At 47.2% G+C, this 71454-nt stretch overlaps 3 protein-coding genes across 5 annotated transcripts; 1 reads left to right on the top strand and 2 right to left on the bottom strand.

Annotated features, from left to right (window-relative positions):
* The first annotated feature begins 46018 nt into the window (after window positions 1-46018).
* Window positions 46019-47448, top strand: LOC136547569 (stress response protein nst1-like). 2 transcript variants are annotated; one of them, XM_066539519.1, is made up of 4 exons: window positions 46019-46287; window positions 46630-46662; window positions 46760-46949; window positions 47039-47448. In XM_066539519.1, the coding sequence occupies exons 2-4, from the start codon at window positions 46631-46633 to the stop codon at window positions 47333-47335; spliced, it is 519 nt and encodes a 172-aa protein (XP_066395616.1). In that variant the 5' UTR covers window positions 46019-46287; window position 46630; the 3' UTR covers window positions 47336-47448. The 2 variants fall into 2 exon arrangements, with proteins under 2 accessions (XP_066395616.1, XP_066395615.1); XM_066539518.1 differs by having other exon boundaries at window positions 46019-46662.
* Window positions 47449-49214: 1766 nt separating this feature from the next.
* Window positions 49215-55579, bottom strand: LOC136547567 (protein MAIN-LIKE 1-like). Of its 2 annotated transcripts, none has more exons than XR_010781589.1 (4): window positions 50617-51305; window positions 50405-50477; window positions 49618-50292; window positions 49215-49523 (listed from the first exon to the last, which is right to left on the bottom strand). XR_010781589.1 is itself a non-coding variant. In XM_066539517.1 (4 exons), exons 1-3 carry the CDS (start codon window positions 54525-54527, stop codon window positions 50032-50034), a joined length of 369 nt encoding a protein of 122 aa, XP_066395614.1. In that variant the 5' UTR covers window positions 54528-55579; the 3' UTR covers window positions 49215-49523; window positions 49618-50031. The 2 variants fall into 2 exon arrangements, 1 of the variants encoding a protein (XP_066395614.1); XM_066539517.1 differs by lacking the exon at window positions 50617-51305 and adding an exon at window positions 54493-55579.
* Window positions 55580-57051: 1472 nt separating this feature from the next.
* Window positions 57052-62921, bottom strand: LOC136547566 (actin-related protein 2-like). Its single transcript, XM_066539516.1, has 15 exons — window positions 62775-62921; window positions 61845-61955; window positions 61448-61582; window positions 61229-61300; window positions 61062-61140; window positions 60933-60982; window positions 60241-60344; window positions 60083-60151; window positions 59940-60003; window positions 59800-59868; window positions 59607-59690; window positions 58292-58350; window positions 57947-58013; window positions 57540-57623; window positions 57052-57445 (listed from the first exon to the last, which is right to left on the bottom strand). Exons 1-15 carry the CDS (start codon window positions 62814-62816, stop codon window positions 57365-57367), a joined length of 1170 nt encoding a protein of 389 aa, XP_066395613.1. The 5' UTR covers window positions 62817-62921; the 3' UTR covers window positions 57052-57364.
* Between the last annotated feature and the right edge of the window lie 8533 nt (window positions 62922-71454).

The following is a 71454-nucleotide window of genomic DNA, read 5'->3' as shown; positions in this document are numbered from 1 at the left end:
TTCTCCGATTCGCCCCGCCGAGGCCCCTCGCCGAGGCCCTCTCGCCGAGGCCGATTCTCCGATTCGCCCCGTCGAGGCCCTCTTGCCGAGGCCGATTCTCTAATTCGCCCCGCCGAGGCCCTCTCGCCGAGGCCGTCCCTCTGGCAGGCTGTCCCATCCATTTAATGCGTCTAAATGCACCCACTATGTTAGCCACGACCGGCAGGGTACAGCAACAGGAGCGATGGGACAACGGTCAAATCTCCTTTTTACCATCCCTTACTGACGGTGCAGGGGTTACCATGCCCTGCGGCCACATGCCCTGCACTTTTCCACCTAAACCGGGTACGACGCTGACCACCGAGGCCCCCCGCATCATACTCAGGTCACCTCCCAGGCCTCTGCGTAGTCAGCCACAAACACCTACCAGGCCTCGACGCGCCACCAAGTCAAAAATTCACAAGGCACGGCATGTCACCTACAGCGTAGGCCATGCTGACTAGACGTCAATGAGGACCCCTACGACTTCAATAGCCTTGGGCATGGCCAGCATGACGCACCAGTGATCAAGTACCAATTGCCATTCTTGACACTGTGCTGCTACAAGAATAGGCCACAGTACTAGATCTTCCTTCCTCGCTAAGGCTCCATATGTAGCTCTCTCATGAACTCCTGGCTCCCTCCTTGCGGCTATAAAAGGAAGCAGCCAGGGCCGTTTCTAGAAAAAGGGGAGAGACAGGTTCTCACGAAGAGCAACACTCTGTAACACGCACACTTCCCTGCCGCTTGAGAGTAACGTCTCAAGCAGCCCACATCACTCCCCACCGAGACATGGGACTAGCTCCCTCTCTCACCTGACTTGTAACCCCCTACTACAAGCACTTCGGTGCAAGGAATACAAGATCGATCTCTTAGACTGGACGTAGGGCATGAATTGCTCAAACCAGTATAAGCCTTGTGTCTCTTTGCATCACTATCCGGGATTGGGAACACGTAGTTCAAATTCACTGGTTGGTTGAGGACCCCCCGGTCCAAAACACCGACAGTTGGCGCGCCAGGTAGGGGAATACTGCGTGTAAGCTTAGTTATCCCAACAAGTTCCGGATGGCAGACCCCATACGACCACTACAAGCACTTCATTTCGGCATGATGATCTGGTTCGGGAGCCTAGAGTTCATGTCTCTAGGATACGAGTACAACATGGTACTCCTCCCACCCAAAGCCCCGTCAACCGACGGCGACATCATGCACCAGCAGCCCAGGCGCGGGCGGCGCCTGGGCTGCCACTCTCGTCGCGCTCGCCAGGCGCAACGCGGGCGGGACCACCCCGACACCGCGCAAGTTTAGGGCAACGATCCGTGCTCCGCCTGTATCCGATGCTCGGCTGTTGGCACAGAGTCCCTGGCTGGGGACCTGTATAGCTTAAGCCTGGACAAGGGAAAGACGTCGGTGGCGCACAGCGACGCCCATCATCAAGCTTTGCCCCGCCACCTCCTGAGGAGCCGAGTTCTTTCATCACCCCATTCGACATGTACTGCTATGTGACTATGCCATGCGGTCTCAGAAATGTAGGGGCTACGTACCAGCGGTGCACCACCCAGGTCTTTGACGAGCACATCGGGCAAACCATCGAGGCCGGCGTGGACATCATCGAGGACAAGTCCAGGAAGGCCAGTGACCTCGTCGATGACTTGGAAGTTGGTGGCCCGCCCAAGTACTAAAGCCTGGGACCTACAAGCTAGCCTACGAGAAGGGCGAAATCCTCACCAACACTTGGAACATAGAACAGATACGTCGCTTCTACCCTTAAATTCCCAAGCATCATACAATTTTCCTCGAAATACAATAAAGAAGCGTTCTTTAATTGTTCTAAATTTTAAAGGAACCCCCCGAGCCCATCGGTACAGGTTCGGCGTTATGATAACGCTAGGGGGGAGACTCGACTCTGCCTCTACAGAACCGAGCCTCCCTCAGGGGCTAGGGGGAACCTCCCCCCCAAATCCCAAACTCTGTCACGAACTCTGACAAATCGCTTGCAAAAACCTAAGGACCAAAAGTTTGCCTCGAGGCCAAAAGGCCGGCTGAGCCGCGAGACAGCCTATGCCTCTGGGCTACGGTAACTCCCTCACCACCTTTCACCCAAGGGGCAGCTTAGGCTCCAAGAAAGTTTTTGCAAAGGACTTGTCTAAAAACGAGATAGGGGACACTGTTTTTTAGTCATCTTTTCAAAAATTTCCTACGCCAAACTCTCTCACGTACTCTGACAAATCAATTGTAAAAAACCTAAGGACCGAAAGTATGCCTTGAGGCCAAAAGGTCGGCCGAGCCGCGAGACTGCCTACGCCTCTGGGCTACGGCAACTCCCTCACCACCTTTCGCCAGAGGGGCAGCTTGGGCTCTGAGGAAGTTTTTTGCAAGTGATATGTTCAGAAACGGGGCAGAGGGCAAGGGCTGGGAAACATAATAGAAAATGATTAAAAAGCATATATACACAAGTACTGAAAAGACCTCGACGTCCACAAACGTTATGGTACAATGATGTACGTCCTAATCTATTACATGACCCCTTTGGCACAGGTCAGAATACGGGGTCACCAGCATCAACGGACGGCATAGGAGGAGCCACCTCCTCTTTGAACAGCCAGGCCAGCGACATGCTAGGGGCCTCAGCCGCCTCCACCAAGCTTCATCACCTCCTCCTCGGCCTTCTCATCGTCCTCTGCCACGACGTAAATCATGTCCGAGACCGGCAGGGAGGTCCGAGGGTCACATAAAAAGCTAGGGGAACTCTTGATCGCCCTCTCGCTTCGTGCAAAAGCTCAGGGGCTCTCCCTGCCACCTTGCCGAAACCCCACGACCCAAACTCACACTTGTGGGCTCGGCAAATACGATAAAAACTCCTCACTCAAAACATGAAAAAAGCCCCTGGAGGAGTGACTCCACTCCTCCTGGGCCTCGGGGGCTACACCCGGCGGGTGCGCTCGCGCGCACCCACCGAAACCTCAAAAAACAAAACACAATCCCGATGGGAGCAGCTGCAAGCCAAGTCTCGACAAACCCTCAGGGAGAGTGCTCGCACTCCCCCCCGAGGCTCGGGGGCTACTGTCGGATACCATAAAAAGGGGTACCCAAAGCAAGAACCGAAAAGATTGCTTAGACCTTACAAATATCAAAGCCGAAGGACAACCACGAGGCCTCAGCCGATTCTCCAATTCGCCCCGCCGAGGCCCCTCGCCGAGGCCCTCTCGCTGAGGCCCCTCGCTGAGGCCCTCTAGCCAAGGCTGATTCTCTGATTCGCCCCGCCGAGACCCTCTCGCCGAGGCCAATTCTCTGATTTGCCCCGCCGAGGCCCCTCGCCGAGGCCCTCTCGTCGAGGCCGATTCTTTGATTCGCCCCACCGAGGCCCTCTCGCCGAGGCCGATTCTCCGATTCGCCCCGCCGAGGCCCTCTCGTCGAGGCCATCCCTCTGGCAGGCTGTCCCATCCATTTAATGCGCCTGAATGCACCCACTACGTCAGCCATGACCAGTAGGGTACAGCAACAGGAGCAATGGGACAACGGTCAAATCTCCTTTTTACCATCCCTTACTGATGGTGCAAGGGTTACCATGCCCTGCGGCCACATGCCCTGCACTTTTCCACCTAAACCAGGTATGATGCTGACCACCGAGGCCCCCACATCATACTCAGGTCACCTCCTAGGCCTCTGCGTAGTCAGCCACAAACACCTACCAGGCCTCGGTGCGCCACCAAGTCAAAAATTCACAAGGCACGGCATGTCACCTACAGCGTAGGCCATGCTGACTAGACGTCAATGAGGACCCCTACGACTTCAACAGCCTCGGGCATGGTCGGCATGACGCACCAGTGATCAAGTACCAATTGCCATTCCTGACACAGTGCTGCTACAGGAATAGGCCACAGTACTAGATCTTCCTTCCTCGCTAAGGCTCCACATGTAGCTCTCTCATGCACTCCTGGCTCCCTCCTTGTGGCTATAAAAGGAAGCAGCCAGGGCCATTTCTAGAAAAAGGGGAGAGACAGGTTCTCACGAAGAGCAATACTCTGTAACACGCACACTTCCCTGCCGCTTGAGAGCAACGTCTCAAGCAGCCCACATCACTCCCCGCTGAGACCTAGGACTGGCTCCCTCTCTCACCTGGCTTGTAACCCCCTACTACAAGCACTTCGGTGCAAGGAATATAAGATCGATCTCTTAGACTGGACGTAGGGCACGAATGGCCCGAACTAGTATAAGCCTTATGTCTCTTTGCATCACCATCCGAGATTGGGAGCACGCAGTTCAAATTCACTGGTTGGTTGAGGACCCTCGGTCCAAAACACCGACAAATGTCGTCCTTGCATTCGAATGGTGTCCCAAAAATACTAACGTTTTAGACATGGGCCCACCTAAGATTCCCTTCACCCTTCCATCTACTCCCTCGTCGACGTTGCCATCTCCTCCCACGCACTCTCCTCTTTTCCACAGCAGCCTTATTCTTCCTCTCCATTGGCGACCCCCTCCTCTTCTCCTCTGTTGGTCGCCTTCCTCTTCTCCTTGGCCGGAGGGATGGAGGTCGGTGCCTAGTCTCTCCTCTTCATCTCTGCCGGTGTAGAGGCGACATTGTTTGATGGGGATGCTACACCGGGGCGGTGGAGATCCGACGACCCATCCCTCCTCTGCTCCTTCCACCCCTGCCGGTGGCCTCCCCTTCCATCATGCTGCCGAAGAGGAGGCCGGGACGGAGAGGGTGAGACCGCTCAGGGTTGTTGGATTTGGCCAGCCGGGATGGTGTAGTGGCGGACGAGTGATGCCTCTGGTGCGCGACGTAGAGCAAACCAGCGGCAGGCCATGGCCTCCCTTGCGTCTTGCAGCGCTTGATGCGGAGTGGATCAGCAACGAGCGTGGCTCATCTTGGTAGGCACACCAGCGACCGCGCGGATCTGAAGGCGAGTGGGAGAGGGAAGCTGGAGAGAAAGAGAGATTGTAGGGGTGCTTTGATCTTTTTCCTTTTTCATTGGTTGTCATGCCCATTCCTAGGATGTTAGTAATATTGGAACAGAGGGAGTACACACTACCTATATAGCAAAAAAATGGTGCAAAATTAATTTGCAAAAGAAAGATATGTTGAATTGTGATGCTAAATACAACTGTTTAGCTTCTACAGGGAGAATATATATTTGCAACTATCTAGGGCTAGATTTTAGATTTTAGAGGAGTACATTCAATTTTTTCCTTTCTTAGGTCCTGTTTGGTTTCTACAGGCACTCCTAAAATTCCTGTCACATCGAATGTTTAGACACATGAATAGAGTATTAAATATAGACTAATTACGAAACTAATTACACAACTTGCGACTAATTTACGAGATGAATCTTTTAAGCCTAATTAGTTCATGATTTGACAACGTGGTGTTACAGTAGACATGTGCTAATGACAGATTAATTAAGCTTAAAAATCATCTTGCAAATTAGCCTCCATCTATGTAATTGATTTTTTAATTAATCTATATTTAATGCTCTTTATTAGTATTTAAACATTCGATATGACATGAATTTTAGGAGCGACTAAAGAACCAAACACCCCCTTATTCACAAACTAGGTAGCGTGCCCGTGCGTTGCTACGGGACAACTAAATCTTTTGTACTAAAAATATACGGATCGCACGATAAGATAACAATACTGTTAAATTAAATACCAACGTTAAAGTAACATTTAGGGCCCGTTCGCTGGTCTAAAACTTGGCTGAAACTGGCTGAAAACATTGTTCCGGCTGAATTATTATGAGAGAAAAATACTGTTCCGGCTGAAAAAAGAAGTCGAATAAGCCAAATATGGGGTAAGCCGAACAGGGCCTTAATTCAAAAAGCAAAGTTCGTGAAATTAACACAGTCACGGAGAGCGCGGTGTCGTAGGCTCACAAACTCTACTGTATAGACTTTTTCGTGATATGGCTAAGATAATATTTTATATCGGCAGAAAGAATTCTCCGATATCTATTTCTTTCATGCGCCAATAAATCCATGAATAAGTTTCGTCGCATCTCCATATAATCTTGTACACACAGGTTTGAGTATATATGTAAATATTAGTGCTTGTCACATGAATAATATTGCGTGTCTTAAAAAATCTTTCATAAAATTTTAAAACGAAGTATGTTATACTCATCATATAAATATGTGTGGCTCTAGGACTATTCCACACAGACATATATTATAGAATAAGGTATCCATTTGAGTGTCTGTTCTAAGACGTTGAATTAGGTGTTATAATTCTTAATTTCGACACATTTTTCAGGTCAAGGCAACCAATGGTGACACTTTTCTTAGTGGTGCATAATTTTATGGTGCACCTCTTGACTATCTGAGTAAGGACAAGTTAGCATTGCAAAGGCTCAAAAAAGCTGCTGAGAAGGCTAATGTTGAGTTTTCCTCCACTATGCATGCTAAAATCTATGTCTCCATTTATCATTGCCGATGCTTTTGATGCAAAGTAATGCAACATTACCATGATCAGATATAAGTTTGAGTCTCTTGTGAGCAATCTCATAGAGAGACTCTTATCCTTTATGTGATCTGCCTTAAGAATATTGACAGGACGATGGACCCATGTTGGAATGTCGCACCAAAAAGAGTCCACTTTTTGTCCACGATTTATTTTCCATTAATACATGCGGGTACTATGATAACACTAACTACACCAAATGAAAGATTAGTGAGAATTTGCATTGTCTCCAGAAGGATTTATTTATTAAGTTCTTTGGACTCTACAGGTAGTTTTGAAATATCTGTTTGCATATCTTACCTCGTATCCTAATTTAAAATTTTGTAGTTTAATTAGAATATGGGGAAAGGATTAAAAATGAACAGACCCAAGGGCAATTTCAGCAAAAAACTGCAAGCGAGGACGATGGAACACGTGAGCGTGAAACCAAATGAAAGAAGGAAAAAGTTGTCCCTTTTGTAAATACAAAGAGGGAAAGTAATTAAATGTAGACATATTTGACAAGGTTCTCAAAAATACAAAGAGGTTCCTTTTGTCTTAATTCTCTTTCCTTCTATGTAATTCTCTTTCCTTTTGCTCGTTGCCATGTATGCTGGTGCATGCAAACATGCAATGTGTATAAGGATAGCACAATAATTTTCTACTTCCTATTTTGCCGTGATTCATCTATCACATGACAGACAATATTCAATCAAGGAGAATCACACCAAAGGACGCAGCATGCGGGAGATGTCGTGGGATCGCATGTGTGGACAGACGGATGAACCAAAACAAACATCGCACAAAAAAATATCCACACTTTGTTCTTTTTAGTTGTAGGAGAAGGAGATATCAACGTATACTGGCTCGCTATATGTTGCATTGGTATGGTCGTGCAAGATACATGACTGGTGTGTGAGGTGCCCATATATGTAAAGGTCTGTTTGGATACCATGAATTAAAACAAATATCTCTATAGAAAGTGTTTCTCATTTTATTGTTAGATTGCTTTCTAATTCCTCTTAATTCCTAGGAACCAAACAGGGCTTCTGAGAAAGTCTCCAGCTAAACTTATTACCAGTATTGCAAATTACATGCCATCCAATATACATTCTCTTTTCTGCCATTGAATCTATTTTTATTCCCTTGTGTGCCATGAACGTCATTTTTATGTAATAACAGACTATGCTTTTTGCAAGAAAAAAACATGTATGTTGCCTTTGCAAACTTCTGATTCTACTACCCCTTCAGCCTCCATGACCCTTGTCCAAAATTGTGGCCACTCTATCTCCGATCTCTCTCCCTAAATCCTCGTCAGTTTCAAAGCCTTGTCGCTGATTCACCTCTAAGGTCGATCAATAATCACCGCCATCATGTCTTGGCTTGAGCGCAGCCACCCCTTGGTTTTGAGAAATTGTGCCCTTCCATACTGCGGTTGGGAGCCGACTGGTTGCACATGGTGACCCGCGGCTCCTATGCCCCGTTCGCGCTACACCCCGCATTGATAGTCACAAGTCCGCATGAACCGAGTTCGTAGTGTGCTCACCCTTCCGCGACCTGCAGCAGCATGACAAGGACACTCTTTTCCCCGAGTGCGTGCGTCGATAAGGATATCAACGACTTCAACCTCTCCCCGCTTGCTTCGTCTCCAATCTTTCCCTCTCCCTATCTTGTTGAATCTCCCCGCCTGCTTGGTCTTCAACCTTACCCTCCCTCTCTCTTTTTAATCTCATCCCAATCCCCGTCGGTCGCACCCACCAACCTTGACCAGCGGTGCCTACTCTACCGGTCGTGCCACCCAACACTGTAACATCCCAAAAATTCAAATCCTTAAAATCACTCGCTCAAAAATATTTTTAAAATCTAATTTTGAAAACTATAAATCAGTTGAGCTCTATTATCTCTTTTCAACTCGTATCCACTTCATATATCTCCCGAACTTATATCCTGCTGTCAACGAAATCTGGTCGGTCCTCTACCAAGGGGTATGCTTATGGTAGTAGATAAATCGGTGGAGGTGCGCGTGAGGAAATCGGATGGGGACACAGAACGCAAGAAACAGCGATTAGGCAAGTTCAGATCATCAGCTTGACGTAATACCCTATGTTCTGTGTCTTTGTGGATTGTATTGCGTATGATCAGATAAAAAATGAGAGGGTCCCTACCTGCCTTATATAGCCCGAGGGTAGGGTTATAGATCGGTTGTTTCTATCCTGATCGGTTTACAAGATAGGAAGTTACAGATATTACAGGATCTAGCATATCCGAGTGGATGCCCTAAATCATCGAGGATTCTCACGTAGTCTTGCGAGGCACGCCGACTTATGCCATGCCTCACGTGTCATCGTCTTGTAAGTTGGGCCTCCACCAATAGCATGACCCATGCACAACTTAGTGGGCTGGGCCTCCCCTAGCGGCTCAGCCCATGTATAGCCTCATGTGTACCGGGGTCATACCCCCCACAGCTAGTCTTCGAGCACCTTATATCTATTGAGCAACGCCATCTTGAGTTCGTCCGAGCTGTCCAACTTGCTGCTGATCATCATGAGCAGGCTTCCGACCAGTTTAATTGGGAGCTGAGCTGTTGAAGCAAGCGTTCGAGTAGTTTGAATGAGCATTCGAGCTATTGAGACCAGCGTCCGAGCTATTGAAGTGGGTGTCCGAGCAGTTGAGACAGGCATCCAACCAGTTTAACTAGGCACCGAGCTCAGACTCACTCGAAGTTGAGGTTTGCCATAAGGATGTAAGGAGCTCAAGTAATTTTTTTTAAATCTCCAACTTGGACGAAGTGTGCCCACTTTGGTTCCGAGCATCGAAGTTGGTCGTGTGGCATCCTTGACTTAGTTACCGCGGAGGAACTTAGCCATTTTGAAATAAGCACATTCACCGCAAGGTGAAGTGTGCCCACTTAGTCCTCGAGCCTGGCACTAGATGAAGTAGTCTCATGGTGCCAGGGTCCAAAGTAGTAATCTTCAGGTGCTAAACCCGTTCCCAGCTTAGCTGAGAAAAATAGTACAGTCATCGCTAGATTATGTGTACACATATAGTCCTCAAGCCTGCTAGAAGATTGTGAAGATATCTTGTAGCAGGATTAGAAAAATATCTTGCCATGAAAATCCAAAAATTCCTTTGAAATACCGCTTGACACACGTTTTTGTCTTTACGGCATGGGCAAATCGTAGCTTCGCGTATGGATACGATAAGCCTAGTTAATGGCCCAATAACGCGCAGAGAACTCAGAGGGAACATGGCGTGGCAGGCATGATTTCCCAAAAAACCCTAGAAGGTGGAGGGTCAGGGGTCGTTCTGTTATAAGTCCGTCATGGCTCTGAGGCGCATTCCCCATTTCCCGCACACCACATCGTCTTCCTCGCACTGTTGCGCATGTACACCTTTCTATCTGCAAGCGCTACACTACTGGAGTAGATCCAGGCAATGAGCAACCAACGTCTCTAGATTTGCTCGATGGTGCTGAAGAGGAATCGCAGCGGCTCGATGCGGGCGCCGCACAAGGTCAACCGTGTCGAGGAATGGGTGCAGTCTATTAGTGATGAGAGGGCACTCAACAACTTGGAGGTGCTCGGGATTCTATCAGACAGGGTAACAGCGGGATGGCACCCAGCGGTTGGTGAGAATGTCCCTACACCCCATTCTGATGAACTTGTTGTTTTTGAAGATTACTTCATCCGCAGATTCGGCGTCCCAATTCATCCGTTTCTCCATGGGTTGATTGACCATTATGGCATCAGTCTCTGCAACCTTAGTCCGAATTCCATCCTTCATGTTGTTGTTTTCATTAATCTTTGTGAGGCATATCTAGGGATCTTACCCCACTTCAATCTATTCCACCATTTCTTCTATCTCAAGATGCGCGGGGGGGGGGAGCTGGATCCAAGGTAGTCGATAGTGCTTATCTATAGCTGCAAGATGGGATGGCAAGTCAGTACATCGTCGTCCCGCTTAACATGAATGTGAAGTACTAGGTCTGCATATGGTTCTACATCAGGCAGGTAGAACCATATGTCTAGTGCGATGTTGATTAAGTGCTAGTGGTGAACACAAGGTGGCCGGAGAGGCCTAGTCTGAATGGAGTGGAGAAAGTAAGTGAGCTCCTATGCTTCATAGATCGTAGAAGGTTTGACAGAGTCGTTGTGGCAACTAACTTCAATGTTCGCCGGATCTAGCCTTGTAAGGAGAGGGCACACCCAGCGTTTGAGTACCGGGGAGATACTGATGGGACCCACGAGGTGCCCGAGGAAATTGCTTGAGATGAAATCATGCGACAGATCAGGATGTTGTTCCATCTCATGGGTCGAGTGTCCATCAGAGACCAGCAACGGGCCTTCAGCGTCGAAAATCATAGGCTTTTATGTGGTGTTTTACTTGATTGTCCTCACTTTGCAATGCATTTATTTGTGTTATTGAAGATTCATGGATAGGATCAGGCGGTTTACTTTTCAGTAATCCTATCAGAGGAGTGGCCAAGGGCTATGGATGCTTGGTCGAGTAGTCCCTAGCATCAGTCGATCACTAATGCAGACAAGGAGGGCTCAGAGACCCAAGAAGCTGGAGATAGTGACACACGGATAGAGTATGTCCGTGAGAAGCTTCGTGGGAAGCGACCGGCTGACAAGGAGCCGTCCACAAAATAGAGAAAAATAGCTAGGACCTCTCGAGGTGAGGAGGGCCCAGTGAACATTGGGGCCTCAAATCATCCTCGAAGGTGATAGATAGTTCTATCAGACACTTCTTCTGAAGATGAGCCAGAGGCTCTGTCACCTTCGAGCATGGCGGGACCTCCACTGATAGCCCTAGCCAGGGCGGAGACATGAGAGAGGTAGTGAGCTCGGGAGGTAGCAGCAATAGTCCCTGAGAGCGCTCGGAGAATGGCAACAGCTGCAATTGGGGCCAGTAGGCAAGTCCTAGAGATGACGTAGGAGATTCTGACCATGACCCCCGAGCCTACCCGAATTAAGACGCCGACGGTGGTAGAGATGGGAAGCCCAAAGATGGCAAACATGCTAGATGGCCCTGCCATAGGTCAAGAGGGCTCAAGAAGGACACACCGGTTTAGGACCGCACGGTGGGAGTCCCAATTGTAAGTTCCTTCATTATTTGTTGTATTCCATCAGTACATAGCCTTGAGTTTGATGAGCTATTTCTTTGCGGTAGCACGGGGGCAACTGAAGAACTATAGCCATCGGCCATCGATGATAGGCAGCTGGCATTGGGACGAGAAGCTCCTACCGCACCGCTTGAGGGAACGGGGAGTGACCCAACCATTCCCATCGAGGGGAGGTCAGTGGCTTTAGTGCAAACTGCTCCTATCATCGAGGAGCTGCCAATCGCTAGGCCGACCTCTCCTGGCGGTGGGGCACATGACGAAGGCGACCTAGGCACTGAGGAGGCATGGACTACGATAACGGTGTTTGGAGATGCCACCCGAGTAGGAGCGGAGGCCCTGGGAGGTGCATTGAGCGACACGACGTGGAACCCACCCATAGTTGCTGAGCCAATGACATCCGCAACAGGGGTGATAGCAGAGGTGGGGCTTGAACCCCCTATAAGAACATGGTGGTGATCGAGGAGATCACCTCCTCGGGTAGCTGGTGAAGAGATCAAAGAGATTGAGTAGGAGCCCGCTCAGCCCCTAGCTCCTCCATATAGTTATCTAGCATGGTGATGAGTTTGAAATGCTAGAGGAGGGGAGGGGAGCGTGGAGACAAAGAGGCTTAAGGCCAACCTATCGGCGATGATAAGCCGAATCGAGGTGAGCCATAGAGAATTTTGTGTTTCATTCCTTCATTAGACATGACGCTTGACCCAAGTGCTTTTGTAGAATGTGATGAAAGTGTCTGAACAGCACCGGCATTAGATGGAAGAGATGGTCCCGTTGCTGGAGGAGAACAAGGAGCTCTAGGCATCGGTGATCAACCTCTAGGTGCGCCTCACCCAAGAGCTTCATCGTAAGGAGGATTTGGGGGTGAAGGTGCTGGCACTGGAGAAGGATAAACAACTCCTGGAGGTGGAGAACCATTCACTGAGGGAACAGCTTGACCATAGTGGCAACCAACAGAAAGGTATGATTCTGGGTCTTGCTTTGTTGGTGCTCAGCATTTTAAGATGTGACTATGACGTACATCGCTGGAGATGGAGCTCAGCATTTCCCGCGAGAACGTCAGGCAGCTCATTACGGGGAAAGAGGCAGCAGAGGAGAAGATTAAGAAGGCCATTGTAGATCTTGAACATAAGTGCACCTTTCTTTATCTTGGTTCTTGGCATTAATAGGAGCGTGCTCAATCTATTGATGTTAGTGTTTTGCAGAATACCGATACCAGGTGCACGCGCAATTCTAGGTGCTGGATGAGCAGGTGAAGGCTTGGGATGACAAGTTGGAGGCAGTAATTGCAGGGATCAAATCCATTCTTGACTGCATCAGCTTTGCGCCACCTGAGGCATCATCACGACTGCCTGATGGCGTGGGTGGACTTGATGCATCGGTCAATCGTCGACCGTTGCTAGATGGCATGGGTGGACTTCAAGGAGTTCACACATAGCGCTACCCATGGGGTCATCATCCATGTGCTAGCCATGCTGAGGTCACACTACCCCTCGGTAGATCTCAGGCGCATGGTCACCGGCTATGCTCGAGGGACAGATTCAGCTAAGATCGCTAAACTGGAGGACGAATCCAAAGAATTAGGGAAGAAATTAGCTAGTGACGTCGACCTATTTGGTGAAGGGGGGAGCGGTGCTCCATAGATTTAGGAAAAAAACTCATGTTGAATCATTGTACAAAAGTAACTTTTGTTGAACGGTTGTTGTTATGGTATGTTTGTGTTTATATTTGATATAAACCATCTGATCAGTAGTGTATAGTTGAGTCCCCAGCCCTAGCTAGACTATTAACTGTAATGCAAGGCACAGGGGCCGTGTGCGTGTGGGAAGAATAGGGCATCGCTAAGGAACTACTACCAACCACCCATGATGCAGAGGGTGGACGCTCATGCACGTGCAGGGAGAAATTAGAGACAGGGTCATCTTTGGAGGCATCCGAGCGTCAACATGTTTGGTCGGGTATTTGCCTTAGGCGTAGTTGGCGTGTCATCTTTAAAATGTTGTATGCAGAATTAGAATCGCTTAGCGAAAAAGCATGGAAAAACAATATGGAGAAACATCAGTGTAAAAAACTTTATTGAATACACAAATATGAAAGGTACATATCTTTGAAATGAACGCTTCAAGGATAGAAATGTCTAAGCAGATCGATGTGCCAAGAGTTTGGGACATCTCTTTCATCCATGTCGCATAGTCTATAGGACCCTAGTTGGGTGATCGCCTTGATGATGATGGGGCCCTCCCAAGGTGAGGAGAGCTTGTGCCTCCCATATGTCTTCTGTTTCCTACGGAGTACTAAGTCTTCGACCATAAAGAATCGATCGATGACATTACGGTTGCAGTATCTTCATAAGCTGTCAAGGTATTTCGCCATCCAAACATAGGTGACCAGACATTCCTCTTCTAAGCTATCCACTTCAATGATCTGAGCTTGGTTGGAGTTCTCCTCGTTGTATTTCTCCACCCTAGGTGCTCGGAAGGCTACGTTAGCAGGCAATACGGCCTTAGAGTCGAAAACAATGAAGTATGGGGAGACACCGGTGTTATGACTAGGCTGGGTCCTTAGTCCCCAAACCACAGCTGGTAGTTCCTTGAGCCATTTGCCTGGGTGTTTCTATTCCTTCTCATAGATTCGTTTCTTCAATGCGTCTAGGATCATATTGTTGGCACGCTCGACTTGGTCGTTGGCCCTTGGGTTTGCCATGGAGACATACTTGACTGAAATACATCTTTCATCGCAGAAATCCTAGAAGTCACTACTAGTGAACATGGACCCTAGGTCAGTGATGATGTTGTTCGGTAGGCCAAACTGGTGAATGATGTTGTCAAGCAGCTTGGCTGCTTTCTTCGCTGTAGCTTGGACCATGGGTTTGTATTCGATCCACTTGGAGAATTTGTCGATGCAAACATAGACCCAGCGGAAACCTCCTAGCGTAGGCTTGAATGGCTTGATCATATCCAGTCCCCAGCATACAAAGGGCCATGATGCAGGAATCGTTTGCAAGACCTGAGCTAGGACGTGGATTTGTTTAGAAAAAAACTGGTAGTTCTCACATCGATGAACGAGTGCTTCAGCATCAGCTACGGCTGAGGGCCAATAGAAACTAGCTTGAAAAGCCTTTCTGACCAATGTTCTAGATGCTGCATGGTTGCCACAGGTGCCAGCATGGATCTCCTTGAGAATCTTCTCGCCTTCTTCCACGGAGACGACCCTTCTGGAGTAGCTCCTCTTTAGCGTTTTTGTGGTACAACTTCCCTTCAACTAGGACGTAATGCTTACTGTGGTGAGTAAGGCATTCTCTTTCTATGTTGTCAATGGGGATGTCTATAGTGGTGAGGTATTTGATGAAAGGTTCCCTCCAATCACTGCTCGGCGTAGGTGGTTTTTCTTCAATGCCTTCTTGTTCCTACTTGATGAAAGAGGCCACAAGGTCCTGGATGAACAGTCTAACTAGAATGTTAGCCTAGGTTAATCCTATCTTTGATAGCTCATTAGCTGCTTGATTATTGGGCTAGACCACGTGGTGGTATTCGATGCCATAGAATTTGTCTTCTAACTTTATTATCGCGACGCAATAAGCATCCATATTCTCATTGGTGCAATTCCAATCCTTGTTGAGCTAATTGATCACAAGTGCGAAGTCATCGTACACTTGGAGGTGTTTAATGCTAAGCTCAATAGCTATACGAAGACCATGAAGTGCCGCCTCATATTCAGCGATATTATTGGATGCTCGGAAGTGTAGGTGAAGGACATAGCGAAGCTTATATCCCGATGGCGAGATGAAATACATGCCTACCCCATCACCATTGAGGTTGAGAGACCCATCGAAGTACATGGTCTAGTGCTTGGGGTGGTCGACCGGGACAAGAGTCTATATATCAGTCCAGTCGACGATGAAGTCAGCGAGCGCCTGCGACTTGATCGTGTGGCGAGGCCTAAAGTCGATGGTATAGGTGCCGAGCTCGATCGCCCATTTAATGATGTGGCCGCTGGCTTCCTTATTGCAGAGGATGTCATTGAGCGGGTACTCAGTGACTACTGCTATGTGGTAGGCATCAAAGTAGTGATGGAGCTTTCATGATGTGATTAGGATGGCGTACAATAGCTTTTGGAAATGTAGGTAGCAAGTCTTAGACTCATTTAGGACCTTGCTGATGAAGTAGACTAGGCACTAGACTTTGTATGCATGCCCGACCTCTTCTCGTTCAACAATGATGGTGGTGCTGACTACCCGGTTGGTCGCTGTGATGTAAATTAGCAGGGTTTCATCCTTTTGGTGGCAGTCATGATCAGAGGTGTGGTGAGGAACCGCTTGAGCTTGGCGAATGCCTTGTTAGCATCCTCCAACCAGACAAATTTCTCTTGAGCCTTGAGTAGCTTGAAGAAGGGAAGTCCCTTTTCACCTAGACAAGATATGAAATGACTTCAAGCCACCATGCACCCTGTTAGCTTCTAGACATCCTTGACGCAGGTCAGAGGCTTCATGTTGGCCACCACTACTGTCTTCTTTGGATTGGCTTTGATGCCACAATGACTGATGATGTTGCCTAGCAGGATACTGGATGGAACGCTAAAAATGCACTTAGTGGGATTCAGCTTCCATCGGTATACTTTTAGGGCTTTGAAAACTTTGGTGAGGTTGACGATGAGGGTGTTAGCAGTCCTAGACTTGACCACCATGTCATCGACATAAGCCTCGATGTTCTTCCTAATTTGGTCCTTGAGGCAGCACTAGATGGCTCTTTGATAGGTCACACCCGCGTTCTTGAGCCCCAAGGAAATCATCGTGTAGCAGTAGGCACCGAAGGGCATGATGAATGATATTTTGATCTGGTCTTCTTTTAACATGATCTGGTGATAACTAGAGTAGCAATCTAAAAAGCATAGGAGCTTGTAGTTGGTCGTGGAGTCTATGACCTCGTCAATGCGAGGTAGGTTGAAGGGGTCTTTGGGGCAATGTTTGTTGAGATTGGTGTAATTAACGCACATTCTACATTCTTTATTCTTTTTTTACAAGAACTAGGTTGGCTAACCACTCCGGATGATACACCTCTTTAATAAAACCAGTGGCTAAGAGCCAGGTTATCTACCTTAATGGCCTCCTTTTTGTCCTGCACGAATCATTGAAGCTTCTGCTTGATCGGCTTGGTGATCGCCAAGACGTTTAAGGAGTGCTCGATCAGCTCTCGAGGCAAGTGGGGCATGTCTATAGATTTTCACACGAACATGTCAACAAGCTCCCTTAGGAAGCTGACTAGCGTGTCTTCCTATTTAGGTTCGAGGCCGGCCCCGATCCGAGCAGTCTTAGACTAGTCATCGGGGACGAGGGCCACTTCCTTCACCTCCTTAGACTTGGTTGATGCTCGGGTGACCTCCATGGTTGGGATCTCTAGGTCCTCTAAAGAGATCAGCTATGAAGTCATGATGCAGTCCTACATGCAGATGGAGATGTCAGTTGCCTTGGTGAGCGCAAAGCTTTCCTTCTCACAGTTGTAGGTGACATCAAGGTTGGCACGCAGGGAGAGGACCCCCTGATCCATCGACATCTTTAGCACCAAGTACATATAGTGCACTAGGGCCATGAACTTGGCAAGAGCTGGTCGGCTGAGGATGGCATGGTACGCCATGTTGAAATCGGAGACGAGGAAGTTGACGCAATCAACACGAAAATGCTTGGCGGTGCTGAATTGAACCAATACTATAATTTGTCCCAAGGGTAGGGATGCCTTCCTAGGAATGATTCCATAGAATGGAGAATCCATGGTGGTGAGGTCTTCCTTCTTAAGCCTAAGCTCCTTTAGAGATCCGGTGAAGAGGATGTTGAGGGCGCGCCCTCCGTCGATGAGGACCTTCTAGAAATGCACGTCCTTGATTATGGGATCTAGGACGAGTGGAAAATGCCCTGGGTATGGGATGTCTGACCATTGATTGGCCTTGAAGAAGGTGATCGGGTGCTCTGACCAATCGGGGTACTTGGGATCAAAGATGGGGCCGTCATATGTAGCAACCGACATGACACGTCTGGCTACAAGCTTCTGCTCTAGCTTGTCTTCGGAGAAAGCTCTCCCACCAAAGATGGTGGCAACGGTCTTTGTGGGGTCCTGGTAGGTGGGCCCTTGTTCTTGCCTCGTTCTCCACCTTGATCATCTTTGGTCTCATCGTCATCACACCGTGACTTCTTCGATGATTTACCACCGAGCGCTGTCTTTAGGCCTTTGCACTCTCACATGGTGTGCTTGGCATCCTTGTGGACAGGGCATGGGCCATCCAGCAACTTGCTAAAGTTAGCGTCATAGGTGCGCTTGGCCTAGGTATTGATGGTTTTGATCAAGCTATCAAGCCGGCAACGGTGGCCTTGTCTGCCTCTCAAGCTCTCTAGGCGGTCATCACGTCAGGGCTCGTGGTCATCTTAGCGGCAATCACGATCATTGCGGTGGTCTTGATCGTCACGGCGGTGGTCGCGGTCATCGTAGCGCCTGTCTTCATGACGATCATTGTCGTGGCGCTGGTGGTGAGCGAAGTGGGTAGCCCATTCAGCTTCTTTGGTGTCTGTGTATCCGTTTGTTGTTTGTATCAGCTTGCCGATGGTTGTGAGCCTCTTGCGGTATAGCTTTCCACGAAGCTACTCGTGCTGAAGCCCTTTTGTGAAAGCGGTGATGGCCTCGGCATTAGTGATGTGAGGAACAGAGTTTCTTGTCTCTGAGAAGCACCTAATAAAGTCACATAGGGACTTCTCCGAGGACTGATGAAGCTTCTCTAGATCATACTTGGTGCTAGGCTGCTCGCACATAGCCATGTAATTGTCGGTGAGGACTTTCTTGAGGTTGTCCCAAGATCGGATGGAGTTCTCCTACAGGCTGGGGAGCTAGTTATTTGTAGATTGGTTAAGCATGATGGGAAGATAGTTCACCATGATGTCTTTGTCTCCTCCTGTGGCTTTCATGGCGATCTTGTATAGAGTTAGCCACTGAGCGGGGTTGGCCTTTCCGTCATAGGTGTTAACACCAATGACCTTGAAACCCATAGGCCACCGGATGGCTTGGAGCCTTTCCGTGAAGGGGTGAAGTCCTGATGCGCCAGTAAGGAGTGGTGCTTCGTGGGCAGCAAATCCCTCATGTTTGTCATCGAATTGCCAGTGATGTTCCATCTCTACTTCGTAGCCTACAGACCTACTATTTTTTATGCGGCTATGGACATCCACACTGGCGTTGATGTGGTCACGAAGGTCACGGAGGAGGGGTGGATTGACCTCCTGGTTGCGGTTGCCACCCTAACCTCTCTAGGGGCATGGAGGGCAGGTATTGTAACGTGAATCAGCTTCATAGTTGCCTCTAGATCCTCTATAGAGGTAGGGACATCCAGCATGAGGTCGAGGGCCCTCGGTGCCATGATGCTGGCCTCCTCCATCATGACAAGAGCAGCAACTATGAGATAACATGGTGGAATAAGATGGGGCGTCGTTCTAAAACTCGTTGACTTGGACTTACGTGACTATGATGTGTGCTCGGACCTTCTCAACCTCTGGAGTGTGAGGGAGTTTGTCGAGCTTGTTGAAAGCGACGACTAGATTAGCGTTTAGAGTCTGGTAGACTAGCTGGTCGCCCACCATGTCAAATGCCTCTTCCAGATTACGTTGATGGTGGGGGCGGGCTATGACCATCTTCATCGTACACGTGGGATACTTCTGTATCTCATCGTCATTAGCGATCGACGTTCTTTGCTAGACGAGCTTCGTGCTCTTCAGTGGTTTCGCTATCCTTTGTGACACTGTCGTGGTTAACATGGAAAATCATACCCCTGAACCCTAGAGGGAAAGTAGGGCAGCCTGGCATGGTGTTGGTTGAGCCCTCAGAATAATCATCTAAGCTTTCATTCAAAACATTGTGGAGAGACTCAATCGAAAGAGGGGAGTCATCCAAGAGCTGGTGAATAGCCACCATGTTGACCACGGGCGTAGGCTGACTGGAGTTAGTCAGGTCGATCATGTAAAGGTTGTTGGTGTGGTCGTGCTCAACGTGGTCGATGAAGAGGTGGTGGATGGCATTCTGGTATGTAGATCCTGTACCCTTTAGCCCAAAGGGATAGGGCCTTGGTGGGTTCTCCATCGTGGCCTCATAGTCAGACAAGCGCAGGTCGGTAGCGAGAAGTGATCGGTGCCACACCGTGCGCCCCTCCAAAGTAGCTATAATCACCAGATTAGAACCTAGCCACCTCGAACGGTGTGGCCGAGTAGGTCGCTCGATCATAGTGGCTTGGTGATCTTGGAGCGCAAAAAAATCATCACTCACTCTAGATTGGTCTAGGATCGAATCCATGAGGAACTGGCATTCCTTTAAGCGGTCTGTGACCCGATCAATGGATGCGATCAGATCATCATTGACGATAGATCTAACCCAGCGACAGGGCACCATGATCAGAGATGTTGTTGCAGGCGTTGGCATGATTGGCGCAGGGTGATCCTGCACTACCTCCATGATTTCCCCATTGCCATTGGGGCCGATGATCCAGGTCATGGATCCAACCATGAAGATCTGGCCTAGCTCGAGAAGGGCCATGGAGCTCAAAAAGGTGACCATCTAGTTCCTCATGAATTCAGCACGCACACCCCCTACCTAGTGTGCCACAGTCGACGAAATATGGTCGACAGTCTACCGAGAGGTATGCCCATGGTAGTAGATGAATCGGTGGAGGTGTGCGTGAGGAAACCGGATGGTGATACAGAACACAAGAAACAGCGATTAGGCAGGTTCAGGTCGTCAGCTTGACATAACACCCTACATCATGTGTCTTTGTGGATTGTATTGCGTATGATTAGATGAAAAACAAGGGGGTCCCTACCCGCCTTATATAGCCTGGGGGTAGGGTTACAGATCGGTTGTTTCTATCCTGATCGGTTTACAAGATAGGAAGTTACAGATATTATGGGATCTAGCATATCCGAGCGGATTCCCTAGATCACCGAGGATTCTTACGCAGTCTTGCGAGGCACGCTGACCTATGCCATGCCTCACGTGGCGTCATCTTGTAAGCTGGGCCTCCACCATTAGCGTGACCCATGCACAACTTAGTGGGCTAGGCCTCCCCTAGCGGCTCGGCCCATGTACAGTCTGTGGGTACCGGGGGTCATACCCCCACATCCGCACCCCATAGCACCAACATCATCCGCTCCTCCCCACCTTTCTCTCTCACTCCGCTCGCCCTAGCCCGACAACAGCGCATGCACTGACCCCACCACCACCACCGTGACATGTTGGCCCCACCATCTCGCCTCGCCATTTGTGCTATGGGATCCATCCTCCACTCGCTCTTCCTCTCCCTCTTGATTGAATCAATAGCAGCATCAGCACAATAGTACACTATTGCACAACGATGGTGTGTGCATTAACCATGCATGCAGTCATTAGATGCACAGCTGAATGACCAGGCACATCACAACAGAGCAAGTAGCAGCAAGCACACGCTCAGGCAGCAATAGCATGTCCATCGTGCGAATTCATTGCACTAGGCAAGTGCACACACATAAGCAACATAGCCGAGCTCACCATCGTGCTCAGCTTCACCTCCCCTGCTACATGCCGCACCACTGCATGCTCGCATTGTCCCATCACATGTGTTGCACCGCCCCTGCTCGCCTCGTCCCATCGCCCTGTGCTACGGCAGAGCCAAGCCGCTGCAAGTAGATGCTAGCCGACGCTCGCTAGCTACCGCTCGGAGCATAGCGCCGCCATTAATGGCGAGCTACAAACTCAGCCAAGCGTTGGCACAGCTCCACTCCTCTGGTCTATAAAAGCCGATGCCGAAGCAGCCCTCTCCATCCTCAGCTGAGCCTTCCAAGCCATCTCGCGCCGCTGCTCGCTCCTCTCGCCTCTCCAGTCTCTCTCTCTATTTTCCCTAGCTCGAGCACGCCTCATCGATCTCCCTCTATGAGCGGTAATTGACCGAGGTAGCACATCTATGGACTTCCCCTCACCCTCCGCTCTCTCCCCATGTCCCTGGATTTGGAAACGATGGCCAGAATCGCCGTCAGGTGAAGGTCCAGCAGCTGTCCACGACAGAAGAGCTGAGGAGCACGAACGCCCAGTGCTCTCTGTCTCTCTCGAAGAGTCCTAGCCGTATACCCCCTCTGCTCTTTGTTTAGTCCACAGCAGTAGCTTGTCCTCTGCCCATGTGCTAGTAGCAAAGCCGAGAACCAACTCAGCTCCTACACATGAAAAGCCAAGAGCCATGGGCCATTAATCCACTCCACCCATTTCTTTATTCTTTTCCCCTTTCTATTAAACCAGCAGCAGCACGTGGCCACACCCATTCACTAATCACATTTTATTTCTCTCCTCGTGATTAATTAGCGGCCACCTTGCACAATTAATATCTCCACCATACCACCTCCGATTCCATTGGTTCTTTCTAAGTTCATCTAAAATCAAACTCTATCCATCCATGAAGTTTCATAATTTCTAGAGCTCATTTAAATTTATGTGATTATTTATTTGTATTTGTTTGTCTGTTTCGATTGTTTACGCGGTGTTAGCCGATGGAGTGACCGAGGAGGCGAACGACGACCTCGGTGGCCAGGACGAGTTTGGAGGCGAGTACCACGAGTTCAACATCGAGGATCCAAACTGCCAGCAGAAGTTTGCCGAGGACGCCGACGGAGGCAAGTCCAGCCTATTCCCCTTTGATGCATGTTGATTCTATTTTTAAACACAACCCGTAGAAGCCGTTTTAAAATATTACATGTACAATTATATGTACCAGGTATTTTCGCTGCTTAGCTAAAATCCGTTTGAATAGCCACCCTTTGAAAGTGCATCTAGCCCTTTAGTGGGTTTTGGATGATTGAATGACAACGTGATTAAAGAACTAACCCATTTGCTAAGTGTGGACAGGTAAAAGGTTATCTCACAGGTACTTAATTAAAGCCAAAATGATGTGTTGTTGTATAAACAATCTAGTTCAAGCACAAGACAACAATGCAAATAGAATTCATGCAAATGCTTGTTTATTGTGGGATTTCCATGTACTATATGAAAGCAAGCTCGTGAGTATTAGTTAATGAGACATAAGGGATTGCATATGGAATGGTCTCATATTTGAAGCTTGCTAAATTGAAATGAAAAAGATAACAATACATATGAATGGATGATTCAACACAAGATGTGACTTAATGGCTTGAGATGGTGAAGATAGCAAGGAAAGGCTTCGAGGTACTAAGCAAGGGTGAAGGGCAAGCGATGGCTTGGCGGCCGAAGAACCTAGCTAGGGTGAAGAAGAAAGTACTTGCATTTAGTTGTGTCGGGGACCTAATACCGGGGTACCCCAGAAGGAGGAACCGATAACCACCAAACGTGAAAAACTTCTGGACGCATAAAGGCGTCATGTCATCCCTTGTTCGAGTAACAGGAGTTCGGTTCTGCCTTGCCCGACACCTTTGGGACGGGCTCGGTCTCGCCCGAGGGCCGAGGGATAAACTCCGTCTCGCCCGACACCTTGAGGGCGGGCTTGGTCTCGCCCGAGGGCTAAGGGATGAGTTCCATCTCGCCCGATCCCGGAGGGGCAGGGTCAGCCTCACCCGACGCCTTTGTGGGATAACCCTGTCTCACCCAAAGGCTCAAAGCCAAACTCCGTCTCGCCCGACGCTTATAGGGCGGGCTCGGTCTCGCCCGAGGGCTAAGGGATGGATTCCGCCTCGCCCGATCCTAGAGGGATAGGGTTAGTCTCGCCCAAGAGATAGGGATTGATCTCCACCTCACCCGACGGCCCAGAACAAGCCTCGCCCTGATCGATATCTATCCCTCATAATGATGGGTACAGGACGAGACAAGACATTCGGGTCAACCATAGCTCCAACGACCATACCCTGCGCCCTGGCAGGAAAAGGACTGCCAGGGAACGACAGGACTGATGCTTTAGACCCTTCTGGGCGCCATAGAGCCCAAAAGGTATTACAGGTGTGTACGCCTCACCCTGTAGAGTTGTAGGCACCGCCTTCAGCTCTGGGACATGGAACCCAACAAAGATATACGACAACCGCTACGCTTCAAGAACGGATTTGCTATCTCCACGGACGACGAGTATTCCGTCACCACGCTGTGGACCCGAGGGAGCGGCACCCGCTTCCTGACCCCTCAGGTCCTCCCAGTCGGAAGGCCTTGGCCATGGTGCCACACCGGACCCCGACCCCGAACTCTCCCAACAAGGAATCATGGGAACCAGAAGGCGCACGGAGCGAGGCTGGGAGAGGCTCATAAGTCAAAACCACCGTACTATAGCCCATACCCTGCGCAGGGCAGCATTCTGTGACTAACCTGACATCCTACAGAGACATCGACAATATCGTAAGCACTTATCTTCCTTCACACTCATCAGGATGGAGGACCTGATCGGATAGACGTAAGCCACAAGACTAAGTAGAATACGCATCCTAGAGTCCTCACCCTTGTAAAGCCAGCCCCTTCATCTATAAAAGGGGATGCGCATCCTCCATCAAAGGGACGGAAAAAATAGGACCGAACAATAGAACGCACTCATACACACGAGCAACTACGAAGCTCTCGACCACGTTTCAATCCTTCGATCAGAGACTTGGGACCAGTCCCTCTCTCGGCAGTTTGTATCCCTTACTACAGACCGTTCATGGTGCTAATAACACAAGCAGCAACAAACTGGACATAGGGACGTTCCGCCCGAACCAGTATAAATCCTGTGTCCTTTAGCGCACCATCCGAGCCTAACGCGCATTACTATAAATTTACTTGCCGGTGCTTGTACGAAACACCGACAGTTGGCGCGCCAGGTAGGGGCTTTGCGCGTTCCAAATCAGGTCTCGGATGGCCACCCACGCAATTACCTGGGCCCCGGGCGCACACCTGTGTTTCGGCGACCTGGATTTCATCATCACATTAGGAGGAGAGCTGGCGCTGACTCACTCAGCCGCTCCGTCTCTCCCTTCCATCAACCTGAACCGTCTCAGGCTTGAGGGTCCACCGGGCAACTCCCGGGGAGACCCGTCACCCAAGGAGGCCTCTCACAATGCCACCATGTGTCCGGAAGGGTCCGTATGGAGCGCCCCGATAGCGTTTCCGTTCGGTCTCCGCAACGTTGCGGCAACCGCTGGCCGCCTTCTGGCACTACGTGTGGTTCAACCACCCACGGACATCGAGTTCGTGGGGGCAATTGAGCAGGATACGGAGACCCTCTACGAGCTCCTCAACGAGGAGCCCGTATCGCTCTCCAGCTCAGATTCCAGTAGGGGGAGTCACCACCCTTCCTGGGAATGCTACATGACGCAGACCCTCGAGGGTCACGTCGAAAGCGCCTCCAGGGAAGTGGCCACCCCTACAAACAATCTTGACAGCAGATTCGGGGAGGAGGGGACAGCCCCATCTCACTTGAGGATGGAGCAGCTAAAGGCCCGTCAATAGGAAATCAATGAGGCCGGGCAAGGGCTCACACGGGAATACGCGGACATCAATCGCGAGATTGAACGCCGCAAAGACGGGGGGCGCGCGCGCGCCACAGCCCACACCGTACATCAAAGGATCCTCACCGACGATGGGGCCTTTCCTCACTTTGCTCGAGCCAGCCAGAACATCGCCGCAGCAACCGCCTTGCTGCATGGCCTCCCGGAGGCCGCGACGTCTGAGGATCGACGCGCTCATCGGGAGATTCGCACGTTGCTCGAGCGTGCAGCAGCGCAGCAGGCGGAAAGTTCGTTGTCTCGACGACGTGAACCCGACACCAGCCAGCGCGCGCCCTCAGTGCGTCCCACCAAAGACACATCCGTACACCAAACACCGCCAGCCGGTGGGCAGCCCTCCGTCGTCCCTGTACATCAACGCCTCGGCCGTGGCCGCGACGTACGTAGCATCATCGACGCCTAGAGACGTGCCCACGGTGACGATGGAGAAGCAGCGTGCCGCGGCTATCATCCCCGACGTGGCGGGCGCTACGACAGCAACGAGGACCGAAGCCCGAGCCCCGTTCTGCCAGGCCCTCAGGCCTTTGGCCGGCACATCCTCAACGCTGCGTTCCCCCTAAGGTATCGACCGCCTACGAACATTCCTAAATATTCTGGCGAAACAAATCCCGGGCTTTGGCTCGAAGACTATCGGCTTGCATGTCAGGTCGGTGGTGCGAGTGATGATAATTTTATTATTCGCAATCTCCCCTGTTCTTGGCCGACTCGGCACGAGCATGGCTGGAGCACCTACCGTCCAATGCTATTCAGAGTTGGGCGGATCTGACTGAGATCTTCGTGGGTAATTTCCAGGGCACGTACAAACGCCCTGGAAACCCATAGGACCTTAAGAACTGCCGTCAGAAGGCCGATGAAACCCTCCGCGGGTACATCCGGCGCTTCTCCCGACAGTGCAACAAGCTCCCAAACGTCGCCGACGCCGACGTGATAGGAGCCTTTCTGTCCGGAACAACCTGCGAATCCCGGGTCCACAAGCTAGGACGCAGGGGCCCGCAAACTACCAAGGAACTTCTGGACATCGCCACTAGTCACGCCTCTGGAGAGGAGGCGGTCGGAGCCATCTTTGATCGCTCCGATGGAAAGACAAGGCGGGACGAGGACGCTAGCGAAGGCGCCTCCAACCGTCCCGCCAAAGGTAAAAATAAGAAGCAACGGCACGACAACTCGCTCGCGGCCGCTGCCGACCGCAAAGGAGTCAAGAGCTTACGTTGACGTCCTCGGCCGGCGGAAGCGTTTTGGGGACGGATCCCCAGACCCCTGCCCTGACTCGTCCGGACGGGACCGTTTCATGCCTGCCCCCTGCTTCGGGGCAGGGGGGTTCGTCTCATCGGGCGCGGCGCCGGAGTCGCTCCCCTCCATCGTCTTGTCGGGCGCGGCACCGGAGCCGTCCCCCTCCCTCGTCTCACGGGGCGCAGCACCGGAGCTGCTCCCCTCCATCACCTCACGAGGCGCGGCACCAAAGCCGGGCACAGCTCCAGTACCACCCCCCTCCACGATCGCCTCAGGGTCGGCGGCAGCAAGCCCGGCGTCCCCCATCCACCGATCCTCGGCCAGCACGCCGTGCGAAGCGGCGGACTCGCCGGCCTCCACTGACCTCATTGATTCACTTCCCTCTGCGTGAAAAGCGAAGGGCCCCTGCACGGGTGGGTGGCCACTTGTCAGCGTTTCCTCATCCTCCAGGACGCCCCAATCCACGTCGACGGCTACCTCGTCGTCGTCGTCGTCATCATCATCATCGTCGTCATCCTCACTGCTCACGTCCTCTCCCCGATCCCGTGCCTCCTGCTTCAGTCGTTTCGCCTTCTTCATCTCCTCCTTTGCTTTCTTGTCCCGCTCGGCCGCGAGTCGATTCGCCGCCGCCATAGCCCTGTCCTTCGGTAGTGGAGCCGGACTATCCTTGAAGACTAGCCCCCTCGGCTAGCCCCAACATCACAAAAGCAAGCATTAAAAAAGGGAGATTCAGGAGAAAGAAAAGAGTGCAGGAGAAGAGAGCTTACGAATTCGAAGAACCCAGGCTCCGGCCGCATTGGAGGATGCCCGGGCACTGGATACACGATGTCGAGGACCATGCCGGTAGAATCCTTCATCGGCTCCGTCGCCTCCTTGACACGCTGCGCCACTTCCGAATAAGGGAGCGCCTCATCAACGAGCACCGTCCCCTCGAACGATATCCCTGGCATCATCCAATGCAGGGGAAGCACACGCGCCATCAGTGGCGCCACCCTCCTCGCGTGGTAGGCACCGATAATCCCCGACCCCTTTACACCCTGACCCTTCAGGGCATGGAGGGCGGAGAGAAGGTTGGAGATGTGCTTCTTGTCTTTAGCCTGGACGCCCCAGCCCCATGACGTCGGAGCATCCACAATAAGACGTCCGGTGTACTTCGGTAGGGGGGCACTCACATCATCCCTAACATAAAACCACTACGAATGCCATCCCTTGTTGGATGTAGCCAGACGCATGTATGGGTAACCCTTTGACCGGGTGTGGCGCAGATGAATGCTGGCACACCCCATCGGCGCGTTCACTTCTATCCCCCCAATCTTCCTCTTCGACAGACTAACGCTAAAGAAATACCGCCACAGATCAAAGTGGGGATCGATCCCCAGGAAACCCTCGCACAGGGCAACAAACGCTGCCATATGCTGTATCCCATTGGGAGTTAGATGCTGCAGCTCTACCTCATAGTAATCTAATAGCCCCCGAAGGAATCTATGCGCGGGTACCCCGAATCCCCGCTCATGGAAGAGGGCAAAAGAGACGACATACCCTTCAGGCGGTACCGGCTCACCCTCGTCGCTAGGAAGCAACCACTCCTGGACGGCGGACAGTGGGCGGAGAAGGCCACGGCGGACGAGGCCCTCCAGATGCCGGGAGGTGATGCTTGATCTGCCCCACAACACCATTGAGGCAGTAGGGGGGAAGGGCAGGCGTGAGCTTAACGGTGGCTGGAGCATGAACGCAGGCCGGTCGACGGAAGCGATGCGGGCGCGAGAGGCTGCAAAGATTGGCGGCGGATGTTTCAGAACGCAAAGGAAGGGGAGCGAAATACGGGATCCTGGGGGCGAACCCCGTGGTTTTATAGGGGGCGACGGATGCAAGAAGGGCAACCATCCGCCTCGATCTCTAGGCCTGCCACACGCGCCACCGTGTCACGTCACGGGACACGCGCTCGCAGTTCCTATCCTCTCACCCCAAAAATCTCGGCGGACGGTTCGCCTTCCCCAAGTGAATCCGGACTCTCTACCCACCAGGGAAGCGCCAGCCACAAAGGCCTGTTCTTTTTTCTTTGGACCACCTAGGGCCCAGACACTCGCCGATCGGCCCAACTAAAAAGGAATCCACGAACGATCCGCCATCAAGGGCAGAAGCACCAGTTATGATAGCTCCAATTCAATCCCCAGCGAACGGGACGACACGACCCACTCGGAAAAACACCCGGTTGATGAAAAACTAAGTCCTTCAGCCTTACCCACGAAGGGGCCGATACAACCCCCTGGGCGACTCAACTCGAGTCACCCGGGGGCTCGGGGCTACACCCATCGGGTGCGCTCGCGCGCACCCTCCAGCAAATTAGCTTCGGCGAAATCAAAAACACCCTCCAGGCGGTTCTACCCAAATCACCTAGAGTCTCGGGGGCTACTGTCGGGGACCTAATACCGGGGTACCCCAGAAGGAGGAACCGATAACCACCAAACGTGAAAAACTTCTGGATGCATAAAGGCGTCATGTCATCCCTTGTTCGAGTAACAGGAGTTCAGTTCTGCCTCGCCCGACACCTTTGGGATGGGCTCGATCTCGCCCGAGGGCCGAGGGATAAACTCCGTCTCACCCGACACCTTGAGGGCGGGCTCGGTCTCGCCCGAGGGCTAAGGGATGAGTTCCGTCTCGCCTGATCCCAGAGGGGCAGGGTCAGCCTCACCCAACGCCTTTGTGGGATAACCCTGTCTCACCCAAAGGCTCAAAGCCAAACTCCGTCTCGCCCGACGCTTATAGGGCGGGCTCGGTCTCGCCCGAGGGCTAAGGGATGGATTTCGCCTCGCCTGATCCTAGAGGGATAGGGTTAGTCTCGCCCAAGAGATAGGGATTGATCTCCACCTCACCCGATGGCCCAGAACGAGCCTCGCCCTGATCGATATCTATCCCTCATAATGATGGGTACAGGACGAGACAAGACATTCGGGTCAACCATGGCTCCAACGGCCATACCCTGCGCCCTGGCAGGAAAAGGACTACTAGGGAACGACAGGACTGATGCTTTAGACCCTTCCGGGCGCCATAGAGCCCAAAAGGTATTACAGGTGTGTACGCCTCACCCTGTAGAGTTGTAGGCGCCGCCTTCAGCTCTGGGACACGGAACCCAACAAAGATATACGACAACCGCTACGCTCCAAGAACGGATTTGCTATCTCCACGGACGACGGGTATTCCGTCACCACGCTGTGGACCCGAGGGAGCGGCGCCCGCTTCCCGACCCCTCAGGTCCTCCCAGTCGGAAGGCCTTGGCCATGGTGCCACACCGGACCCCGACCCCAAACTCTCCCAACAAGGAATCATGGGAACCAGAAGGCGCATGGAGCGAGGCTGGGAGAGGCTCATAAGTCAAAACCACTGTACTACAGCCCATACCCTGCGTAGGGCAGCGTTCTGTGACTAACTTGACATCCTACAGAGACATCAACAATATCGTAAGCACTTATCTTCCTTCGCACTCATCAGGATGGAGGACCTGATCGGATAGACGTAAGCCACAAGACTAAGTAGAATACGCATCCTAGAGTCCTCACCCTTGTAAAGCCAGCCCCTTCATCTATAAAAGGGGATGCGCATCCTCCATCAAAGGGACGGAAAAAATAGGACCGAACAATAGAACGCACTCATACACACGAGCAGCTACGAAGCTCTTGACCACCTTTCAATCCTTCGATCAGAGACTTGGGATCAGTCCCTCTCTCGGTAGTTTGTATCCCTTACTACAGACCGTTCATGGTGCTAATAACACAAGCAGCAACAAACTGGACGTAGGGACGTTCCACCCGAACCAGTATAAATCCTGTGTCCTTTAGCACACCATCCGAGCCGAACGCGCATTACTATAAATTTACTTGCCGGTGCTTGTACGAAACACCGACAAGTTGAGGTACTAATCAAGCTAAGATGGTCATATTGATGTGAAGGATCAAATCTATATTGGACAAGTTGATTAAAGTGACTTGATGCATTTGGAGTTATTCATATTTGATGAATGGAATCAAGTCACGTGCTCAAGATGGCTATGCTCAAGTGACAAGATCAATATTGACATGTTGGCACCCTCACTTGATGAAGATTGAAAGACACGGCTTCAATTTAAAGAAGATCAACTCAAAAGGTTTAATTTCGTTTTTCTTTTGATCTTGAGTTAATAGGTATGCCGTACTATTAAGAGGGATGCAAGTTTAGGTAGTCTGAGGAAGATAGAGTGCTCAAGCATAATAATTAAATCAAAAGAGAGACACTCTAGCACTTCACGAGCACAAAGAATAATTTTCTGTGACTGTCGGTGTCGGAAGTCATGACGTAAGCCAGAACTCCCGACAGTTGGAAGTCATGACTCTTGTCGGAAGTGCTGACTCCCAGTCACTGCCTGTGCGATGACTATGGATGTCGGAAGTCCCGACGTGAGTCGGAACTCCCGACAGTCAGAAGTCCCGACCTAAGCCGGGAGTCCCGGCATCGATGGTTCTACTGACCTGCTGACTGTGCACGTCGAAAGTCCCGACGTTCATCGGAAGTTCCGACCGTCGGAAGTTCCGACCGTCGGAAGTCTCGACGTTCGTCGGAAGTTCCGACGTTGGCTGTCTCAAGTGGACTTTGACCTTGCATGAACAGTGTTTTCTTCATACGTCGGAAGTCTCGAGATCTGCGTCGGAACTCCCGACGTAGATCTGAACGGTTAGATTTTGCCTTGGAGTATATATACCCGTCTCCTCCATTCTAACCGTTGCCCACTCATTTCATTGCAATGAACACTCGGCCAAAACAGCCCCCAAGCATTCTAGGCTCCCCTCTCTTCACTCCTTTGCTTCCAACTTTGATTCCCAAAGGGTTTGAGTGATTGGAGAGTGGATTGAGTGAGAAAAACACTTTGAGCAAGCTTGAGCCCTTGATTTCTTCGTCAAGCCAGTTTGATTTGCATTTGTTACTCTTGGGGATTTTCCCCTAGCTGGCTAGACATCGCCCAAGAGCTTCCATCTTGTGGAAGAGCCTTGGGAAGTTTGTATTACCCTTGTTTTCTAGTGAAGAAACTCAAGTGACCTTTGTGGTATCCTTGAGTGAGGCAAGGAGGTGGAAGAGACTCCGACCAAAGTGGTCACCTCAACAACGAGGACGTAGGAGCTCCTTTGTGGGGCTGCCGAACCTCAGGATAAATTCTTGTCTCCCGCGTGCTTGTTGTTGTTGTGATTTGCTCGAATTTACATGTATTTGGTTATCTTCCTCTCTCTAGCTATTTCTTAGGGTTTGGGCCTCGATCTACGGAGTGGTGGCTTATCAATGTCAAGAGAGTGACCCAACACCTTACCTTACCACTAGGAAGTGGGTTTGTAAGTTATCGGCATCACAAAGTTCATTTTAGCACTTGTAGTTCATTTCCCGTAGGGATCGAAAGTGCTGACAGTTTGCATTGGAAGTTCTAACCCAAACTGTCAGGACTTCTGACACGTCGGAAGTTCTGACCCAAACATCGGGACTTCTGACACGTCGGAAGTTCTAACCCAAACTATCGGGACTTTCGACATTAACTGACTAGTGCATTTTGATTCAACTCTTTGGTTGCTGTTGTTTGGCTCCCTAGGTTTATCTAGTATCTTTTATATACTTTGTGGCTAACTTGTGAGGGGTTGTATTACTTTGATTTGGAGTTTCCATTTTGGAAACTCCTATTACTAATCGTTTCCGCTTTTAAAGGTGTTGATTTTTCGGAAACACCTATTCACCTCCCTCTAGACGACATCCTAGACCCTTTCAATTGGTATCAGAGCAAGGTTCTCACCTAAAGCTTCACCACCGTGAGAAAAGGATGTCGACGCCTATCGAGTTGGAGCCGATGCTTCTCCAAAATGACGGTTCAAACTTTCTACCTTGGTCAATTCATGTACTCAATGCTTTTAGAGATATTAGTCCTCTTGTTGAGCATATTGTGTTTGCAAGCATACCTCTTCCTATAGTTGATTGGAGCAACTATAAGAATTTATCAAAAGAGGAAGAGATATGCGTGCAACTAAATGCTCAAGCTATTAATATCATTTTGAGTACATTGAGTGCAGAGGCTCAAGATGAGGCAATATTCAATGGACAACCACCTCCGGAGAGTGCTCATCTCATTTGGACCAAACTCATTGAGTTATATGGAAAATCCAAATGCGATGATGCACTTGAGGTCGAGTCAATGGAAAATATGTCCATTATGTCTTCATGCAGCGAAGAAGCCTCACAAGATCTCAAGAGCGCCGAGCCGGAGCAAGAGGTGCAAGCCGAGGTGACTATGCTGTCTGTAAGCGCATGCCGGATGTGTCCGGTATCCCTACCAAACGCGTTCGGTATGGCTGAGGCAGCCGGACAGCAAGCAGTCTATGATGATGAGGCTCAAGCCCGGTGGCGGCCAAGTGATGAGTCAACCTCAGTATCTCATGATACTCATCACTTATGTCTCATGGCCAGGAAAAGCAAGAAGAAGGCTAGCAAGAAAGATCAAGCCAAGGAGATAGCACGAGTAGATGATCAAGAAGAGAGTGATATTGAAATTGAAGATAGCTACACTCTTGATCATCTAAGCAACAAAAACAAGCTCATTCTCATGAAGCTAGTTGAGAAGAATGATGAGCTAGAGGAAGAGAATGAGAAACAAGAGCAATCACTTCAAAATCAAGAAAAGTTTCTCATCTCCAAATTGCAAGAGCTAAAGGCCATAAATGAGAGGTATGAAAAATTATCAATTGAGCATGCTTTAGTTACTAACTCCTCTTCTAGTGTTTCACAACTAGAGAAGGAAAACTTTGAGCTCAAGGCAAAATTAGATGAACTCTCAAGCAAATATAATGTGCTACAAGCAAACTATGTTCATCTCAAGTGCTCTCATGAAGAATTAGTAGAATCAAGCATCATGCTTGAGGTGGCTCATGAGGTTGTGATTACAACGGTAAAATCATCTCAACCTCCTACTCACACACTCACTTGTACACAATCTCAATTGAATATTTCTTGTGCTAATGAGTGTGCTTCTCAAGCAAGCCAATCTTCGATTGAGCAAAAATTTATAGAAAACATAGAGCTCAAAGAAGAGGTGAAAAGATTAAAGAAAGATGTGATTCGATTGAAGGGTAAGGAGAAAGCACAACCTTCTCAAGATAACCGTGATAACATGGTGAAGAAGCTTGAGAAGGGTTCAAACCTTGCTTCCTTCAAAACCCAACAAAGAAATCACATTTCAAGCAAGGCCAACACAACCAAGAGCAAGAAACATGGAAAAAGTATGTGCTATGGTTGTGGATTGTATGGACATGAGTGGGCTATGTGTCCACATAAGAATTGGGCCGACAAGGTTGAAGCCGCCACTCAAAAGGCTTCAATCAAGGAGGCCAAGCAAGTGAAGAGTGATGGACAAAGCGCTTGTCTCATGAGCAAGAAATTGGGGCATCCTACCAAGAAATGCCCAATATATCAAGAGTCAAGAAAGGTAGCCCAAGTTGCAACAAGAAGATGCTATGGATGCAATGAGATGGGCCACAAGGTTGATAGATGTCCATATAAGCAAAACAAGCATAAAGCAAACAAAGGTCGCATATGCTATGCTTGTAAAAGAAAGGGGCATCTAAGCTATGATTGCCCAAATGGTAACATCCCTAAGCCGAACATATTTGTTTATAATAATATGCTTAGGAAGACCACAAAAGGAGTTAGCACTAGCAAGGTGATGTGTTCACCACAAACTAGTACTAAGGCCATTTGGGTGCCTAAGCACTTGTTGACTAACCCAAAAGGACCCAATAAGAGTTGGGTACCAAAATGTGCTTAGGTTGATAATGTAGGTACTTGGTGGTGAGATGAAAGCTTTGGGGTGGTTGAGCAAGTAAATTGAAAATATTCACTCATTCTATCAATCAATTCTTATCATAATCTCATATATGGTTGACCCGATGATAAATCAATGACCATATTGTTTACTTCATCTCTACCATTGGTAACAAGTACCTAAAGACCTTATAGGATAGCCACTTTGTGTTTAGTGCTCAATGGCTTACAAATAAGCATATTTGTGAAAGAATTGGAAGTGACTAATTAGTTTTATTTAATCATTATCATATTTGCCATGTGATGCTTTTAATGGCTCTCTAGTAGAGCAATGCATTTGTTCAGATGCAGGCATACAAGAAGTACTAGAGCTAAAACGAAGAATCACAAGCAGCGCTTCAATTGTTTTTGTCCTGCGCCTACTAGCCATGTCCGGTATGGCCAGGGCAGAAAGGAAAAGTGTTTATGTTCTTCACATGCCGGACGTGTCCGGTATGTCTACCGGACGTGTCTGGTATGGTAGAAACCAGAGCACTAATTGGGATGCAATTGAGGTTTGATCCATATGATTTCATATATCCTTAATTTGCTCAGAAGCTTGTGATCTATCAAACCTAAGTGGGTTGTGAGTATGTCTCAACGAAATTTAAATATGGCAAATTACTTTGTGTGGGTCAAAATAGAAAATTGACTCCCAAATTCTTAAAAGAATAAAGTGCTTGTTGAAAGTCATTCAAATTACTTGTGGTACTTATTTAGGGGGAGCTCAGTTTCTATTTTGCACCATTGTGGACTAACAAATTTATCTAGCATTACTTATAGTCCTTTAGATGAAAATTAATTTCATATATGGTATGATTATTTGACAAGTAAGGTCAACATGATGTTGTAATGCCATGTATTATCTCAGTGGTGATACTGTGGACTAACAAATTTATCTAGTATTATTTGTAGTCCTTTGGATGAAAATTGATTTCATATATGGTATGATTATTTGACAAGTGAGGTCAACATGATGTTGTCATGCCATGTATTATCTCAGTGGTGATATTGTGGGCTCAAGGCAAAGGTATGTATTTACATACATGCATTGTAAGTGCATCTAAGGCCCTTTATATGCTAGTGTGTGCATTAGTGTGATATAGGATAGATGTTTTTCAAAATCCCTAACTAGCATGTGTAGGTGGTGTGGTTTTTGAAAATCATGTGGTTTTTGGGTCTTTGTGACCTAGTCATGTCATATTGTGATTATTGCTACCCTTGGTTGATTATTTGCCTAATCACATGTGACATGGTTCTCTCAAGTCCATAAAAATCCCTATGTCCGTCTAAAATCTCTCTCAAGTTTTTGAAAATCATAAATTTGCCAAATATTCAAAAAAGAGAAAATCAATTCTTGGCTAATTCATGTCCCCTAAGTGAGAATCCTAAGCCTATTTCAATTGATGCAAATATTATGCCTAGGAAGGTTTGTTATTGTACCTTATTGGTTAGTATTGCAAAAATTCCGCTATTCATACTAAGGCTATGCCTAAGTATGTTGCATCTAACATGAGAGGACCCAAACTAGTTTGGGGTACCATCGAAAAGTGGATGATCATTTGTAGGAACCATGGCATTGGAGACTTGATTCAATGGAATTATTAGTGTTCATCTTATGTTGAGTCAAGTATTAAAACCTAGTGCAATTCTATCCCAATGCCAAGTCAAAATTGAGTGAAGTCCATATGCTATCAACATACAAGTGTCATATTCAAGTTGTGGGAATTTATTGATATATTTGAAGTCCTACAAATAAGTGGAGTTGAAGCTTGCAAAGATGATCATAAGCTATCAAGATATATCTCTTGTTGATCAAAGTTTATTTGGGTGCATATGAGTTAATTGAATTGGATATATATGCATATGTTGCTTGCTATGAGATGTTTGAATGGATTAAATGCTTAAGTAATCAAGTTTGAAGTTGGTTTGATTGGATATGTTCATAAGAATTCTTCTAGTAAGTGGTTTGAATGGACATATGTCTTGTGGGAGTATTCAAACAAGTTAATTTCAAGTTTGGTTCAATTTGGAGAAAAATAGCTCAATTATTGAAATATGTCCAATATTGAAAATCTGAGCTAGCAGTGATCATAGACATGTTTGAGTAATCAAATCTATTTGTATTGGCTTGAAATTTGGTCTGCATACTCTACACTTATGGTATTAGTTGCTGTGCAAATTTCATGAGATTTGGATAAGTGATACTTCGGATTTAGAGTAGATCTTGTCAGCTATAGTGCAGCAGTTTTCAGCATGTAGCAGTGTGGAAAGATGTGAAATCTGGTAGCAATATAGAAGTCAAAAGAAGCTCAAATTTTTACAGCTACTAGAAGACTTAGTGTGTCACATCTTCACCAAATTTTATAGTTTTTGGATATGTACTTTGGGAGATATGATTTATTCTTTGAAGAGTACAGAATCTGCCAGGAAAGTGACAATTATTGGATTGATCAAAAGTCACTTAGATTCAAAGGTCCTCAAATTAAAATCATATCTATAAGTGATTGAGGTACCTATGTTTTGGTTTTGGTTTGAGATAGAAGCATGACAAATGATGAGTACAAGACAATTTGTTTGAAGAGTGTATCTGGTACACATTTGGTACTCAAGCTAGAGATCAAGACCAAGATCAAGATGAAGATAAAGTTTAAGTTCTAGTGATAATTGGAGATCTTTTGATAGAAACAAAAGGACTTAAACAAGTAGAAAGAAAAGGACTTAAAGAAGGATTCAAAGTTATTCATCAAATTAAGTCCAACAATATGGATCAATCAAACAAAATCTTTCAAGTGGATCAAGTGATTTTCTTTTAAGTTATTTCAAGTAAGTATCAAGGATGGTTCTTTGGAGAGAAGTCACTTCGCCCTAGGCTTGGATGGCTAAAATCAAAGTGGTAATCTAAAGGGACATTTGAGGTACTTGGTTGAAGAAAATCAAGAGATTGGTCTAGAAAGCAAGCAACACCCAAAAGAGAACAAGTCATAAAATTTCAAGTGATATCATGAAATTTCAAGTGGTATTACAAGTGGTGCATCTTTTAGTACTCTCAAGCAAGCAATGATCAAAGAAGAAGCAAGCCAACCACAACAAGAAGAGTGCACTTGATCATTAGTGATTCTCAATTCATATGGGTGAAGAATAGGAATTCAAAGAATTGGTATCTATTGGTCTTCACCAAGCTTATAATTGGACTTCATGGTGCTATTGGAGAAATGAATTGAAATCTATATGACTATCTTCCTCTCCAATATAGCAAAGATATCATTGTATTATGCATGATCATTTTTATCCCTTACTAATATGCGGTTAGTGCATATAGTACATGCTTATAGGATCATGCATTACAAATGAAATTTTTTAGACTCATAGAATACCACTATTGCTTGAATGATTATATAATCTAGTGGTTAGTGTATGAGTTTGTTCATGAGCTAGTAAACCAATGTACTTGATCTATTTTGAATTGCAAACAAGTGACAAGTACAACCTCTTTAAGATGGCAAAGGGGGAGAGTTTAATACAAAGGGAGAGATTAGTACAAAGTTTGAACCTTAAGCACCCTTTGTGCTTTGTGTGACAGCTTGTAGCCCCTTTGTCCTTAGTATATCGTTGTTGGACCTTTGTGGTGATAGATGACAAAGGGGGAGAGAGACTGATTAAAGCTTTAGGATAGTTTCATTTGCTTATCTTTGTACCTGAAGATATGTACTGCAGGCTATCGTTTTTTGTTTTTGAGCTTCATTGATGTATCTTGGATTTGAGATAGATTGTATCATGTGAGAGATGAGACTTACTTATGCTTTATCTATGTATCTCTTGAAGACATGATCTTTATTTATATTTTAGTGGCTTGTGGGCTTGAGAAAATGCATAATGAGTGCTATGTGTGAATTACATGTGTTATATTTATTTTCATAAGGACTATGCATGCTAGAATGAAAATATTTGATGTGATGCCTTTATATTTATTCTTTTGTGATATATCTTGTCATATGCATCATGGTTTCACTTTGTCACACACACAGGCACCCCACGGATGCAATGATTTAGGGGGAGTCTCCTATATGTTTTAGTATGTGCAATTGATATTTGAGGTCATTTTGTGAATTCTAATCATAAGCACATATTAAGGGGGAGCCTCTCATAAATCATTGAACCCAAAAGTTTAAATGTTTATATCATTTTGTAAGCTTTAATCAAGTTGTCATCAATCACCAAAAAGGGGGAGATTGAAAGTGCATCTAGCCCTTTAGTGGGTTTTGGATGATTGAATGACAACGTGATTAAAGAACTAACCCATTTGCTAAGTATGGACAGGTAATAGGTTATCTCACAGGTACTTAATTAAAGCCAAAATGATGTGTTGTTGTATAAACAATCTAGTTCAAGCACAAGACAACAATGCAAATGGAATTCATGCAAATGCTTGTTTATTGTGGGATTTCCATGTACTATGTGAAAGCAAGCTCGTGAGTATTAGTTAATAAGACATAAGGGATTGCATATGGAATGGTCTCATATTTGAAGCTTGCTAAATTGAAATGAAAAAGATAACAATACATATGAATGGATGATTCAACACAAGATGTGACTTAATGGCTTGAGATGGTGAAGATAACAAGGAAAGGCTTCGAGGTACTAAGCAAGGGTGAAGGGCAAGCGACGGCTTGGCGGCCAAAGAACCTAGCTAGGGTGAAGAAGAAAGTACTTGCATTTAGTTGAGGTACTAATCAAGCTAAGATGGTCATATTGATGTGAAGGATCAAATCTATATTGGACAAGTTGATTAAAGTGACTTGATGCATTTGGAGTTATTCATATTTGATGAATGGAATCAAGTCACGTGCTCAAGATGGCTATGCTCAAGTGACAAGATCAATATTGACATGTTGGCACCCTCACTTGATGAAGATTGAAAGACACGGCATCAATTTAAAGAAGATCAACTCAAAAGGTTTAATTTCGTTTTTCTTTTGATCTTGAGTTAATAGGTATGTCGTACTATTAAGAGGGATGCAAGTTTAGGTGGTCTGAGGAAGATAGAGTGCTCAAGCATAATAATTAAATCAAAAGAGAGACACTCTAGCACTTCACGAGCACAAAGAATAATTTTCTGTGACTGTCGGTGTCGGAAGTCATGACGTAAGCCGGAACTCCCGACAGTCGGAAGTCATGACTCTTGCCAGAAGTGCTGACTCCCAGTTACTGCCTGTGCGATGACTGTGGACGTCGGAAGTCCCGACGTGAGTCGGAACTCCCAACAGTCGGAAGTCCCGACCCAAGCCGGGAGTCCCGGCATCGATGGTTCTACTGACCTGCTGACTGTGCACATCGGAAGTCCCGACGTTCGTCGGAAGTTCCGACCGTCAGAAGTCCCGACGTTCGTCGGAAGTTCCGACGTTGGCTGTCTCGAGTGGACTTTGACCTCGCATGAACAGTGTTTTCTTCATACGTCGGAAGTCCCAAGATCTGCGTCGGAACTCCCGACGTAGATCTGAACGGTTAGATTTTGCCTTGGAGTATATATACCCGTCTCCTCCATTCTAACCATTGCCCACTCATTTCATTGCAACGAACACTCGGCCAAAACAGCCCCCAAGCATTCTAGGCTCCCCTCTCTTCACTCCTTTGCTTCCAACTTTGATTCCCAAAGGGTTTGAGTGATTGGAGAGTGGATTGAGTGAGAAAAACACTTTGAGCAAGCTTGAGCACTTGATTTCTTCGTCAAGCCGGTTTGATTTGCATTTGTTACTCTTGGGGATTTTCCCCTAGCCGGCTAGATGTCGCCCAAGAGCTTCCATCTTGTGGAAGAGCCTTGGGAAGTTTGTATTACCCTTGTTTTCTAGTGAAGAAACTCAAGTGACCTTTGTGGTATCCTTGAGTGAGGCAAGGAGGTGGAAGAGACTCCGACCAAAGTGGTCACCTCAACAACGAGGACGTAGGAGCTCCTTTGTGGGGCTGCCGAACCTCGGGATAAATTCTTGTCTCCCGCGTGCTTGTTGTTGTTGTGATTTGCTCGAATTTACATGTATTTGGTTATCTTCCTCTCTCTAGCTATTTCTTAGGGTTTGGGCCTCGATCTACGGAGTGGTGGCTTATCAACGTCAAGAGAGTGACCCAACACCTTACCTTACCACTAGAAAGTGGGTTTGTAAGTTATCGGCATCACAAAGTTCATTTTAGCACTTGTAGTTCATTTCCCGTAGGGATCGGAAGTGCTGACAGTTTACGTTGGAAGTTCTGACCCAAACTGTCAGGACTTCTGACACGTCGGAAGTTCTGACCCAAACGTCGGGACTTCTGACACGTCGGAAGTTCTGACCCAAACTGTCGGGACTTCCGACATTAACTGACTAGTGCATTTTGATTCAACTCTTTGGTTGCTGTTGTTTGGCTCCCTAGGTTTATCTAGTATCTTTTATATACTTTGTGGCTAACTTGTGAGGGGTTGTATTACTTTGATTTGGAGTTTCCATTTTGGAAACTCTTATTACTAATCGTTTCCGCTTTTAAAGGTGTTGATTTTTCAGAAACGCCTATTCACCCCCCTCTAGGCGACATCCTAGACCCTTTCACCCTTGAATTGATATGACCTGATAATTGCCTTGCTCAAACTTAAGAATAAATATTATGACATTACAAAAGTATTGTTATTTAGTATGCTTAGGACTTGATACTTATCACGGATACTCATTACTATGTTTTCTCAAATACAATGATTTTTAAATGAAAAACTATGTGAGTCATAAAATAAATCGTGGGTATTGTGAAGGGTTAATGAACAAGTTATAGTGGTGATTACCCTACAGATGAGGCGGATCAGTGTTTCTTTTATGGGGCGCCATGGTGTTGGGGCTTGTACCTTTTGTGGTTAAGCATGAAGATATCCACTTTGTCTCGATTAAGGACTGAGTTGATGATTCATCTTGCCTAACTCATTTATCGTACAACCACTTGCCTTGCTTGGGAAAGGCTTAGCCTAAATCCCTCTAGTTGGTATGGCAATCACCCGGAGGCAGGTGTGCAACGGGACACTACGAGATATACGTGGAAATTGAGGAATTGTATGAAATGTAATAAGCGCTGTAAATTATTGTATTATGAGATGCGGCCTTAGTGTTCCCGTGGTGAGCGCCATTACTTAGCTATGTAGGGTAATGGTTTTGATGGATCTGTGCTTGCACGGTGGTGTTAAGTTATGGCACCCTACTTGTGGGGAAAGTGTACACCCTCTGCAGAGTGTAAAATTTATCCGGATAACCATGTCCGCGGCCTCGGACGGGTTATGGTTTGGTTTCAACAGCTAGATGGGTTGGGTTGAGTGAAAACAGGAGAGTGAGTGTGAATTTGGAAATGAATGGTTGTCTGCCATGTGTTGTGGGAACAAGGGTTCAGCAACACTTAAAATTGTGACCAACCCCTTTTTCAGAAATACTATTATGTATGGAAAATATATGTCTTTTGCAAAGGTATTTATAAAATGAAACCCTGCATGTGTTAAAAAGATAGCCTTATGCAAATAAAACCAAGCCTTATCCTTGATGTATCCATATGTATATATTGTTATCCCATTCCGTAGGGTAAGGTTGGATTTGCTGAGTACTTTGTACTCACCCTTGCTTTGTTGAACAGAGGAAGATCCGGAATTCAATCCTGACATGGCGTACGAAGGTCGTGTCTGCACCCAACTAAGCCTGTGGCATTGGGATTCGCAGATGCTTGACGATTCCTTTTGTTTTTAGGTCTGTTGGACCTATATTATGTTCTGGTTACTTCTAATCGTGGCATGCCTTCATTGTCCATGCTTATCGAGACTTCTGCACTAAGACTTATCTGATGTAATAAATGTGTTACTAGCCTCCTAGGACTATTATTTATATCACAATTAAGTTGCTGAGCGCTTCAAACATCCACTCCCATCGCTCCACCCCCACCCTCTCCCGTAAACTGAATCGAAGAAGTTGTCTCCACCGTCCCACTGCAGCTGACCTCACCACCATCCCTATCCCTAGATAGTGCGCCTCTGCTGCCGGCCGCGCTGCCCAACGTCCACCTCTACCGATCCTCCCTGCCCTCCCCTAATCTCATGGAGTGAATTGCAGATTCGCCGTCCTGGCTGCCAGCAGCTTCGCCCAAAAGGATGTCTCCCACCGTCTGTTCAGTGACGTCCCCGTCGGCCGTCGCCAAGCTCACCATCGCCAGTACAACCTGCCGTGGTCCAACCCTTCCCCCTTCTAAAGCCGTGGGAGAGGAGAGAGACGCATGCGGGGAGGAGGGAGCTGAGACGAGGTGTACGTACCCACCGTGGAGTCCGTCCGGTCCAATCTAACATCGACACTCGTCTGCGCGCTGCTGTGACGTCGTGCCCGCGTGGAACAAGGATTTGGGCATGCCCATGCCCACCGCTCATCCAACGTGATCATATCCCTCTATAGGCAGGGCATGCAGCAGCCAGCATGCTGATAGAATACGTACACGTACGTAATTTCTAACGACATAGAAGGCATATATGGGTACAGATTCTATTGGTAACGAATAAATTTTTCTCTATATATATGTCATATGATACCTACTGATCATGCATGCTGAGTGCTGCGCACATGCATGTTGCGTTGCGTGTGCATTTTTTTATTTAATTCGTGAACGGAAGACTTTAGAAGTCTCGGAACAAATTAAAAGTCGAGTTCATGATGATGGCTCATTTCATGCCATTTAGCCCTGCGGGGGAATATCTCGCGTTCACACACGTAGGCGTGCGTGTGGACTAATATATACCTCAATGATTATTACCATGGATCAGTTTGCATACCCACATTACAAATTGATTCCACAAACTTGACCCTAGGTGATAATAAATGGATAAGTTTATTTTTCTGAAAATATCTTTCAAAATTAAAACAAACTCACTTTTAAATACAGTGTACCGATAAAGAGGTTCTACCGTGATACTACAAACTTAATTCACTTGTTTATGCTAAACAATACACTAGTATGGTTAGCAATCCATCATTATATAGCCAACGATCCTTTACGTTACACACACAAGTCTTTTCTTTAAAAGGTCAAAACACGTAAAGAACCGAAACAACAATATGGATTTTTAGTGGTTGTAGATGGGTGTTGACAAATAGTATGTACCACGGTTAATTTAAACAGTTGTATGAGATTCACATATCAATATCTTATTTTTTTAGCCACGGATCAAACATGTACACCAAATTGCCTCTTGTTTCAGAGTTGTCGAATATATCCAGTTGTGTCACATGATGCAGGGGCACATGTGGCATAGACAGGCAACTGATGAAAAGTCGCATAGGACTCTATCTACGTCTTATGGTATATATTTATCATCGAGGATGCTCCAGTGGTTGCGTATGTTGCTCTCTTTTGGAGTTATGTTGTTCAACATGCCCATCTAGCTAAATTACACTAGACATTTTGTGGGCAGGTAGACGGTGTGATTGCCTTATAAGTGCAAGGATTTATGGCACGGGGGTGTGAATATGGTAAAAATTTGGCTCTAATCACTTTTTTTTGCTTGGCTGCGGCCATACCCACACGTCTGAACATAGCTCCTCCCCTAGTTGTGGCGTAGATACAACGTTGTCTAGTGTAATTTAACTAGATAGACACGTCAAAAACAAGTAGCTCTGAAAGAGAGCAACACACGCAACCATTGGAGCATCCTTGATGATAAAATATATAAGATGTAGATAGAGTCATATGCGACTTTTCATCTATTGTCTGTGTGTACCACATGTGCCCTTGCGTCATGTGACAAAGTTGGATGAGCATATTCGACAACTCTGAAACAAGAGGCACTTTGGTGTACATGTTTGATTTTTGGCTAAAAAACAAGATATTATTGATATGTGAATCTCATACAACTATTTAAATTACTCATGGTACTATTTGTCAACACCCATTTACAACCACCACTAAAATGTGGGCCTCATTGTCTGTGATTATTACCACCCCACATGTACGACAATGTTAAGTAGGTAAAAAAAATATCATGAGCATGTGTAAATGAAGAGCGCATGAGCACATGCCAAAGCCTTTGTCGGGCAAGAATGCTGGGAGCGAGGTTCACCTTATGTGTCCATGGTGTCGTGAGGACCCTATACCTTTGCTAGCTAGGGTTACAGTGGCATCATGCATAGATCCTACAAGCACACACTGACACATTTTTTTCTATATTGCTCCGTACTGTTGAGGTGTCGTTATTGCTGGTGAACAGCTCTCTCTCTCTCTCTCTCTCTCTCTCTCTCTCTCCTCTCATTTTCCTGCACTTCTTTGTACGAAAATATATAAATCTAAAACCATTTTTTGTGAAAACTGGCGACACTGTAGTGGCCACAGGAAAATGCTAGTGGTAGATTATGTTGCTCAAAAGAGGTTCTCTCAGATTTATTATTCTACAAGGGGGAAAACAGCACCTAGCAAGATCAGTATATGCATGGCACATATTAGATATATTATTCTGTTCAGTACCTATGGCAATATCACTACAGGATTATGATGACATTATCACTACAGGATTATGATGACATATAGCAGGAATCTCTTCCTTGTTACCGACAAGATTAGTAAAGTTGTTCAGGTTCCTCTCGAGGTATCCAATCTGATATGAAGCCTAGCTAACCACAGCCCTACATACTACATTTTAAAAAGAGTGATCATCACTGATATAGCATATATACGAGAAGTACTACCTCCATCTCCATCCCGGAAAAGATGTAATTCTAGGTTTAGTCAGAGTTAAACCGATTTAAGTTTTACTAAGTTTATGAAAAAGTATCAACGTTTGAGACTCAAATAAGTATATCTTCTTTATATAAATTTAGTTAAATTTAAAATAGTTCGACCGAGCACTATTTTTAAATTACATTTTTTTGGAACCGAGGGAGTGCATCACAGCTATGTCTGTTACAAGTTACTTCCCCATGACATATATACAAGTTTGTCCTAATAATAAGTTATAGTGACAATTATTGATGATATTATATAAAATTATGTAAAAGATCCACAACGCAAGGTTGATGCTACTAGATTCACTGTTAGAAACACTTTCATAATATATATAACTCTTTCTATTTTTATAGATACGAGTAGCCGAAATATCATATTGGAAATCGGGATTTTAGAGGTATATGGCTAGCCAAAATATTTCTTTCTACTGGATGGTTGACTTCTCAGAAATTTTTTTCTTCCTTTTTTTCATGAGGGAATATATATTCATGCATCTCTGCAGCTTCATGGCTGCATCAACAGCTGTATGGTGACTGTTGTAAAAAAAAACAGTTGTATGGTGACATGCCACATGAAAGGACTGGGCTGCTATGTGATCATGCTAAAAAGATTTGGTTGCAGGTATACATCCACAGTGATAACTCTGTGAACCTGCAAGGGATTTAGTCTCCGAACTGTGATCAACGGGTTTGAGTGTCCAAAAATCATGAAATGCCGAGAGACTAGGGACAACACAGACAAAAAAGATAGAGCGACAGCAACTTGTCAAAACGTTTCAGTTTCAGGCAACAGCCAATAATACAGCAGCAGAGTGAATTGAAGGCAACCTGCAACGTGAAATTTTCATATTTTGGTCTCTTTTGAAAACAATTTTTAGAAAAATACCAACGCCAAAACAATTTCTGAAAATAGATCATTTTTAGGCGTCTTAGCACATGACGCCGAGATATGAGGCTCGGCGTCGTGTCACTCCACGCCGAGGTACTGCCACATCACGGGAGACCGGGGTCGTCGTGGACACGTTGGCGCGTGGGTCCGAGACGTCGGCGTCGTGTCAGCCGACGCCAAGTGCCCAACCTCGGCGCGGTTGGACTGAGCGCCGAGCTCTGGCCCCATCCGGAGCGCGGCCCAGGCGGCCCAACAAAGAACGGTGGCCCAGAAGCTCGGCGTTGGGTCACTTAACGCCGAGACTCCAGACCTCGGCGCGGCCCGACTCAACGCCGAGGTCTGCACCCTTTAGGCCACGCCGAGGCCCCTTCTTCTTCTTCCCTCCCCTCCTCCATTCCCCCACGGCTCCCAAATCCCCCACGGCCCCCACGAAACTCTAACCTCCAAAATCGACCCCCGGTGCCCGGATCTTGTCTCCCGAAGCTTCCTCGAGGTAATGGTCCCTCCCCTCCTCCATTCTATCCGCGTAGATGTGCTTACATTGTCCCTAATCATTTGGAATCATGGTTGTTTGGTGATTTGGTATATTTGTGTTTGCATTTGCAAAATGTATGGCTTAGGATGATTGAGTGCATTGTTGTTTAACTGTTATATGTGATGAACATGTTAGGTTAGTTTGGTTTCTAGTTATTTTGGTCATTAGGGTTATTTGTTTATTGTAGGTGTCATTAGGGTTAGTTATTTGTTGGTCATTAGGGTTACTATGTATTTTATTAATTTGTTGGTCATTACATTTCAATTTGTTATGACCAAGGCGTTTTCTTCGTAACGTTAGGATGCCAAGGCGTGGTAAAGCTCGTATTCCAAGGTAATCCCAATGTTTATTCATTATCTGTGCAACAAATAGAAAACCCTAGGTTTAGGTTTGGTTCTCCATTAATATGACTAAATTCTTTCAATTGTAGCTATGGTCGCCAGAGGGCAAATCCCTACGACCTAAAGCCTCTCCCTGAAGGTGTTCCTCGACCAATGTGCTTTTGTGGTGATCCTTGCAAGGTAGACATCTCTGAAGATGAGGAAACATATAGGCAGAGGTACTGGATGTGTCCCAATTATGCATGGGAACCTACAAAGCAACAACGCCGTGCATCGTTTGTGAGGAATTTTTATTGTGTTAATTAATTTTCTTGTGATATTAAGTATTGCTTATTTATTTATTTTGTAACAATTTGTTTTTCTTGCAGACCGTTCCACCACTGTGTGACTTTGAGCAGTGGATTGACACTGAGATCAAGGAGTCGGACAAGCAGCGTCTAGAAGGCCTGAAGGAGTGGGATGCGGAGGTTAAGGAGAGGTTTGAGCAGAGACGCGGACTAGAGGCTATAGAAAAGGAGCATAAGGAAGAGGAGGAAAGGAGGCGTGTTGCTGCGTACCGGGCGGAGAGGGAGAAGAAGATTGAGCGTGTGCGCCGAGCGAAGGCAGCGATGGAGGAGAATCCCGATGCCGAGAGGAAGGGAAAGTGGCCTCGTTGCACTCAGTAGGTATTTGGTTCATTCACGAGCGATGTCGTGTAGCCCTGGACTTTTTTTACTATGTTGTAATGCACTCTGCTTTTATTTCAGATGAACTTATTCCCTGGACTTTTTTTATTATGTTGTAATGCACTATGATTTTATTTCAGATGGTCTTATGCCATGTACTTCGTTAACTATCCGAAGACTGTAGTGGTACTGTTTGTATCACTGAAAAGACTACTTGTGTTGTTGCAGTCACTGAAAGGGCTACAAGTACTGTTGCAGTCACTGAAAGGGCTACTAGTCTATTTGAAAACTCACTGAAAAGCCTAGATTCGTTTACTGTTGTATCTGTATACGCAATGAATTAATATCAGAGTGATGTACTGCATTTAGATGAAGTGACAAAACACAGGTGTAGCCTTTTCAGATGAAATGACCAGTCATGGTTGTAGGCTTTTCAGATGAAGCATCTAGCCTTTTCAGATTCAATAAATGAGTAGGCACACATGTTTTTTGTCACGTAGCATTCATGGTGAACCTGCCTTCATCTCTATATATAGTGCTCCATGTCTTGCTCCACATCCACACAACTTGTTTTCTGGTTTAGTTTTAGCAAATGTCGAGCGGAGGTTCCTTGAGTGGAAAGGGTTTAGGTGGAGGGAGAGGAAAGGGGGTGAGGAAGGGACCTCCAATTGTGTGGGAGGGTTCTCTGGGTCCTGATTCTTTTGAAGAAGCAATAGAGGAATTTCCTTTGGAGAGGAAGAGTGACTTCACCCGTGAGAGACCTCTTAGATCATACGAGAAGCGCATTGAAGATTGGCCAAAATGCCGCCACAGTTTGGATTGCGTTGTGCAGATGTACAACGACTGTGACGGTGGAGGCCGTCGTTTCTTCAGATGCCCGCAAGGATTTGTATTGCCTTTGAACTCTCTCCTTTTTTAGATTTGCATTTAGTTTCTAGTAGTACTTATTGGTAGATGGGTTTTCAGGATTCAAGCTGTCCAGATAACTGTGGCTTCACTAGATGGGTCGACCCTCCTCCTATCTATCCCCATCAACAGTACATCACATATCTACAGGGACGCATCTTTGACCTAGAGTATGGCCCTGGAAGTGGTAACAGGGACAAGTCGGACGACGACAACAGCAATGATGCAGAGGAGGCACTATGCAATAATCCGTACTGCGAGTGCATGAACCATAAGAAGGACGGACCTCCTTCTCCACCGCCACCGCCACCGCCGCCACCACCGCCTCCGTCAACTGGAGGATACTATGGGGAAGGCGCAACTCAGTTCAATATGTGGGAGCATTATTAGGACCAACATTTGTTAGTCAATCCGAATGTGGAATGCTTGTATGAGTTGTTCTTTTCAATCTCGTAAGGCATGCTAGGTTTAGTTTGCAACATACCATTGTTAGTTTTTATGTGAGTGTGTTCCCTTTGTAATGTCTGTATCACTTGTTTCTTTCAATCCCCTAAGGCATGCTAGGTTTAGTTTGCGACATGCCATTGTTACTTTTGATGTGAGTGTAATCGTTGTGCCTCCGCTATTTCATAAATTGCAGTTTACCTACCTCTAAGTTTCATGTACTATGGTTGATTCCCAAACTGAAAAAAAGATTTGAGTCTCTCTAAAAATAGGGGATTGAAATCGAACCAACAATCGGTTTTTCCTGCAGGAACAAACATACAAACATAAATATAACTTGTCTACTCTTATTAGTATAACTCGTGTTAGTCGAAGAGGAATCGTTGAGAAAGATTTTTCATTTGAATCATGCAAATAGGATCGCAACATATACCAAATGGTTTGGGTCGGCGTTTACGTGTTGAGCTGAGGCTCGGCGTTGAGTCAGCCCACGCCGACCCTAGGGTTTGGGGTGTGTGAGGTGGGCTGAGGCTCGGCGTTGAGTCGGCCCACGCCGACCCTAGGGTTTGGCGGCCGTGTGTGAGGTGGGCTGAGGCTCAGCGTTGAGTCGTCCCACGCTGTGGCAAAAGGGTGGGAAACTTACATGCTGTGGCAAAAGGGTGTCCAGCTCGTTGGTGAAGCTGATGTACGCGTGGCGTGACACGTGGTATGTTCCGTGGGCTCGCTCGTAGAGGTGTGCCATGGTAGGGGCGACAACTGCGTCTCCTTGAGGAAACCAAGGTTGTGGGGGATCAAGCTGATGCGGTCTCCCAACTGGAAGCCTCTCCCACATCCAAATCTGCAAAAAAAGAGTGGAAACATGAATGTTAATCACTTTTGTTAAGAAAAAACATTGAATTGTAGTGGTAACTTGTACAACTTTGCTTTATTACCTGCAACAGTGTGATGCAGCCTGACATTGTAGCGTGCGCGCCTCCAGGACGGCGGCAAGCCTCGCAAAGCTGACGGTACAGGAAGGCAAGTATAGCCGAGCCCCAACTCCTATTGCCGGCATCCTCCCAGTTCAAAAGGCACGGGATGTATATCTAGGACGCCGTGTCTCCAGTGCCATCAGGGAAGAGAACCGTACCTAACATGTGGAGGACGTAGGCCCAACAGTAGTATGTCACGGTCTCGGCGTCTACGTTGGGTGGGCACTCCCAAAACTGTTGACGAAGCCACCTCAGGGACACCCCACTGCTGCGCTATTTCTTGCCAGCCTCAACTGCCGCTAGGGGCCGTCCCAAGAAGTGCTCAACCCGCTGCTGCCATCCTTCAAACTCCGTGTCTCCTGTCACTGGGAATCCTCAGATTTTGACTCCAAGGATCATGGCAACATCCTCGAGAGTGACCGTCATCTCCCTGCATGGTAGGTGAAAGCTGTGTGTCTCCGGACGCCACCGATCTATCAACGCCGTCAGCGCCGCTGGGTTGAAAGGTGGCGTGCCTCGACGACAAACACGAGCAACGGTAGCAAGGTTCGCCAGCTTCAGGAGGGGCGTGTACCTCTCGTCGTAGACCATGGTCGTAGAGGCCTCATGTGTCATTGGCCTCAGCACATTCAAAACCTACAAAAAAACAAGCATGAAAAAGTATTAGTTCATGTCACTTTATAAAGAACATGGACTATAGAGCAAAACATGAACAATGCAGTGTTTTCATACGAATTGTTGAATATACCTCTCCGTTCTCGATCCTCCGAGCCCGGTGGTGCTCATCGAACCTTGGATCAAGAAGGGGGAACCGATCCATCCTGCAACATAAGCAATGCCAAACCATTAGTATAAGTTAAAGCATGTGTATGTGGTACGAAGTAACATAAAAATAAAAAAACAAAAGTAAACCAATGTACCATTACACAAAGCAATTCTAGTAGCTAGCTTGATGGATACCTGTTGTCTAAGTAGTTCAGGACATTTTCTCTTATTGTGGCCTGGCTTATGGCAACCAGAGCAACGGCTCTTTTGGGTGTCCTCTACAAAATGTCTCCCAACCTTACTCGTGGTTGATCTACCTTTCGTGGCTCGGTCCATGTCCATCCTGAACCGCTTCCGCCGCCTAGGTCCTCTACTCTTCCAGAGTAAACCAAGATCAGCCACATACTTGGGGCCATCATAAGTAGGTCATTGACTCTCGTCAAGAAATGGCTCGAACTGAGGATTCCAGGTGCTCATTAGGTTCCTCAAAGAGAACTCCGCGGCCATACGGGGAGGGACCTCAGGGTCAACACGTCTAAGGCGACAGGCTATAATCATGTGGGAGCAAGGCCTATGGTATATGATCAGTTTTCCACACGTACACTTGTTCTCATTGATCACTACTTTATGTTTTCGAGCACCACGGTCTTCACCACCAATGTTAGTTCCGCCACCCTCTAGAATCTCATATCCATGGTTGATCGGATCGAAACATGAACCCTTCTGTCGTTTAGACTTTTTCTTTGAGAAAGCTAGTTCCTGAGATGCTAAAAGTGGCCAAGCTTTGCCTGCTGTCCATAGAGACCTCGCATGCTTCTTCCTCGAAACGAACCAAGAATTCAACTTGTAGAAGGTGAATGAGGCAATAGCAATCACAGGTAGACCACGACAACCTCTTAGAAGGCTGTTGAACATCTCTGCCATGTTACTAGTCATGAAGCCCCATCTCCAACCACCCGTGTCATATGCAAGTGACCACTTATCCTTCGACGCCATCAACTCACTCAAGAATTGCCTGCCATCAACATTTGTGGCTAACTTTAGGGCATCTAACTTGTCTTTGAATAATTGAACCTCTTGCTGCCTGCAAATCTCCTCAAATAATTTGAAGTTGTCCTTTGTGTGATCACGCCTTATAAGATTCTGAGCAAGGTGTCTGGTGCACCACCGGTGATGTATTTGGCCGTAACCAGGAATCTCTTGTTCTACGGCATTCAGAATGCCAGCATGCCTATCGGATATCACACAAACATCACATCCCAGACCAATTACCACTTGTCTTACTAGCCTGAGAAACCAACACCAACTATCCGTGTCCTCCTTCCGAACAATCGCAAAGGCCAATGGCACAAGTTGGTTCTCTGCATCTGTCCCAATACAAATAAGCATTGTGCCTTCAAATTTCCCTGTAAGAAAGGTCCCGTCAATTGAGACGACGGGCCTACAATGCTTGAATGCTTCGATGCTCTGCCCGAACGCCCAAAACGCCCTTCCAAATACCTGGCTACCATTCCTTGTTTCACCCTCCTTAGGTAAATACTCGAAGTGCATCCCAGGATTTACGGCCCTCATTGCGTTCAACATTACAAGGAGACGCTCATAAGCTTCTTCCCAATTTCCAAATATTATTTCCAGTGCACGCTGCTTTGCCCTCCATGCTTTCCCATACTTGACATAGTAATTATACCGTTGGAAGATGATCTCAACCAACGCAGACACCATAATGGTTGGCATATGCTTCACCACGGGGCATAATTGCCTTGCAATGAACCTAGAATTGAGATGCAGATGGTTCTCTTCTGCCTCAGCAGTGGCACAAACATGTGGTTGCTTCACTGAGGTAATCTTCCATTTGCCTGCCTTCGTCTTCCTAGCACATACTCTCCAACCACACTGTTGTTCTTCACAAGCAACAGTGTACCTCTTCTCCTTGATTGAATTGATGACCCTAAAAGGTCGGTTGTGTACAATGGAGTACTCTTGCAACCATGATTTCAACTCATCCATGGTAGCAAACAATATGCCCTTCCGTATGATGAGGCAACCGCTAACATCAGGCACAGTTGTATCACTTGGCCCACCATCAGCTACTGCCCTATGACCATGGCTAAGGTCCTCGAAATCACCAACTAGTGGATCTCTCCAAGGCAAGACCCTAGACAATATCTCTATTTCCCTTAAATTCAGACGACCAACAGGGCGATCGTCATCAGAGTCTTCGGCAATCTCCTCTACGAAGGACTCATCATCTCCAGCTATCTCCATGTCAAAACGGTTCGTAGCCCTAGCATCACCAAAGTCTTCTTCACTACTAAGATCATCTTCATCGCTAAGCTCATCCTCAATAGAAAAGTCTCCGCTAGCGTCGTCCAAACCTTCTTCTGCATCAACAATTACATAATCATCATCCTCTTCATCACTATCATGATTGCCTTCACCATCGGCAACCGGATTCTCTTCCTCATCTCCACCGTAGCCTAGTTGTGTGACAAGTATTTCTTCTTCAGGCAAAGGACCATAACCTATGTGAGCGGGGGAAGATGGCCATGCTTCGAAGTTATCATTTCCTAAGCTGGACTCCTTACTTACTACTAAATCCAAAGATCGCACTTCTGAGGCCAATACAACTGCCTTATAATCATTCCATTCAGACTCGTTTGTAATTTTGAGCAACCGCTTGATCCGAGGACCCTTCGACGACTCAACATCTATGACACCTTCAAACTAAACATGCACGTCTCCTTCATTCCAGCCTAACTTAACCTTCACTCGCTCCACTAACTGGGTCAAAGATGGTGTTTCAGAAAAAATCAACAACTCCTCACACATGTCCAGAAATTCCAAACTATCATCTCTTGTCCTAACAATACGGCCTCCATGATGCAACCTCACTAATTTATCCATCTATAGCCATCACACAACAAGTAGTGTAACATATGAATATATTTCAATCCAATAAGTAGAAACTAAAATATATCATTTCATCGTTTTTCAACCCCAACAACATAATCATTTCTAGTCATAACAAATTGAAATATAATGACCAACAAATTAATAAAATACATAGTAACCCTAATGACCAACAAATAACTAACCCTAATGACACCTACAATAAACAAATAACCCTAATGACCAAAATAACTAGAAACCAAACTAACCTAACATGTTCATCACATAAAACAGTTAAACAACAATGCACTCAATCATCCTTAGCCATACATTTTGCAAATGCAAACACAAATATACCAAATCACCAAACAACCATGATTCCACATGATTAGGGACAATGTAAGCACATCTACGCGGATAGAATGGAGGAGGGGAGGGACCATTACCTCGAGGAAGCTTCGGGAGCCGAGATCGTGGCACCGGGGGTCGATTTTGGGGGTTAGGGTTTGGTGGCGGCGCGGGGGAGAAGAGAAAGAGAGGGAGGCCGGCGGTTTCAGAATGAAGGGAGGAAGAAGAAGGGGCCTCGGCGCGGCCTAAAGGGTCCAGACCTCGGCGTTGAGTCGGGTCACGCCGAGGTCTGGAGGCTCGGCGTTAAGTGACCCAACGCCGAGCTTCTGGGCCACCGTTCTTTGTTGGGCCGCCTGGGCCGCGCTCCGGATGGGGCCAGAGCTCGGCGCTCAGTCCGACCGCGCCGATGTTGGGTACTTGGCGTCGGCTGACACGACGCCGACGTCTCGGACCCACGCGTCAACGTGTCGACGACGACCCCGGTCTCCCGTGACGTGGCAGTACCTCGGCGTGGAGTGACATGACGCCGAGCCTCATATCTCGGCGTCATGTGCTAAGACGCCTAAAAATGGTCTATTTTTAGAAATTGTTTTGGCGTTGGTATTTTTCTAAAAATTGTTTTCAAAAGAGACCAAAATACGAAAATTTCACACCTGCAACTACTGGACTACTCCGAATAACCAAATAGAACAACTCCCACATCACAAATAGCCAAATAGGAAACCCTGCCAGATCAGTTACTGTGCCTTTTCCCTGGCAGGGATTGTCCTAACCAAATCCACTGAAAAAATGCGACGACTCGACGCAAGATCAATGGGTCCTGTGTTCCTGTACCTTTGTTGGAGCTTTTCTGAATTAGCGAGCAGCATCTATCATACACAGTCTGCTCTGCTGCTGTCTCCAGTTGCTTTCTCAGCTCACTTTGCTTGCTGCTGCTGCTGCGGCGGCTTCCTCTCCTTTTGCTTGTCACTGTAGTGCGATGAGAGCCATCGAAAATGCAAGTGGATCATTGCCATACATGTTCATGTTGGCTGGCCCTTGGAAGTCATTGGAAGACAGACACCAAAAGAGCTGAAGCAAATATGAAAAGGTGTACGTGAACGTGGGTGCCATTCCAGCTTCTTGACCTCCTGCACACAACCAAAGAAAACAAAAAAAGAGAGTCTGGAGTGCAGAAATGGGCAACCAACCAACCACAACCATATATGCATTCTCTGATGAGAGTCAGACTTGTCGCAGCCGTTGGCTCTGGCTCGCTCGTAGATGAATAGATCTCATCTCAGCATCCCTGACCAACAGGCGGCAGCATCTCTAATGGAACTTTTCGATGAAAAGACGCATGCAGGCACGCATGCGCGTGAAGATAGCTATTCCCTATCGATTGATCTACACCAGATGATCAGACTTTCGGCGATATATGGGGCGCATCGACAGCAAAAGCTCAGATGTCTTGGTAGCATGGATGGAAAAGAGTGTAGGATGTATATATTCTTGGGGTCTATGTTTCTTTTCAAACTGCTTTGCATTTTGCTGTGGTACTCCTAAAGTCCTAAACAACTGTGGGTCGTTCATTTAATTAGATCGGATCCTTTTAACGGAAAACTTGCCAAGGCATGTTCGCGAAAAAAATTAATTAGATTATGGTTATGATAGGGACGTTTGGTAGAGCTTCAACGATCCAAGAAAGCAAGAAAAGCCAGAGCTGAAATCCCTTGAGAAGCCCTACCAAAGATGACATATATAAAGTAAAGAAAGATAAGGCAACCACGACATGGAACTTGAATTGTTGTTATTATGGGGGTATATATCCTGATAGAAATGCATGGATCTCTCTCACTCGCCAATGCAAGTTGTACTGAACGTGTTGTTGCGTGTGTGGAGAAAAAAACGCAGGGGCTTGTGGCCGGCACGAGTCTTCCACGATCACACAACCTACAGGATAGGGACGCATATATATGCGCAGTGGAATTCAGAGCAGAACATTATATATATTGTGTTTGTTTGGCTTCTCAGCTCTCCTAGAGCTAGAGATGGAGAATTTTTCGTCGATCCGTCGTGTGGTTGTGCAAGGTCTCAAAATGCATGCGTGCTGGAATCGGTTCCTCGACAATGACCTGCCGCGTTGCCTACCATGCGAGAACGGAATATAATATATGGTTCAAGGGAAGATTATTCTGAATGCCAGAACCAGTAATGTCTGTGGTGCTCATCAACATATAGAGCAGACAGCAGTGGTGCCGATTGTTTCCGTCGCCATCCCTTTCTTTCTTTCTTTTCTTTTGGTTTTTTTACCTAGACCACATCGTCGTTGGTACCAAGCCATTCTCATGGATGAGTGCTAGTTTGTTTGGCCTAGCCTTGACTGCCGCCGGGCCAGTGTTCAGTCTCAAGTCCTGATCGATTGGTTTCTCCACTGCACGCAAAGATGATGAGATTCCCATGACTGAACATTAGCGCCGCATTAGATGACTAACAATGAATTTTTTGTCATTTCTCAAGAGGAAACGTTGGCCCAGGATTGAGCTAGGTATACTAGATATGCTTGGGCAAGATGCATGATGTGTCATGTATGTTGTCTTTGTGCTACCTACTGTTGCTGTCCCAAAAAAAGATAAAGAGGGCCATAATGATTTGAGCAATGAAGACACAGCACATTATCTAAACCAAGAAAAAAGGCCATGCTATCTATATGGCTTACATCATCCATTCCAATCAAAGTCACATGGCACAACAGTCAAATAACTATTTGTAGTTGATAGGGACCATACAATACTTTGGCTAGCTTCTAACCAAACAGCAGCAATAGTAGCAGCACACACACACAAGGCAAGATATATATCACAAAAAGTCCAATACACAACGGCTTCAAGGAAACAAAGTCCTTCCCATCGATTGTCAAAAAAAAAAAAAGTCCTGCCCATCCACAAAGTAATTAAGTGGTTCATTAGTCAGATAATAACAAAGTAGGCAGTGCTTCCAAGTTTCTCTGAGGCCAACCGTACGAATAAGATGCCACTGAAATCAGTCGAGGTCAAAAGAACAGAATAACTTTTAAGAAGAATAACTCTTCGCATTTTGCAAAGCTAATCTCTGAGTTCTTTTATGCAGTGTCGTGGGAAAGACTTTGCGAGCAGCCTATCAGAGTAATCTAAATATGCAATGGAACATTATCTAGCCACCAAAGCTTCAGCATCAGATGAAGTAAATATTTACCAAATCAGGTTCTCCACTTTTCCTTCTGCACACAGTTCAAAACTTCTAGTTCTACAGCACAGTCCGAAGCTTCTGATTAGGGACAATTTTGGAAAATTGGAAGGCACCTACTTGCCCCTATTCCACTTGACAGCTAATAGAATTTGTCATGTTCATGAAATTAATCGGGAAACAGATACAAATAAAGGTAGCCTTCAAGATCCATATCTAAAACTTCACAAGATGATCAATAACAGAGGTCGAATTGAGTAGCAATAACAAACAAGGTCCCTAGTACAGTTTTATCCCCGAGCATGTTCAGAACAGCTCACTACAATATACAACACCAACAACAAAGCTGTAGTGCTGAGCTCTTCTTTACACATGTAACCTTTGCTTCCCGAGCGAACCATGGTCGGCTCTGCAAGCTTTGGCCCTTCTTTCTGTCAGCATGGGGAGCCCCTCCATTTCTTCTGTGCTGGGATTGGATGATATGTGGCCAGACGTTTGCGACTTATGACTGTCCACACTTCCTTAGGCACGCTACACCTTCTTCCTGGTACTCCTGCCTGGTTATCCAGAACTCAGGTGCATCCTGCACGTTCCAAACAATACGCAGGGAAGTATATTACTAGCAATCCATCATGGTGTAATATGATTCTGCATGAGAGCACGTATACAAGAATTACCTTCATGATTCCAGCAAGCACTGCACCTCCCAGGTACACCATGTGCTTTCTCCGAGGAGGATCCTCTATCCGCAGTCGTAATTTCTATGCACAATGAGAGGCAATGTGTCACAATTGGAAACAGAGAGCAAACGCTAATACTCAGATGAATGCATATCCTTTTAGAAAGTGTATTTGGATTGTTTTGTCTATGAGTTCAATAAGTTTATGCGCTTATATCTTCTATTTGTAAGAAAGGAAGCGCAGATTATTATCTAACAGAAATTTGTTGTAAAGGTCAACAGAGAAGAATAACAACTGTGGACCAACGATTACAACAATGCAAGGTAGAACTTTAACAATCTTACAACTCGGCTAGCGATCAACAATTTCCTTCAGGCCATAAAAATATAATGCATGTATATTACCTTCAGGCCATCTTTGTTTCCCTTCAAAACTACATCAAGATAGCGATCAAGAATTTCCTTCTCCAACCTTATAAAAAGTAGTAACTTGTTAAGCATATGCAACTCGGGTAGAAGCTTATATGAACCAGGAAAACAATCGCTATAAGAAACATTACAGGCAGTTAACATAATCATATCCATATGTGCTTATAGGACAACTACCAACAAGGCTATCAAAAATAAAAACAATTAGTATGTATAATGTTGTTTCAGACTCATGATTTTTCCGTGCTGGTAGTAAACTAAAAAACACAAATGAAGACAAGCATATCCTCATGACTACAGACTTAAAAAGAATAGTCTTACCGACTTGGCAGACCAGGGTACATGGTACTTCCTCCACTCAGGACAATATGTTGATAAAGCTGCAAAACATGATCAGATATTCGAATAAGAGAAAAGGATACACACCATGATCAACCTATTCTTTTTTTCAACACGACTGATCGGTACTGCTTGCTGCAGCAGAAAGCATGCATACATCTACTGTTCCTTGTAGAAGAAAATAAACAGCCACAGCCGTTGCAGCCATTTGAGTATCACAGCCGAGCAGGGTTAGATATAATGTAAAGCATAGGAAATCTAATGTGGTTGATATTTTGATATGGTTTCAGCCCCTTTATTGAATTTGACTTAAGGCCAGAATATAAACAACAACAACAACAACAACAACAAAGCCTTTAAGTCCCAAACAAGTTGGGGTAGGCTAGAGTTGAAACCCAACAGAAGCAATCAAGGTTCAGGCACATGAATAGCTGTCTTCCAAGCACTCCTATCTAAGGCTAAGTCTTTGGGTATATTCCATCCTTTCAAGTCTCCTTTTATTGCCTCTACCCAAGTCAACTTCGGTCTTCCTCTGCCTCTCTTCACGTTACTATCCTGACTTAGGATTCCACTACGCACCGGTGCATCTGGAGGTCTCCGTTGCACATGTCCAAACCATCTCAACCGGTGTTGGACAAGCTTTTCTTCAATTGGCGCTACCCCTAATCTCTCACGTATATCATCGTTCCGAACTCGATCCCTTCTTGTATGACCGCAAATCCAACGCAACATACGCATTTCCGCGACACTTAGCTGTTGAATATGTCGTCTTTTCGTAGGCCAACATTCTGCACCATACAACATAGCAGGTCTAATCGCCGTCCTATAAAACTTGCCTTTTAGCTTCTGTGGTACCCTTTTGTCACATAGGCCAGAATATAAACATCACATAAATTTAAATAAATTCAACATTCTAAATACAATTTTTTTTCGAACCAAGGATAACCCCATTTCCATTGCATCAGAACGGAAAACGCACTATACTGTTTAATTTATGTTATTTGAAGTTGTGTTGCCTGCAAAGAAGACAACAGGGAGACAAGTATCCACAAGTCTAACAGTAGTATTTAAATAGCTAAACTTGTCAAATTACTATATTCAAGAATGCAGTATTACGGCCCCGTACAAATATATTAAAACAAAAAACATTACACCCAAGTATATAATTATATACAACCATGTTCAGGCAGAAATAGTCCCAGAAAGTTTGAATCCACTAGTGTCCTAACTCATATGTTTCATTTGAACAATTGAAAGGTTTAACCAGCAATGTATGGTACTGGTAAGATATGTATACCGTCATCCGGTTGTCGATATCCATTTCCTGAATGCAACGAAATGCCATATCTGCCATCCCATCACCTTCAACATCTATCAGTTCCTGTTAATAATTATTTCATGAATACTACCTTATTGCTGACTTTGCCAACACAATTGCATATTGCAATCAGTAATAGTACTATGCAGGAACAGAAATGGAATAGTCTTACAGGAGTGAAAAGTGCTTCAGGAGCTTGAAATCGTTCAGTGCCTACTTTAATAACTCTTCCATCTGGAAGCTGATCACAAGAACTGAGCTTACAGTAAGAAAAGGAACAGGGAAGAAATACAAGCAGGGCAACATACTTACAGTGTAACTTTTCACAAGGATTGTGGTCTCAAGTCCTAGCTGGTATTCTCGTTTGTAATCATAGCTGTACATAATTTAACTGCCATGACTACATATATGACAGCAAGATAGAAACAATAATTAAGAACAATAAAATAACTTACCTTGTATAGCATAGCTTCTCTTTTATTTCTCTGACCGTCTCAAAGTCAGCAGATTTGTTCATAGCATACCTTTTAAAGTGGGAAAAATTTTTGAATTAGAAAAAGAAATGTAGCATCAACTGCAGAAGAAAACATCTTCAGAGCAAGATAGGTATTACCCTCTCCTTGAGAGTAGGTCAACAAGATAAGATGTTATATGCCTTCCAGCTACATTCATTCTCTTTGTCAGATGAGGATAAGAGTATCCATCAACTACAGGCACCTGAATGCATGAAAAAGATTATAGGTAACAAAATTAAGATTGAAAATAGAAATAAAATAGTTAAAATTAAAATATTCACATTAAAGTATTTGTTAAATGAGTCACATGTAGCACAGGAATAAAGACAATTGCTCATCGGTCCAAACCTAATAACCTAAATGGAAACAGGTTTTATGACATCACATGGTTGTGATGAAAAAAAAATGAAAAGCAAATAACGTAAAAAATTTCAAAAGGGCATGCTGAAGAAAAGAGCATCTTAGCGTAGAGGACTCAAACGTCGTTGTAAAACCAGATAATACGCAATGGTCAATTACATAGTTGTTATATCTTTTTAATACTATTCATATGTGATTGATTTCTAATTTATAAATTTATAGTTGCCTAATTCTTACACACTTTCAATCAGCGTACTGAATTCATTGACTGGCATATACTATTTAAAATGCCATTGTACGGTGTTCCGGGTTAATATGTTGCTGATTACCATGATATTTGAGTTGGTAACACAAACATGATTAGAAATGGAATGTACCCTTTCAAACCATAATACATAGTCAAATATAGGGAAGAACATTATTCTCATACCACATGAGTAACACCATCACCAGAATCTATCACAAGTCCAGTTAGCAAGCCTGAAAGGTATATACATACATGTAAAGTGGAGTATTAATGTGATTGTGTATGTTCACGTGGTGAGGAGGGAGATATGACCTTGAGCATACAGTGAAAGAACTGCTTGGATCTGGATGAAGACACCAGCAAAGTTATATTTCTCGAACATCGTCTCAATCTGTTCATGGGATTCAATTTGTTAGGCAATGGTGTTAGAAACTAAACTGTGGCAGTATGTGACAAATTGATAAAAGGAAATGGCATACCATTTTTTCTCGGTTTTTCACAGGATTGAGTGGTGGATCTGTCAGTAGGATTTTACACTCAGATGGATCAACCTAAATGAAGAAAATAGAAAGGTGTCGCTTTAACTAGAGCTAGGAAACTTAGGAAATACAGTATAATTAAGGATATCAGGGGAAAATACTTTCCAGAGAAAGGGTAAGGCATTACAAGCAGGGTTAAGCATACCAGTATAGATATACCTTGAGCTCACTGTAGAAGGCATTATCCCAAATATGGCCCATATCATCCCAATTTTGAACGATGCCATTGGTGACAGGATATGATACATCAAGTTGATGTCTCAAGTCAGCACAAGCTGCTCCAACAACAATATCCTGCGACGAACATAAGCGCCTATCATAAGATGTACTCATGAACATGAAGTTACATAAAGGGCGTACCCAGTGCAGAGAGCTCCCGCTCTGTGCGGGGTCTAGGGAAGGGTGTCAGTGGCAAGCCTTACCCCCGCCTGTGCAATGCGAGGAGACCGCGACTCGAACCCAGGACCTTCCGGTCACAGACGGTAAGACTCTACCGCTTGCACCAGGCCCGCCCTTCATGAAGTTACATAAAGATGGTAAGAAAATAGATTCGGACCGTCAATTCTTGTTCTTGAAGAGACTCGTCATAGCGAAGTAGTGGTCTTCCGACAACACAAGGGAATACAGATGTAGGAAAGTTCTCACCAGCAAACCCACACTTCACATACTGCAACCAAAAGGTGTCAAATTAGAGAAAGGAATGATCCGCTTTGTAATCTGGCTCATTGTCGTTTAATCATTATTTATCGGAGACTCAACAAACCTCACATCTGTCCGTATGATGTATTTAGCACTGGCGAAAACTGAGAACAGATTGAGCTCACCAGATTTTCAGCAGGATGTTACATGTACACGGAATCTAGCTTGTACTAAAAAAACTCAGGCTGAATCGACATTTCTTCTGTGCATCAATATATCTAGTAATTACATGGTTCTGACATGCAGAAACAATTTGTGCTTTTCCACTAACAAAAAATGAATAAAAAAAAGGAACTTAACCCAAGCAAACTGTCAAGTGTCAACACAAGTACTAGAGATTTCACCAGAAATTTTGAATATAATTTGTAGGTAAACCTAAGCTTTGCCTTGTGAACAATGTCACAACAACTGAGCACGACATTATTTGTGAATAACAATTCCGGATTGCGGCAGCAACTGTCGTTTCAACCTAATCCAACGCCCCTGAGCTACCTAACTGCGGCGACCGATGACCCAACAAACACCCGTGTCTCGCTTCCGGTCCTCCATGGCTCCCAGCCTCCGCCCAGCCGTGCCAGGCACGAGCGTCACCCGAATCCTCCGGTCCCGCCCGCCCCGGCCACCGGCGATCGACTCACGAACCGGCTTCCCCCAGTCAGTGGACGATGCAGCGGCAGATTGCGTCGGCGGCGGTACGCGAGAAACTGGGCCGTGATCCGGAGCATGAACGGGCGGCGGATCTAGGAATGGAACGGAGATGGGGTGGGTCAGGGAGGTGAGGGCTTACCCCGGTACCATTGTCGCACACCACCACGTTCCTGCTCTCCATTCGCGCCTCCCTACCTTCTTCGGGGCGGTCCTCCTCCTTCCCTCCCTGGACTTCTGGTGATCTCCCTGTTTCTCTGCGCTTCCAAGCCGTACGGGAGGAGGAAGGGGAGAAGACGAAGGAGACTGCGGGAGTGACCGCAACACTCACCGTCGGATTGAAGCACGGACGGTTCCTGATCAGTGTTGCTTTTAGTCCCTACTAGCAACACTCACCGTCGGATTGAAGCACGGACGGTTCCTGATCAGTGTTGCTTTTAGTCCCTACTAGGGATAAAAACGGTACACATATTTTCCGACCATATTCGAAACCGAATCCATTTAGAGGGGTTGAGATCTGTCTGTATTCAAGTCCGGATATCTAACATCCGATACCGTATCCGTATCCAAATACTCAAATCGCATATTTATAATGTTGATATCCAATCGTATCCTATCCGACATAGTTGGCACTATCCGTATCCGAATCCGAATCCGAATCCGGACAAAAATATGAAAACAAATATAATATCGGTGATATACGTCCGTATCCGATCCGTTTTCATCCCTAGTCCCTACTCTTGTCGTTATGCCGGTGCTTCTCTTGTGTTAATCTTTGTCTGGTTACAAAATATTATCTTTTTTTTCGAATGTTACAAAATATTATCAAGTAATTGCTTTTGTGAACTCTTGTGAATCCTTATCTCACCAGGACCATGCTGATCTCAGTAAGACTAGGCTTACCAAGATCACACACACACATACACACACACACACATATATATATATATATATATATATATATATAGGGAGAGTATATTCAGTAGCCAGCTACAAAACAAGTTATTCTGTAGTCACCTCTATTTACGATAATTTTATATACTAATTTACGATAATGTTAATACATATTTACGATAATTGGGTTACTATAACACATGGGAATATTTACCATAACGTTATAGTAAACCACTTAGCAATGAGTTACTATAATCTTATGAATTAACATAGTAATTATCGTAACTCAAAGTGGCTACAGAATAAGTTATTTTGTAGCCAGCTAAGTTCTATATATATATGTGTGTGTGTTATACATTTATTTCTCTCTTAATAATCATGATGTTTAGGAGTCCTTTTTTTTTACTCTTTAGTCTCTTCTCCATTAACCTTTTCCCTTTCTCCAGATGTTTAATGCCCTTCTTCTAATTGGTTGAACTGGTTATGAGGAAATCAACAGCCCGTTCGTTCGCTGCTGTGAACTGTGAAGCTAGGATCAGATAGAAAAAGGTGAGCAAGAAGGGCAGTAGGCGACCAAGTTGGAAAATCATGAATTTCCCATGCTGGTGATGGAATTGATTATTTGAATCTGAGCACCTGCTGTTGCTATGGCCGGCAGAAGCAGCACCACAGAACACGTAGCTTTGTTCAATAATTCTTCTCTACGAGTATTTACCTCCCTCAAAAAAGTTGTTCTGTTTTTTGAAGTCAACAAAAATTATTGGCCTATGCCTTCGTGTCAGCATCAAGAGTGCATGGGAAAATCAGATTCAGAAACTGAAATATAGACTTTAATCATGCTCCTTATGACTGAGGATCAAGTCAGGGTAAAATAAACCTTGACAGAGTTAAACTAATCCTTGGAAATTAACCCATTTATTACCGTGGTGCCTCTGCCTTCTGGTCTTACATTTGTACATTCCGAGCTCAATGGTACAACAGAGGTAGCATTACATATTAACGCTTCCGGAGAACTACCAAAATATCAGAGATAATCAGCCTGTTCACTTGTTATGTTTCCGTCAGCCCAAAGCCAGCCAACAGTGTTTTTCTCTCACAGCAAACCAGCACCAGTCAGCTCAAACCAGCCCAAAAACCAACCAGCGAACAGGCCGAATACATCAAATGATGTGTACAAGTATGACTCCCGACTAGTTTATTGTAAGAGAAAAACACTGTAGCGGCTGAAACTGGCTGAATCTCCAGGAGAGAACCAGCCGGCTGGTTCGCTGGAACCAGACCAACGAACAAGACCATAGAGTTTACTTTTAGAAGAGCATAATAGTGACGATGACTCGAAACTTTCCTGATCTCAGCACTGAAGAAAGATTCATGTGGCGCCACCACCAAAAGATGATTTTAAACCAATCAGTACTTCCTTTGGAGTCGAAAAATTATTCTCACTAGTCGGGTAAGTCTTGTGAGTACACTGTGTACTCAGGTTTTGTTACCCCTGTTGCAGGTATAGCTTGAGGAATGACTGTTGTGTGGAGGATTCTTCTGGTGGGCATAGATGGATCATTGTATCTCACCGTTAGATGTTTATTTTAATTCCGCTGTTTAAATTCCGCACTCTGAACTTGGTATTGTAATAATGTATTTCTGAGAACTTTTGTTGTATGAAATGGACCAAGTAATGTAAACTCGTTCTCATTATTGGATCTTGTAGAAAAAAATGTGGATTATTCAAGTTTTTTCTTGGGGTGTGCTCGACGGAACTGTCTGATGTAGCTTACTTTTGGGTGCTTAGTGTCTGGTGGAAGACCAGCGCCTCCGAAAGCGTGCTATTTCGGACGATTCTACCACAGCACCTAAGGACCTAATCGGCTAGCGAGTGAGCATCAGGGACTACCATTGACCCGACCAAGGTGATGGTTGGGGTGGAGGATGACGTAGGAGGGCTGGGCACGTGTGGTCGAGCCATGTGGTGGCATACCGCGGTGGCACGGTCGCATTAGCGGCGACGGGGAGGTGGTAGAGGTTTGGCTAAGGCACGCAGGGCGAAGCGGGGATGGAGGTGAAGGTAGTGGTGCACATGAATTGGCTCGGGGTGGACTGATGAAGAGCTACCCTCGACCATGTCCGAGCGCAGCCTTAACGGCACGGCGGTGGGGAAGACTCCAAATTGGAGCTTGGCCGTGCACACTTCAAGGTGGGGTGGGATTGGACAGCAAGAGGACTTGATGGCTGAGACACAGATGCGCGGAATTGAAAGGAGATGACCACTTGCTGGTCAATTGCATGGGGCGTGACTCCGACAGCGACATCAGAGAGAGAGATGGTCCGGTAGGTGGCATAGCACGGCCTTGCCTTGGCGGGACGTGCTCGGCGCGATTGGGAAGGCATGCGCGCAGACGCAAAGGACAAGCACGCGCATCCCCGACCGGCCATGACCCGCGTGGCGCAGCGCCATAAATGGCAAGGCGACGACGAGCATGGCCATGTGCGCGCGGCAGTGGTGGCCTCGAATAGGGCCAGCAGTGGTGTAGAGGTGCAGAGAGAAGCGCGAACGTGACGGTGAGGCGACGGCACCGACAGCGACTACGTCGCGACGCGGGGTGGGTCGGCAGCGCGATGGGACAACCAACGACGCTGCACGCCCACGCAAGCCGCAACGGCGGCTCCGCGTGGTAGAGGCCAGGGGCAGACGTGGCCAGCCACACGCGGCAGCACGCGCATGCGCGAGCGACCAGCGCGGTGATGCCATGCGCCCGTGTCGGGGACCTAATACCAGGGTACCCCAGAAGGTGGAACCGATAACCACCGAACGTGAAAAACTTCTGGACGCATAAGGGCTCCATGTCATCCCTTGTTCGAGTGACAGGAGTTCGGTTCCACCTCGCCCGACACCTTTGGGACGGGCTCGGTCTCGCCCGAGGGCTGAGGGATAAACTCCGTCTCGCCCGACGCCTTGAGGGCGGGCTCGGTCTCGCCCGAGGGCTGAGGGATGAATTCTGTCTCGCCCGATCCCGGAGGGGTGGGTCAGCCTCACCCGACGCCTTTGTGGGATAACCCTGCCTCGCCCCAAAAGCTCAAGGCTAATCTCCGTCTCGCCCGACGCCTATAGGGCGGGCTCGGTCTCGCCCAAAGGCAAAGGGATGGATTCCGCCTCGCCCGATCCCGAAGGGATAGGGTTAGTCTCGCCCAAGAGATAGGGATTGGTCTCCGCCTCACCCGACGGCCCAGAACGAGCCTCGCCCTGATCGATATCTATCCCTCATAATGATGGGTACAGGACGAGACAAGACGTTCGGGTCAACCATGGCTCCAACGACCATACCCTGCGCCCTGGCAGGAAAAGGACTGCCAGGGAACGACAAGACTGATGCTTTAGACCCTTCCGGGCGCTGCAGAGCCCAAAAGGTATTACAGGTGCGTGCATCTCACCCTGTAGAGTTGTAGGCGCCGTCTTCAGCTCTGGGACACGGAACCCAATGAAGATATACGATAACCGCTACGCTCTAAGAACGGATTTGCTATCTCCACGAACGACGGATATTCCATCACCACGCTATGGACCCGAGGGAGCGGCGCCCTATTCCCGATCCCTCAGGTCCTCCCAGTCAGAAGGCCTTGGCCACGGCGCTACACCAGACCCCGACCCCAAATTCTCCCAACAAGGAATCATGGGAACCAGAAGGCGTGCGGAGCAAGGCTGGAGGGAGGCTCATAAGTCAAAATCACTGTACTACAGCCCATACCCTGCGGGCAGCATTCTGTGATTAATCTGACATCCTACAGAGACATCGACAACATGCTAAGCACTTATCTTCCTTCGCACTCATCAGAATGGAGGACCAGACCAGGTAAACGTGAGCCACATGACTAAGTAGAGTACACATCCTGGAGCCCTCACCCTTGTAAGGCCAGCCCCTTCATCTATAAAAGGGGATGCGCTTCCTCTATCAAGGAGGATGGGAGAAATAGGACTGAACAATAGAACGCACTGATACAAACATTCAAGCAGCTACGAAGCTCTTGACCACTTTTCAATCCTTCCATCAGAGACTTGGAACCAGTCCCTCTCTCGACAGTTTGTATCCCTTACTACAGACCGTTCACGGTGCTAATAACACAAGCAGCAACAAACTGGACGTAGGGACGTTCCGCCCGAACCAGTATAAATCTTGTGTCCTTTAGCGCATCATCCGAGCCTAACGCGCATTACTATAAATTTACTTGTCGGTGCTTGTACGAAACACCGACAGTTGGCACGCCAGGTAGGGGCTTTGCGCGTTCCAAATCAGGTCTCGGATGGCCACCCACGCAATCACCTGGGCCCCGGGCGCATACATGCATTTCGGCGACCTGGATTTCATCATCACACTAGGAGGAGAGCTGGCGCTAACTCACTCAGCCGCCTCATCTCCCCCTTCCATCAACCTTAGCCATCTCAGCCTTGAGGGCCCACCAGGCAACTCCCGGGGAGTCCCGTTGCCCAAGGAGACCTCTCACAATGCCACCATGGGTCCAGAAGGGTCCGTATGGAGCGCCCCGATAGCATTTCCGTTCGGTCTCCGCAACATTGCGGCAACCGCTGGCCGCCTTCTGGCTCTACGTGTGGTTCAACCACCCAGGGACATCGAGTTTGTGGGGGCGATTGAGCGGGATACGGAGGACCCTCTACGAGCTCCTCAACGAGGAGCCTGTATCGCTCTCCAGCTCAGATTCCAGTAGGGGGAGCCACCACCCTTCCCGGGAATGCTACATGACGCAGACCCCCGAGGGTCACGTCAAAAGCGCCTCTAGGGAAGAGGCCACCCCTACAAACAATCCAAACAGCAGATCCGGGGAAGAGGGGACAGCCCCATCTCACCTGAGGATGGAGCAGCTAAGGGCTCATCAGCAAGAGATCGATGAGGCCGGGCAAGGGCTCGCACGGGAATACGTGGACATCAATCGCGAGATTGAACGCCGCAAAGATAGGGGGCACGCGCGCGCCATAGCCCGCACCGTACATCAAAGGATCCTCACCGATGATGGGGCCTTTCCTCACTTTGCCCGAGCTAGCCAGAACATCGCCGCAGCAACCACCTTGCTGCATGGCCTCCCGGAGGCCGCGACGTCAGAGGATCGACGCGCTTATCGGGAGATTCGCACGTTGCTCGAGCGTGCAGCAGCGCAGCAGGCAGAAAGTTCGTTGTCTCGGCGATGCGAACCCGACACCAGCCAGTGCGCGCCCTCAGTGCGTCCCACCAAGGACGCATCCGTACACCAAACACCGCCAGCTGGCGGGCAGCCCTCCGTCGTCCCTGTACATCAACGCCTCGGCTGTGGCCGCGACGTACGCAGCATCATCGACGCCCAAAGACGTGCCCACGGCGACGAGGGAGAAGCAGCGCGCCGCGGCTATCATCCCCGATGTGGCGGGCGCTACGACAGCAATGAGGACCGAAGCCCGAGCCCCGTCCTGCCAGGCCCTCAGGCCTTTGGCCGGCACATCCTCAACGCTGCATTCCCCCTAAGGTATCGACCGCCTACGAACATTCCTAAATATTCTGGCAAAACAAATCCCGGGCTTTGGCTCGAAGACTACCGGCTTGCATGTCAGGCCGGTGGTGCGAGTGATGATAACTTCATTATTCGCAATCTCCCGATGTTCTTGGCCGACTTGGCACGAGCATGGCTGGAGCACCTACCGTCCAATGCTATTCAGAGTTGGGCGGATCTGACTGAGATCTTCGTGGGTAATTTCCAGGGCACATACAAACGCCCTGGAAACCCATGGGACCTCAAGAACTGCCGTTAGAAGGCCGATGAAACCCTTCGCGGGTACATCCGGCGCTTTTCCCGACAGTGCAATGAGCTCCCAAGTGTCGCCGACGCCGATGTGATAGAAGCCTTTCTGTCCAGAATGACCTGCGAATCCCTGGTCCACAAGCTAGGACGCAGGGGCCCGCGAACCACCAAGGAACTTCTGGACATCGCCACCAGTCACGCCTCTGGAGAGGAGGCGGTCGGAGCCATCTTTGATCGCTCCGACGGAAAGACAAGGCGGGACGAGGACGCCAGCGAAGGCGCCTCCAACCGCCCCGCCAAAGGGAAAAATAAGAAGCAACGGCGCGACAACTCACTCGTGGCCGCTGCCGACCGCAAAGGTGGCCGGAAGCCCGCGGAGGGCACTCCGAACCACTTTGAGAAAATGCTCGAGGGGCCATGCCCAAACCACGCCTTCCCGGCCAAGCACCTATACAAGGAATGCGGCCTTATGCACAAATACTTGGCTGGGGGCCTGAACAAAGAGGAGCAGGGGAAGGAGCCTGTTCCCACCACTAACGACACGGAGGAGAAGGACGACACCTTCCCAACTCCGACTGGTGCCCTCATGATCTTCGGAGGATCAACGGCCTATGACTCCAGGCGCTGCCAGAAGGTCGCACGACGAGAGGTCTATACCGCTGGACCGGCCACGCCAGCTTTTCTCTGGTGGTCAGAATCCGCCATAACCTTCGACCGGACCGACCATCCGGATGCCATCCCACACCCGGGAAGGTATCCGCTTGTCGTCGACCCGATTGTCGGTCCAAAGCGGCTCACCAAGGTACTGATGGATGGGGGCAGCGGCCTCAATGTCATGTACGCCAAGACGCTCGACGAGATGGGCGTCGACCGAACGCACCTCCGTCCCGTCCGAGCACCTTTCCATGGCGTCGTGCCTAGAAGGCAAGCCGTGCCACTAGGGTAGATTGACCTGCCCGTCACTTTTGGGGATCAATCCAATTACCGGACTGAGACCCTCACCTTCGATGTAGTGGGGTTCCTGGGGACTTTCTACGCCATTCTGGGGCGACCATGTTACGCGAAGTTCATGGCCATACCCAATTACACATACCTAAAGCTGAAGATGCCGGGCCCCCGTGGGATCATCACCATCGGCACCTCCTTCCAGCGCGCTTACGAGTGCGAGGTCGAATGCTGCATGCATCCGCGGTCATCGCATCCGAAGAGCTCGCCACCCTTAGGGAGGAGGTCATTGAAGGGACACCCGACGCAAAGAAATCGTCTAGATCGTTCGAATCGGCAGAGGGCTCCAGGGACGTCCTCTTGGATCCCGGTAGCTCCGAGGGCAAAAAAGTCCGAATCGGGACCGCGCTCTCCTCCACATAGGAAAGTGCGCTCGTCGACTTTCTCCGCGCCAACAAGGACATCTTTGCGTGGAAACCCTCGGATATGCCGGGCATCCCGAGGGAGGTCGCCGAGCATACTCTCCAAATCCTCCCGGGCTCCAAGCCGGTGAAACAATGCCTGCGTCGCTTCGACGAGGAGAAACGCAGGGCCATCGGTGAGGAGATAGCCAAACTACTGGCCGCAGGATTCATTAAGGAAGTATACCACCCAGAGTGGTTAGCAAATCCTGTTCTTGTCCAGAAAAAGAGCGGGAAATGGAGAATGTGTGTTGATTATACTGGCCTCAACAAAGCGTGTCCAAAGGATCTATTTCCTTTGCCATGAATAGACCAAATAGTCAATTCAACCTCGGGGTGCGAAACCCTCTGTTTCCTGGATGCATACTCAGGCTACCATCAGATCGCGATGAAAGAGTCCAACCAGCTCGCGACATCTTTTATCACGCCCTTCGGATCATTTTGCTATGTTTCAATGCCGTTTGGTTTGAAGAACGCTGGGGCAACATACCAGCGCTGTATGCTTAGTTGCTTCGGAGACCTCATCGGGCGAACCGTTGAGGCCTATGTCGACGACATCGTAGTCAAATCCAAGCGGGCTGACCACCTTGTCGCCGACCTTGAACGCACCTTTGCAAAACTCCGGGCGAACGGCATCAAGCTCAATCCCAAAAAATGTGTTTTCGGGGTCCCGAGGGGCATGCTGCTCGGCTTCATCGTCTCCGAGCGTGGCATCGAAGCCAACCCAGAGAAGATATCAGCCAT

The sequence above is a fragment of the Miscanthus floridulus genome, chromosome 3, assembly GCF_019320115.1.
Source record: "Miscanthus floridulus cultivar M001 chromosome 3, ASM1932011v1, whole genome shotgun sequence".
NCBI lineage: Eukaryota > Viridiplantae > Streptophyta > Magnoliopsida > Poales > Poaceae > Miscanthus > Miscanthus floridulus.
Note: the sequence above shows the minus strand (reverse complement) of the source record. Positions and strands in the feature narration are given on the sequence as shown.

Bases quoted from the DNA above. Each gene is read 5' to 3' on its own strand.
- LOC136547567 (XM_066539517.1), bottom strand. From the start codon at position 54,527: ATGCTGCTCGCTAATTCAGAAAAGCTCCAACAAAG. The intron at 50,478-54,492 runs GTACAGGAACAC...CTTATGTTGCAG, and splicing joins TCAGAAAAGCTCCAACAAAG to GATGGATCGGTTCCCCCTTC. The intron at 50,293-50,404 runs GTATATTCAACA...GTTTTTTTGTAG, and splicing joins GGAGGATCGAGAACGGAGAG to GTTTTGAATGTGCTGAGGCC.
- LOC136547566 (XM_066539516.1), bottom strand. From the start codon at position 62,816: ATGGAGAGCAGGAACGTGGTGGTGTGCGACAATGGTACCGGG. The intron at 58,351-59,606 runs GTATACATATCT...CATGTTTTGCAG, and splicing joins ATATCGACAACCGGATGACG to CTTTATCAACATATTGTCCT. The intron at 57,446-57,539 runs GTAATTCTTGTA...TGGAACGTGCAG, and splicing joins TGCTTGCTGGAATCATGAAG to GATGCACCTGAGTTCTGGAT.
- LOC136547569 (XM_066539519.1), top strand. From the start codon at position 46,631: ATGCCAAGGCGTGGTAAAGCTCGTATTCCAAG. The intron at 46,663-46,759 runs GTAATCCCAATG...TTTCAATTGTAG, and splicing joins GGTAAAGCTCGTATTCCAAG to CTATGGTCGCCAGAGGGCAA. The intron at 46,950-47,038 runs GTGAGGAATTTT...TTTTTCTTGCAG, and splicing joins AACAACGCCGTGCATCGTTT to ACCGTTCCACCACTGTGTGA.